This window comes from Mangifera indica, chromosome 4 (assembly GCF_011075055.1).
Source record: "Mangifera indica cultivar Alphonso chromosome 4, CATAS_Mindica_2.1, whole genome shotgun sequence".
NCBI classification, from domain to species: domain Eukaryota; kingdom Viridiplantae; phylum Streptophyta; class Magnoliopsida; order Sapindales; family Anacardiaceae; genus Mangifera; species Mangifera indica.
Window position 1 is genome coordinate 5,018,826 of NC_058140.1, and position 57,530 is coordinate 5,076,355.

The window sequence follows — 57,530 nt, forward strand, 5'->3', positions numbered from 1 at the left end:
TCAAACCCCTTAAAAGTTCAAAAATGTAAAATATTATAGCCCCTGTTATCAAAAAAACAAAGTAAATTAAATTTTTGTTCATAAAATAAAGGTAATTATATTGATACAGTTTAATGTGAATTTTGCAAATAAATTTTTTTTATTAATATTAGTATTATAGCATCGATTGAAATTATGGGTTACACTTCAATTCATCACAAAGAAAAATGAATTGAAACTGATCAAAACAGAATGAAATATACTAAAGGTAATAGAATAACGGAGAAAATTCCTGAGAAAATGACACTTGAGGGATTAATCCAATTGTTGAGTAAAAAGTGTGACATTGAATAATATTTAACTATACATAAAAACAAAATATTTGGACCTGAAATGCCCTGTCAAAATAAAAAATAATGAAGATGTCAAATGTTTTATTGACTCATCTAAATACTTCAAGAAATGTATTCCAGCTTTTGTTATAACCACTCTTATCAAAGTACAAGGAGCAACAAAAAAACAGTGACAACTATAATTTGAAACAGGAATATGATGAGGAAGACTTAGAAGATTTTCATAAATATGTATTGTATATTGCTAAAGAATTGGTACATGAAAATAAAAAATGGTTTTAGATTGGGGTGACTTTGATGAGAGCAAAATAGTTGATATTCCTTTTGATGAGTCAGAGTTCGCAGAGATGACACTTGTTAACTATAATACAAGTAGTCTCCAGCTTGTAAATCTTCTACACGGTGGTGGTAATTATGTTAGACCACATGTCAAAAATGTTTTTATTGATCCATTCAAGTAGTTACTTGATTTTTCTCCTGTAATGTTCTCAAATTAATAAAAAGGACAATTTAGTCATTTCGTTATTATTGTTCGATTATTTTGTTAGTATTAAAATTGTGCGTATATGCTTGTATCTAGAAATTATATACATCAAGGGAGAATTCGAAAGAGCATTTCGTTTCTATATTTTTAATATATGAATTAAATATATGTATATTTACACGTTTAGTTTAAAAATGGGGGCAGAGAAAGGGAAACGTCTCCTTTTATTATTAAAGCGATTACTTTCCTGGGGGCGAATACTTTGCTGCTTCCTTATATAAAGAAAAGAAAAACAGCCATTTTTTCTCTGGCTGCTACAGTTTACATCTTCACAGTTTTCTTTTCTTAAAATCGATTCTTTTGGTCAAAAAGGGAGAGAGCTGAATCTGTTGCTTGTCGGCCAGGAAAGGAATTAGACGGGGAGATAACTGCCACGTGAAGACCAACGTAATCGCCAGAGGAGAGGTAGGCCATCGATTCCATTGTTTTACGCTGAAATTCCATGTAAAACTTTGCATGTCGTAAACTAGATTCTGAAAGTTGGTTTTATATATATATACATGTGTGTGTGTGTGTGTGTGTTTATATGTTTGTATCATGAGGAGGTAGCGTACAGTATTGATGATGATGATTAGTAATGGGATGTTTTGAGGATTGAGAGTTAGAGAGAGAGTGATCATAGATCTCTGATGAATAAACGGAGATCGACTATTATATGCGTGGCAGTAGACGCTAGGCACACTTGCACGGAACCGATGTAGTGGTGTTGTGACTGGGTCACCGCCTGAAACTGTTAGGAAGCGAGGTCTGAAAGTACATGCAAGTTACCGTCATTTTCTTTCCAGGAAGCCAGCTTAGAATACGCAGTCTGTAGGAATGAAGAAGAAATAAAGAAAAGAATAGGGAATTAAGCATGCGTAAGTTATGTTTGGGAAGACAGGATATTGTGCATGCATCCACACTTACTACAATGCACCTGCACCATTTAATTGAATCACAGAAAGTATATTAATTAGTTTTCTTTTGATGGATAGAATAAGTTTTATATGATGTAGAGTGATTGATTTATGGTCTTGAATATTAATTTTGTAGACTGCTTTTTCCAGATTAATTTTATGTGTGTATATAAATATATATAAAATTTCATGGAATAATATAATCATACTAATTGAATTAATAGTATCACTCGTAATTGGAGATCAGTGGATGAGACGTCCTGATCTTGTCAATGTTAAAACCGTTTGATGAGACGTCACAGTTTCAGTTAATGAAAAAAAAGAAAAATTGTTGTTAACTAGTTTTGTGATAAAGATGTAAACATCTATGATGAATGTTCAAAATTGGGGAGTATGAAATAAGAGGTATCTGAGATTGATGCCCCAATACATTGGCGTAAGAGACACCTGAGACAGGTGTCCAGCCGAGTGCGTCAATGACGTATGTGATGGTAAAGTTCTGTTGAGAATAACCATAAGGGATATCGAATTTATTTTAAAGGCCTACTGAGTTTTATAACTCATATATATTTATTTTGGGGTGTTGCAAGTAGGAAAAACAGCGGGGCAGGCGGGGAGGCTAGTCGGTCAACACGTTGAAATGCGCTTTTAGCTACACTTATTTTTTACCACTATCTTGTTCGTTATTATGATAATTTATTTTATAGAATCTATCAATTTGAATAATTGTTAGTTTATTTATAATTTATGAATTTTTTTTGGGAGACTTTGGAACACTCATTAATTTTTAATAAATATTATAATGGTTTCTTACAAGTATTAAATTTTATGGCTATTATATTATCCTCTTTAAAATAATAATAATAACAATAATATAGATTGTTGCTAAGGGTATGTTCTAAATGAGGGGTATTACATCTCCATACTCATCAACATCAATTAGTACAAAATCAATGCAAGAGGGGAATTCCATCAATTACCACCATAGAAAATATTTTTTTTCTAAACATAAAAATTATTTACAATGATACACTCTTTTGGAAAGCAAGTAGGTACCTTAAGATACTGTATATTTTCATATTTTTATGCTCACCAATGTTGGATTTCAAGCACAACCTTTCAATGTGGTGACACATGATCAGTATGTCATCTCCCATACTCATACACCCCACAAGTCAAAATTGAATTTATCTAAGTGATCGACCAACTAGAGAACCTATTGGGATATCTTTTTTCGATGGTTATTCCCAAGTAACATCATATGAAGATAATACAATAAGGTCAATTTAACAACATCAATATCATTATCCCCTTATGCTCTTACTACAAATACTGAATCCACATCAACATATCTCATCAATTGACGACTCCAAAATCGATGTCTCAAATCTCATGTTTGACACTCTGTGGAAGATAAATCTCAATGTTAATAAATCGACTAAAGTGAAGGTTGATAATACAAGCAAACTTGAATGGCCTGAACCTCACGTTAACCCTATTAACCTGAAACTATAATTGATCTCGCATATCACCTCTTAACACCTCTCTTAATATGAAGAAGTGTACTAACACTCTACTTAATATTATGTCTCATACATATAGAAAGTGCCCAAAACACGTCCTCTTGAACAACCTTATGCTCCTTCGTCAATATAGATTTGATCTTGGACATAGGATATGCATGATGTCACCTCTACCCAAAAATGTCACTCCACTATTAAGAATTTAAATTCCCCATTCAGCTTCTCACTTTTTTTTTTTTTTGTGATCCTTTCTATACAAAAAAAAATTGTTATCATGATAATTTTGATAATAATATCGAAAATACCGATACAAAATTGAAATTTACATGTTAAAAAACATTACTATGAAATGTACACATCCAAAAACAATTGCACTAGTAAAAAAATTTCAATTATATTAATAATTTTTTAACCCCTAAAGTATATATAATCTATCAATTTTCTTAATAATTTAAAAAAATAGATATGAAATTCGAAAACTATAAATTGAAAAATCTTAAGATAGAAAAAATATCTATTTGCCTCTTTAAACTAGTGATTTCTAGAGGTGGGTACTATTTCAAAACTCACAATTTCCCATGAGATGACATTGTTTGAAAATTAACTTTTGCCCCCTCCTCGCAATTCCCACAAGATATCACTGTTTGAAAATTGACTATTTGCCCCTACTTTGTGATCCTAGGATATGCCATTATTTGAAAACTTGCATAAACCTCCTTGTCCCAAAAATTATCCATGTCGTGATTTCGTGAGATTACCCAATGACTTGCAAGGTGGCCAAATGGTGTGTGAGGTCAATTTTTCCAATTAAAAATGCACTTTCAGGCACACATTTCAACAACAAACAAATTTACACCTATTTTAACATAAACACCGTCAATAAATTCTTCCAAAACATGCAATAATCAATCCAGATAATCAATTGTTTAAAACTGAACATTCTAATTAAAAAAACTCAAATCTTCATCCAATCATTTAAATCTTAATGCCAAAATGATTAAAATATAACAAGGAACGATGATCTAATCTCTTTTGCTATTTTTGTCACTGGAAAAATGCAAAAATTGTTGAAGAAAAAACTGGACACGTGCAATTCGTGGGCTCTTGCATTTCAAATTGTGTTTTCAGTGAAATGGGCATGGTGATTTCATGAAAAATGCTTGTGGAAAGTTGTTTTAGCTTTGTTCTATACAGAGGCATGACAGACCGTCTCGAGTGGGGCTGTAACCAAGGAACTGACTTTGTTACATCCCCTTGCAATTTCTGGGAGGGTGCATGGATGTACATATGACGGCAGGCAGAGGGATACTACTCAGTTTTAAGTTATAGTGGTGACCTCCCCCAATGGGCTTGTTATTTTCTGCAGGCTAACAAAGGTTTGTTCTTCTGCAATTTGTTTTTATTTTTATCTCTGTTATGTTTTTCAGGCATTTTTGTACTTATAAAATAAAAGAGTTGCTATATCTTACAGCATATAGATATCTCATTTCATGGGTTGATTTTGCCCTTGGTGTTAACTTGTTCTTTATGGTCGTTGCAGGTGCCAACAAACACATGTAGTTCGCTTATGAGGAAAGCACATGACCACATTGAGGACATTCTTGATTTGTCAATTATTCCTTATCAACACCCTGCCATTATAGTTGCTATTGCCAATATTTTTCAAATGCCGACCACGAATATTATGCTCCACATATAAAGGCAAACATGCATAGGAAATACGTAAGGACAAAACCCATTGTGGGTTTACATTGGAAAATTGCCAAGACATACTGGCTCTCACATTTTCAAGATGTCATTACGGGCATTGACAGTGTGAAACCCGAATGCAATTGTCCACTTGGCAAACATTAGGTACACGAGATAGGCACATGCTTGTTTCCCTGGTCTTCGATGCTTTATCATGATGGCCAACATTATGGAGTCCTTTTATACAAATTTATCTAGAGCACGACGAATATGACATTATTTGTAAAGTCCTTTGATTTGTCAATTTTCTAATGGAAACGGATGAGAATTTAGCTTTTTGAAATTTAAAGGTAGGACTAGATTTAAATTGAGCTGATTTAGCTTGAGTTCTTTTAATTTAAATTTAAGTTGAAAAATTCAGTTCATTTTTTAAATCAAGCCAATCTCGAGTTAGAAGATATTCAGTTTAGTTTAATTTGAGTTCGGTTTAAATTTATGACTTGAATATATAGTTTAATTTAACTTAAATTCATAATTCAAATTTGTAATTCTGTTTGATTCAAATTCATAGCTCGAATAGATAATTTTACTTATTACTTGGATAATACGTTATCTATTTGTCAATGAATCATGAATTATAATGATAAATCCGAGTCATAATTCGAACCATTAATTTCAATAATAAATTTGAGCTAAATTGAGCCTTAAATTTGAATAATCGATTTGAGCTATAAATTTAAATTGAATTTGAGCTAAATCTAATTAATCATTTTTATTCGAATCAAACTCAAACGATCCATAATTTTATCTTGACAAATTTATATCAAACTTAAATTGAATTATTTTTTATTCAAATCAAACATGAGTCAGAACTATTCAGACTCTACCTGGTTTGTTTGCTCCCAAACTTAGGGGGATAGGCATTTGTCATTTCATCCAACCTTGGGTGGAATATAGTCATTTGGCCTTTTATGAAGAGAAACCCTGGGCCGGATAATTTTTTGAACCGACCATATTAAACCTCGGTCTTGTGATAGGTCTTAGTCGTAGTCTTACGGTCAGAGCACCAAATGAGTCATCCGGGGAATTTCAAACCCAGCCAGCTTAGATGGTGAGTTTTGAAATTTTTTCGAAATCCGCGCCCGTTCCGACCCACGTGAAAATTGCTCCAAACTCCAAACACACAGGACTTAATCCTCGTGTTTTGGAGAGGCCTTCTCCAAATCACTTCGTCGCACATCTGCGCTTCTTCTCATTCTATTATTTCTTGCTTTCTTCTATCACGATTTCCATTTTTATGGACTTTTCAATTTCTCTTACAATTCTCTAGAAACTAAAGAAAAAATGTGTACAATGTTACTATCTCAATTGAGAAGGAGGCTTTGATTTTGTTTAAATTGATAAATGATTCTGCTGTCGTCTTCTTCTTCTCCTGCGAGTTTCAATATCTCGCAGAAGGCTATTGGTATGTCACAGCTTTGGCCATGTCAAACTTCTACTCATCAAAATCTAAACTTTCCTTTCTTCAAACAAAGAAGGAAAAATAATTGCTCCAGAATATTCAGTTTTCGCGCCTGTTTTATCCCCGCCGAAAGCGGGAACGGTAGTTTGAGCCTTGGATTCGCCGATTCAATGAGACGAGTCACTAGGAACAATGTGGCTAAGCAAATTTCAAACGAATTGGAGACGGAAGAATCTTCCTCAACGATCCAAATGGGTTCAAATTACGCCATTATTCAAGAAGATCCTATTGTGAATAAACTGAGAACTCAATTAGGAGTAATACATCCAATACCATCGCCTGCAATTAATCGAAACGTTTTCGGCTTATTTGTTTTCTTTTTCTTTGTTGGGGTAATTTTCGATAAAGTATGGACTTCAAGCAAGAGAAACAGCAAACTGAGGAATGCTGGGAAGCTACGTGGAGGGGCATGGCCTCAGGTTCCTACTAGTTTATCGTTGTTCTTGGAGAAGGATTTGAAGAGAAAAGAGTCGGTGGAATGGGTGAACATGGTGTTGGGAAAGTTGTGGAAGGTTTATAGAGGTGGAATTGAGAATTGGATAATTGGGTTGTTACAACCACTTATTGATGATTTGAAGAAGCCTGATTATGTTGAAAGAGTTGAGATTAAGCAGTTTTCATTAGGAGATGAGCCACTGTCTGTCAGAAATGTTGAGCGTAGGACTTCACGTCGAGTTAATGATTTACAGTAAGTTAATTGTTTTTTTTTTTTGGGCAATATATATTTCTTTATAATGGTGTGATCAAATTGCACAGAAGGAACTAAGAAAAGGGAATTCAGCGGTTTTGGTTAAACTTTTGGATCCAGTGCATGCCACGATCGTAATCTATCCTGGAGTTTAGTGCCTAATGAATATCATGCTGAGTTTCAAATTAAAAGGTTGATTACGGATAAGGTAGTGTATAATGGTGGACAAAGTTTCTAGTCTAAAAGGCGTTTTAATGGTGAAATCAAAGCTAATTATGTTGCTGTGGGTACAAACCATATAAAACATAACAAATGGATAGAAAATTAGGAAAAGAAATTGAGCTTATAATTGCACTTAGCCCTTCTAGGTTCCTAGCCAGAAAAAGACAGGCCATTTTTATCATTAATCGAGTGCAAACTTTCCAAAGTATATGATGGTTTACTCTATTTTATTGTTTCTCTAAGTTTGACTTTGTGGGTTGAGATTAAATTCTTGTTATTAGATAAAATTGTCAAACTATAGATCAAACTGTAATTTCTTTGTTGTGAGGCCATTTTTTTTTGTTTTTTGTGCATCAAAGTTTTATTTAGCGGTGAAGCAACAAATTTAATCAGTTTCTGTTTGCTTCTATCTTCTGTAGGTACCAAATAGGCCTTCGTTATACGGGTGGTGCTCGCATGCTGTTAATGCTCTCTCTAAAATTTGGTATTATCCCCATTGCTGTGCCTGTTGGTGTGCGGGATTTTGACATTGATGGGGAACTATGGGTTAAACTGCGATTGATACCAACAGAGCCTTGGGTGGGAGCTGTTTCATGGGCTTTTGTTTCACTTCCCAAGATCAAATTTGAGTTGTCTCTTTTCCGCTTCTCTAATTTAATGGGTATGACATCTTAATTACATTCAAAAGTTAAAGGCAAATTTCACGTTTTAGGCAGTAAAGTTACTCGAATAGTTTTTTCTACATCTTTTGTAGGTTGGATGAGATTCTTACCAATAATGAATAGTGAATTTGATGTTAGGAAAAAAATATTTAAACAAGATAAATTCTAGGAAGATTTTTAATCGTAAGTTGTATAGCATTTGCGTGATGATGAATCCTTCTTCATTAAAGATTTTGCACACTTTTGGCTACCCCTTGTCTTCAGGAAACATATATTAGTTTTGGAGTCAATCATAATTAGGAAAGAAGAGTTAGAAGATTACTCTTTAGTCTGGAATTAAGCAGGCCATAACCAGATATGTCAGTTAAATACACACTCAGCATGAGCTTGATCTCGAGCTTGAGCTAGGCTCACAATTTTTCTAGAGGTGAGTACAACTTTAATTTTGTGTGAGCTTGAATGGGATCCAACTTCACAAAGGGCCTCAGGAAGAAGGATATTTTTAGGTGTCATACTAATCAATGTGCAGTTAATTGTTCCATAAATAATCTACCTAAATCCCAATCAATACATCAATATTACTGACTTTGTTCCCACTCTTCTCAATTTATTCATTAGTTAAAGGTATTGGCGAACCTTTCAATAATTAATCAGGTTTGTCTTGGTTCCAGATTCTATTGTTTATCAGGCTATTTTATCTTTGATTCTTTCTATATGGATTTATTTTAGTTACTGTGTGTCGTATTTTTCCTCCTCTTTTTAATTTTCTTATGGTGTTTGTCTTGTTTTACCTTTTTTTTTCAAATTTTAACATGAAAGAAAATGTTCATGCCCAAGAAATTCATGTTAAAATGCAAATTAGTACTTACTATAGATTCTTGAAAAATATTCCAGAAGGGACAAAAGTGTGAATTGGGGATGATCTGGAGTTCCCTTGGTATCAATGAAAAGACATGAGGATGATCATTAAAGTGTTCTACTCATATAGATAGGCAACACCCATCTATGATACATTTCTCTTTAGTAGGTACTATTGGTGCAATATTTGTATTCAGTGAGATGTGATAGTTCATATAATGAGTAGTCATTAAGGGTTTTAGCCCGTGAAATAGTTAAAATCTGTCTTTGAAATTTTGGACTTGAATTAGGATAAGGATGTTGGTTTTCTTGGGTCTCTGGGTAATTGGGTATCTGGATCTAAAAAGACAGGTATGAGGTGAGACTAAGGGGTGCCTTAAGGTTAAATATAACTTAGCATTTATCACATTGTTGTAAGAAGTCATTTGAGCCTAGCACTGGTTAATAAATAAAATTCTTATTATGGTTTAAGGCTTGGACAATACGAGCTGAAGTCTGGGTTCAGTAAGACTTATCCACTACTAAATAGCAAAAGAACTGTAGAGCATCAAAAGTGAATACTATAAAGGTGAGCAATGCTTGTTTTCTTAAAAATTAATTAACTGGATATTCTTGTTTACCTATTGTGCAGCCTAGTGATCTATGAAAAAGATCATTGAAATAAAAATAGAACTTCCTGGAAATTACCCGACATCCATTCTTCTTGGGACATGTTCATTTATCTGATGACTTTCGTTGCATCTTTTTTGCTTTGGGCGATTTCATTAGCTGATTTCTTGCACATGTGGACACCTACTCACTTATGGTTGAATACGATATTGATTGTTATTGTCTTTACATGCAAAATTTATTTATTTTTCTTATATAATTATTTGGAGGTAAGCTAGCTGACATTTGAAGATACTGATTCATGTTTTCTTATCCTCTGTTGATGACACATTGGGCGTTCCAGCAATTCCTGTTCTGTCAATGTAAGTGGATTTATTTCTTTTAATTTTAAGCTGATTCATGCTTTTTGTGAATGCAATTAGTTTGATGTATTATAGTATTTATCTTATTAACATGTGTATTTTTTATGGGCATTATTCCTTCTGTATTGCATCTTTCATTGACTTAATAGAGATAATATAATGTGGACCAAGTAGGTGACCTGAAGGGGATTTTAATTGTTGACCCCTTAGTTGAATCCAAGGGCTTTTATTGGTTAGCCCAGCCCTCAAGGTTGTAAAAGAAGAGACATTGTACTATCCATAATTACTGATGACTTTGTTTGGTATGCGTTATTACTAGTTTTTGGACATGAGACCACATTAGTAGAATAAGTCAAATTCACTCTCTTACTATCAAACTTATTCAAAAGTACTCTTTTTTCTCTCCTAACAAAACATCCTTGTAACTGACCTCAATTCCATGAAATTGTCCCTTTCCTGCCTTCTCCAAATGCATAAAATCCTTTCAGACAAACGTAACACAGTATCCTAGGTTAAGATAAATTATTAGCTTAAAACATATTGTGTTGCATTTGAAAGTCATAACAAAAAGAATACAGATTATCTGTATACTCTGTTTCACCTTTATAAGTGCGCAAATGTTCTTGGGACCTAATTTATCGGCTGAAACTTGTGGCTTCTGTGGTAGTATGCTTTCAAAACCAAGCTAATCAAGTGGTCTTCCATCTGAATTCCTCTATTGCATAATTATCATAAGTTGTGTATGTTTTTTTGGTTAAGATCATGCTTGTTGTGTTGAATTAAAGTGCTTTATACATGCGTGTTAATAGGTGAAATGACAATAGGTTATGTATCAGCTTAAGTTTTTTGGCTTTCAGTAACTTTATATGTCTGTAACATGTCAGACACCATTAGGGAAAGAAACAAATATTTGGCCTTTTACGCTGGATTTACTCACAAGAATTAAGTTACCATGCACTCTTTCCTATCCCCCAAAAATAAAAAGGTTTACCATGTGCTATTGTCCACTCAAGGAGTAGAATTTAGCTTGTGTGCTCTTGCCTTCAAAATATTACAAGCCGGCTCAATAAGCAGAGTCAAGGAACCATTTACCAACCAATGAAATTAATATTTATATGAGAGGATGCCAAAAGAATCCCTTATGCATAATGTTCCGCCCCAGCTACACTACGAGAGAAAATCATCAAGCAACATTGAAAGAGAATTTAAATCAGCAAGATATATGGAAGTCAGAATACATAAAGTTCAATTTCACATTTCTTTCTTAGAATAGTTTTTTCAGGATATGATGGCAAATGTGTATGGAAGTTAGAAATCTAAAATTGAATTTTGAATTGTCCTCTTATAGAAGTGTTTTATAAAAAAGTGATTACGCAAAACTTTACCAAAGAGGCTAAGTATTCTTGAATTTATTATTCTTGTGTCTTGTTAGATTGAATGTCTCTTCTTCTTCGTCCTTTTATTTTTTATATTTTTTATTTTTTGGAAGAATTATTTTGTCTCACATGGACCAAGTGCTTGGTTGCTTTTTTTTAGGTTTCTGACTAAACTTTTCACAGAAGATTTGCCTCAATTGTTTGTACGTCCAAAGAAGATTTTTTTAGATTTCCAGGAAGGAAAAGCAGTTGGCCCTGTAGCTAATGATTTCAAATCAGGAGAAGTACAAGAAGGGAACAAGGATTTTGTTGGAGAACTATCAGTGACCCTTGTAGATGCTCGAAAACTTTTTTATGTTTATGGTAACTATAACTTTTGCTTTTATAATTTTTTGTATAGGCATGATACCAATGTCACTATGTGACATTTTACCTTGTTAAGTTTTATACATTTTCAATTGACTAAATGCACTGTAAATCCTTCAAATTCATCTTTCTTCTATATATTTGTGCAAACTCACTGTAAACCGCCGCAAGCTTTCTAGAATTTTTTGTACCAATGAAAATGTCAGAAAGTTCAACAAACCCAACCCAACCCTATAGATTTCCATGCCTGACAAATTTTATACAACTACATCTCTACCTTTATTAAATTGCATGGTTTCTTCATTTTTTGAAAAGTAATCATGTACATCTTCATTGGTATCTATGATACTTAGTGATATAGACCGTTGAGAAAATTAAAAACAAGCACTCATATATTCTTGATCTCATTTTGAATCTTGGGGACTTTGTGTTAGCATCCAATCTATCAAAAGCACTGTCCCATGTTCACTGAATTTGAATGACTGGTATATATTGGATATTTTTAAATCTGTTTCATATGTTATATTTGCTGGTTCCTTTTTCTGATTTCAGGCAAAACAGATCCATATGTTGTTCTGAGCTTGGGGGATCAAATTATACGTAGTAAAAAGAACAGTCAAACAACTGTCACTGGGCCACCTGGGGAGCCAATATGGAATCAAGTAATTTGCTTCATCTTTGTATTTCTTGTAATCTAAATCTGCAATCATCAGCATGCATAAACAGATGTATATTTTTTCCTTCTGTATTCTAGTAATTGTGCTTTTGTGACTGTTGCCAGGATTTTCATTTGCTTGTTGCAGACCCTAGAAAACAAAAATTATACATCCAAGTAAAGGATTCTCTTGGTTTTACAAATTTGACAATTGGTACAGGAGAGGTAAAATAATAGATTTTTTTTAAATTTTTTTATTTTCCATACTGTATATGGAGATTTGTTTTATTTTTGTTGAAATATTTAATCATGGCATTGTGACATATACTCAATGGAGTTCTAGCATTAGAGCATGATTTGAATAGCATGAGCTCCCTCTCTCATGTGAAAAAATTATGGGTTGATTAGCTTGGGTCTGAATAGTGATGTATTATAATAAAACGAAACCCAGACTTACCTAATTCAATAGTATGGGTCTAGTCACTGCACTCTGGGTTTAACCTACCTGGTGAAGTTCGATAGGGTTCCCCGGTGATCAAAAATAGAATCTTGTCCCGGAAGAATCTAAATAGATGACAGTTAAAGAAAGCCTTGTCCTTAAATTTTGGGTGGGCACATGAAACTTCTTTGTCCAATGAGCTATATTTGCCTCAATTTTCACATTTTCTTTTATTAATTAGTTTGAGTAACCTGTGTCTAATTGCCTAACAGCCATAAGTTATATGTTGACTTTGTTGTTGTGTGTCCAGTGCTACTTTCATCCATGAGTTATTGCTAGAGAAAGAGAAAAAATAGTTCTATTTTTTCAATCTTCTGATGACATATTTGGGATCTTTATGGCATCACCCCAGCCCCCTTGGTTCTCTTGCTTGTTTGCCAATTATTCTTCTATTCCTTTAATTTATAATCGTCCAATATTGCTACAAGGGGAATAGTTAAACTTATCAGGTTTAATCATTACATGAGAAATAAATTTCATTGGTTTATAAAATTTTAAAACTTAACCAAACTGTTATATGGATACTTAAAGTTAAATTGATGTATTTTATAATATACTACTAGCAGTATTACATTCACAATTTTTATGTTGGAAACATAAAAGTTTTCATGAAATTTTCTAATACAACATCTCAGTGGCTGGTCATTTGAAATTCGGTTATATGCAAACCTGACATTGTCACCAATCCAATCAACTTGGATGACTTCAATGTCCAGCCAAACTGTAAACCACTACAGCTGGGTGTGGTAAATTATCTTCATATGATTAAATTATTACACCTTGCATTGTGAAATATATGTAACTTTAAATTTTATATTAGTAGCCTTTGTTTTAATTCAGCCGTCAAGTACTTCTGTTACATGGACATTCTTCATTTATTTTGCTCAGCTTGAAATGTAATTAAGCAAATTTTTTAAGCATGTAAAATCTTTACAGTTTTTTGTAAATAATACCATTGTGCTCATCTTTACTGTTGGTTTAAAACTTTTCATAGCTTATAATCTGAGATTTCTTCTGTAGTTGTGGACTTATGTCAGCAGCATCTTAATTTAATTTTTTCATGATCTTTAATTGAGTTCCGTGATATTTTTGTGAGAATTTTATATCGGGAATATCGAGGGTGATGAAGCCAAGGCAATTTAACCAAAGTTTATTCTAGTTAAGATATTGGGAATTTTGGGCTATACTTCTGCTTATTTTTTTAGTAGTTGCGTCAGGAACTTCACTTGGGTATATGATTAAAGCAGAAAAAGTGTTCATTTTATAATTTGGAAGCTTTGTTGAATGTCTTTTGCTAATAATTGATTAAATATGTCTATAAAAATAGCTTCTTAATGCAATACCATTTTAGGTTGATCTGGGCTCTCTTCAAGACACTGTGCCTACAGACAGAATTGTTGTTCTGCGAGGAGGTTGGGGATTGTTCAGCAGGGGGTCTTCTGGAGAGTTATTACTTCGACTTACATATAAAGCATACGTCGAGGATGAAGAAGATGACACAACTGGAGCAGAATCCATTGATGCAGATGATTCAGATGATGATGAGTTGTCTAATTCTGTTGATTTAGAGGCTTCTCATGTACTAGGTGAAAGAGATTTTTCAAATGAAACCAATAAGGAGTCATTTATGGATGTTTTAGCCGCTTTAATTGTGAGTGAGGAATTTCAAGGAATAGTCTCATCTGAAAGTGGAAATAACAAAAGTTTGGAAGATGTCTCAAGTAAAGGGTCTACAATATTGAGATCACGTGGTCCTAATGCTGAATCTTTGACATCAGATTCAGATGTGACTTCCGGAGGTAGTTTGTTTTTAATAATTCGAGTGTATATGTTTATTTATATTTAAGCTATAATGTTTGAAAACCTGTCTGAGGTTAGTGTTTGTTTCTTGTTTTTTTTTTTGCATTAATAATATTTATTGATAGTAAAACATGCCATCTTTCAGGATCGACCCTTTTTTGGTTTGCTGTAGTAACAAGTATATTAGTGCTAATTGCTATCAATACGAGTGGCGCAAGTTTCTTCAACCCTTGAAATGACTTGTCAGAACTTGCTTCTTGCACCGTATGACCAAGTATTTTTCTGTAACCTATTGAAACTCCTAATTCCAGATTTCCTTTTAATCATGATTACAATTGCATTCTTTGATGTTTTTTGTTACAAGTAATTGCTTTCACCTATTGATTGAGCACAACTATGGACACTTTTGTAAAGCTTGGTTCTCTAGATGTATAGTTGTTCATGTATCCTTTCCTTGGCATTAAATAGCGGACTGACGACGATTGATAGAAATATGCTCTTAGAATTTAATCCTTCCTTACGTGTTTGTCTCAGGGATAAGTATTGCTGTAATTTCAAAATGGTAGCTAGTTGCTCAGTGTGTCTGTGTGAGACTTTTTGAAAATCGTTACTAGGTTGATACTTAAATGTTTTTGCCCATTTCTAATTTTTGTTGCTTCTGATCAGTGGCTTGCTGAAAAATTACTCGGAGACTTCAGTCATTTTGTGATGCAACCCATGGTTGACAGCTTAGAAATTTCATCTCAAGGTTGTGATTACTTTTGTTGTCGCGCCATGCATTTACTGTATTGCTGAATAATATACCATGCTGTGCAGCTGCATTGAGCAGTGCATCTAGATTTGAAATGAGGCCAGATGGAGAAACAAAAAATAACATACTTTTCAAGCTAAACTCAACTTGGAACTTATTTTATTTGGTATATTTAGTTAGATTAATGATCTTCGGTTTTGAGACAGCTAAGCAAAATTTCTTGGTTCTTTCTGCAGGTTTGGTAACAGTATAAGCCGAGTAGTCATAAGAGATGGCTGACATTGTGGATTGGATTCTATTTTTTGTTGTGCATTTTTTTAACTTTAGGCAGAGGAATGTATATGGGCGGCTGAGTTGTTTTTAGGGTCAAATCCCAGGAATTTTTGGCTTCTTGTTTATCCAAGCCATTAAATTTGCATTGTTTGTTCATATGAAATGTGTAATAATAGTTTTTCATTTCTTTTCTCCTTACAAACAAAAGAAACAACTGATATCTGAGACTCTGAAGCTGCTTTTCATTTTTTGTTGGTGGCATTGGAATTACATTGATGAGGGCAAATTTCTGAAGCTAAAATTAGATTCCTATTTTAAAAACTCTGAAATTAGTTGGGCTTCAGAAACAATAGAACTGTTTCGCTCCTCGTAATCCTAAACGGTAAACCAAAACACCCCCACACCCCCCCCCCCCCCCCCCCCCCCCAAGGGAAAAGTGATTAGTTCAAGATTCGTGTGGCCCTTGCCGTCAATGCTTTTGAAATTAGACCAAACGTTGACTAAGGGAGGAGGTGGTCTGGTTCAACAACAGTTAAAAGTTGGGTTAATAATATTTAAATAATTTTAATATTAAAATAATCTTAATTTAATGATACATATATATATAACTGATAGATAAAATATTAAATTTAATAATGATTTTTATTTTAAAATTAATTTTTTTATATTAATCAAATTAAATATGATTTTTATTTGATCTAATTGGTTAAATCAATTGGTATAATCTAATTTTCAAAACCATACTTCTAATACACCATGTGTGTGTGTGTATATGTTTGTGTCGTATACTCATTTGGGTTGACTTGATGTACCATTCTTAACTCTTCAACTTTGGAGATGAAAAATTTTTAAATGATAAATTAAATTAAATGTGTCTCCTCCTATCCTATCTTAAACTAAGTAAAAGTATATCATTTTTCATTTCTTAAGCAAAATACCCTATTTTCAAATCTTCAAGTAAAAATGTTCCAGTTTTTTTTAAATACACTTCATTGCTTCTATATAAACTTTTACCATCATATTTTCCTTATATCATTTAAACTCTCACTCTTATCTTCATTTTTATTCAACTATGAATTCATTTAAAAAAAAAATTCGTATTTCTAAATTCTAATAGAAAAAAACGAGTTATTATATTTCATGCATTATTTGAGTTTTGATTTATACTTTAATGAGTAAGTTGCAATAAAATAGATAAAATATTAAATTATACGCATAACTAATAAAACATTATAAATAAAATATATACATAACAACTCTAAACTCATATGAATAACCAATGATAAATAAAAATATATATTTGTGATCTATTTGATGCAATGAAAATATAACTATGAAGTCAAACGTTTACGCATCGAGGTGAAAGACTCACAGGGGAACTCTAGGCTCCACAAAAGCGTCATACACGTGAAAAAACCCTATAAAAAACAGAAATGTATATGTAATGTATATCTAATCTATCAATTCCTGCAATTATTGAAAAAACGAACTTTAAATTTGAAAACTGCAAGTCAAAAATATTTTATAATGGAAAAAATTAGAAAAACAAACCTTAAATTCGAAACCTACGTATAAAATTTGAAAACTACATGTTAAAAAAACCTAGATTGCAAAAAAAATCAATTTGCCCCCTTAATAAATTTCTGCTCTCTCATAGGTAGGGCTGGATTCGAGCCGAGCCAGCTCGAGCTCGGGCTCGGCTCGGCTCGATCGAGCTCGAGCTGGCTCGGCTTGGCAGGGCAGATTTTTTTAAAAATTTTTTATACAAAATGACGTCGTTTTGATCCATATATATACACAAAACGATGTTGTTTTGATATGAAAAACGAGCCGAACCGAGCTAAAAACGAGCCGAACTCAAGCCGAGCTGAGTTCAGCTCGAGTCGAGCTCGAGCCGCCCCTAAATAAAGCGAGCCGAGCCCGAGCTCAGCTCGGCTCGAATCCAGCCCTGCTCATAGGTCCTATAATTTCAAAAACTCACATTGTCACCCTCTTTTATGAGTTCCCATGGGTTGCACTATTTAAAAAATAAAAATTTTCTCCCTCCCTCTGGTTCCCCCAAGGGGTTACTATGCAACTCGGGGGATTTTATCCACCTCGAGGGATCTCGAGGCCTTTGAGGTTGAGTGTCAGCCAAATTAATCCATTTTTTTCCTACCAAAATTATCATTTCAGCCCCCATTTCAACAATAATTGAATCTACAACTACTATAATACAATAACTCTCAAAAAATTAAACCAAAACAAGCAGAAATCGACACATAAAATCTATTATTCAAAACCAGAAACTCTAAACTAATAATGCCTAAAATTTTCATCAAATCAATAAAATCTAAACATTAAACAAGACAAGGGATAATGTACTCATCTTCTTTGTCATTTTTGTCATCGAAAAACACGAAAAATGTTAGAGAAAATCCAAAAAAATTAAGCGGCCGTCAAACCCGTGGGAGCCTCAGGGGGAAAATGGCTGGGAATATGAAATTTTTTTGTTTATATACAAGGACATTTTCGTTATTTCAAATTAATGAAATATTTTTGCTTAGAACCCTAATATTTAGAGCAAATAATTTAATTTCCCTTTAAAAATTTATACTTAAAGAAAAAAAAAAAAAAGGAAAAAATTATATTGCTTACATCTTCAAGTGGCTTTTACTTTGCAGATTGATGATACCAGTAACCCTGAAGGGATGAATATAATTATATTGTTTACAGAGATGGAATTGAATAAAATTTAAGTTTTTTTAAATCAATGTAAATTATTAGATATGTATTTTTTTATCACACAACTGCATACCTAGTTATTAAAAAAAAGACTTCATAATTAAAAAATCCCTAAAATATTTAAATTAAAATTGATAAATGTAAGATAATTAATTAAAATAATTATTTTCAAGTTATACAAAAATAATCTTCAATAGCTTCGTAGCCAATAGATTATTGCCCAATTCAAAACTCATATTGTTGTCGCACGTACCACTTGCCTTATTATAGATCTCGATAAGAAATAAATAATACATATCGTATACATAGATAATATATCATTATGTGATTGAGTATTATTTTATTTTTAATTTAAAATTACTTAATCATATGATGATATATTATCTGTGTATATAAATTATATATAAAAAATAAATATACATAATTTTATTGATTTTTTAAATTTCTAACACTTAAATAAGATGATTTTTAAGTTTATATTTACAGTCATAAACCCTTTTATATGTAATAATAATGGCTTTACAAGGGGGCTTTTATTTTAATTAAAGGCTCTTTGGAAGGAAATAAATTCAGAACTTAAAATACTATCATAACAATGGTAAGGTTTTAAAGAAAAAAGATCTGCAAAATGTAAATACAAATGTTGAATTTTTATCATTGTAATTTTTAATGGAAGTAGAAAATAAGAAATCACAAATAAAATTAAAAAAAGATCAAAATATCCACTTTCAAAAAGGTTGCATTAGTTTACTATAACACTGTGTTTGGTTTGGATAAATTTTTTTATGAAAATAAAATATTAATGTAGAGATAAATTAAATAAAAGATTATTAGATATAAATTAATATAATATTTATAATTTAATATATATAAATAATTATTATATTTAATCTATAGTAATAAATGAATCTTAAATTATTATTAAATATAAATATTTTTTGAAAGATTATTAAGTATAAATGAGTATTATGTTTACTTAAAATAGCATGTCTTATATAAAAAATTTATTTTGTGTATTTTCTAAAAGATATTCCATCTTAATAATATATTATAAAATTAATTATATAAAACTAATTTAATTATAAATCTATGATATTCTATTTGAATAATATATATATATATATATATATATATATATATATATATATATTATACTGTCAAATTATAAAATTAATTAATTAATTTTTTAAATTATTATCCTATTATTAATATATATATTTTTAAAATATATTTCAGGTTATTTATTTTAATTAAAAGTGAGAATATTCTTATCTATTTAAAAAATTAATAAATAATGATAAAATTAACAAAGTTAAAATTATCTTGATATTTCTTTTTATAATAAAATTATGCATACATATTTTTAATATACAATTAAAATATATAGATAATGTTTCACAATATGAGTTGATAATTTTGAATTAAAAATAAAATAACATCTAATCACATGATAATATATCATCTGTTTACTTAAATTGTATACTAAAAATGTATACATTTAATATTACTCTTCTTTTTAATAGCTGGAGGTGTTGTATTACCTACCACCCTTGTTAATAAAAAATTACCGAAATATTTTATTATTTAACATATCAAATAAAATAATGTCTATAATTAAAAAAAAAAAAAGATTATTCTAACCAAATGTTCTGCAAGAATGTCTTGGAAATTTTACTTTTAGCATGGATAAAAGAGAAAAAGAATAATTAAGTATAATTCAACATATAATGAATTATTTTAAGACTGGACATAATGAAACTATTTTGAAACACCCCATCATTAGTAAATACCATCTCGAAAATGATTCAGTTATCCTTGGCAAGACAACAAACATCATCCATTTTAAATGATTTGAACCTTTTACTTGAATTCAAACATAAACTAAAACTAAGGAGTTGGATTATTTATTTAGTCTATAAAATCTTGTATAATTTCATCATCAAGTGCAAATATATTGAAGCTATTACAATAATATGTTTGTTAATTAAAAGCACACAAAAAAGTTAAACAAACAGAGAACCACAAAGGTATTTTCATGAACTCATAACTTATTTTGCACTCAACCACCCTCATTTCCCTTCCATTCGTTTTCTCAAGTTTCCAAGGGGACCATAAGTTTGCTCCTGAAGAACTTGCTCTTTGCTACAGTTACATTTACTAGTGTTCAAATTTGTACCACATTTGAGGCATGCCCCCTTGCACTTTGGATCACAAATCGCAGTTATAGTAATTTCCACATGCACTGTGTCTCTTATATTCTTTGAAATATCAATTTCTTTTTCTTCTGGAGGAAAATGCAGTCGATCATCCCAATCAATTGAATCATCATCATCTTCTTCAATGTTTCCCTTAGATGGCTTATATTTGTCCGCCCCATATACTGTTCCCATGTCAATAATATCCGGCTCATCAATAGGTTGTTCAGTCAGTAAGAGTGAGAAGTTAGAGAATACAAGTTCAGCCGCTGGTTCAGCACACCTTCAATACAATAATAATTTCTTATCAAGGACAAAAATAGAAGCCATGTTTGTAATTAAATTAAAGAGCAGCTGAGGTTACTTCTAAAAGCTTTTCCTCATTTTTGCACCAATCACTTGTACAAAATAAGCACCATTCAGCACACTTTCATACACCTATTATAAGCTTTATGAATTACTCACTAACGTCACTTGAATAACAAAAACTATAAATATTTTACACGACAGAATGACTTGGCATTTTAAGAACTGGATCATAACTCTTAACATGATTCAGAATTACCATGTCACCTTCAAATAGCCATTAAGCACCAAATAAAAGACAAAAAATATAGACATCTTCTATTCAAAGAAAAAGATATTTTCATTCAACAAAATGAAAAGGATTAAACAAAAAGTATACAAAACCAAGCAAGATACTAAGTACAAGCATTAACAGGGAGAGAGGGAGAAAGAGAGGACAAAAGCCATAATTACAAAGTTGAGTGGATCTGCAGCATACTGATAAGTTGCCAAAATATCAAACAAAAATAATCAAGCAAACTTGTGCAAAAACTTCTCAAGCAACCCACATGGTTAAACATCAGAACAATCACCATCTTCTTACAAGATATGATATTTTTTAAGTGGATATGTGTGAAGCTGGATTTTCAACAAAAAAAAGTTGCTTGTCTTACAATTACTCGATTCCAAAAGATGAGAATATCAATTAAACATTTACATGGTGGTTTTGAAATGGGTAATTGTATCAACAACACTCCCCATGATGACATCTACTATGCTTCTGTTTTAGATGAAAACAAGTTTCTTATTTATAAATAAGTGTTAGGATTGGGACACTCATCTTCAATCCAAGACAATTTTATTATAAATAGGGTGTGTAGGTGTCAAAAGAGGGGAAAACAAATATATATTGGGTATTTGTAATTTGGGTAGTTAACTTTGGCTGATTTAAGGAGATCTCCAGTGCCTCGAACAGTTAGAAAATAGAAGGTTTTGGACTTCTCGAACTATCTGGAATGAGAGGTCCCGAACTCTTTAAATTGTTCGGTTTATCTTTGTAACCTTTTGATTAATAAAATAGTTTTATTTTATTGTGTATTTTGTGTTTTTATCTTTTCTTTTTGTTGAATAAGAGTTGGGTTCTATAAAATGGTATCAGAATTTTGTTATGATTCTGGCAAAGAAAATGACCGGAGATGGTGAGGAAGCCAAAAAGTCTCCTGGGAAAGGGCTGCCGAAACAAAATCAGTTCAACATTATGATAGAGAAAGACCAATCAACAATTGAAAGGCAAATTGGTATGACAATGATGACTGGAATAGTGAAGAAATGCTGGAAATAGTCACAATGGAGTCTTGAATCATCACCGGAAAAAATAGGAGTTGATAGGCGCTTGTCAGGAAAGTGGCTGAACAAAAAAAAAGAAGAAAAAAAAACAAAAGAAGAAGAAGAAAACGAAATGACGGCAAAAAAAAGAAAATTTACAGCAGAGGAAAAAAGATTAAAAGAAAAAGTTGTGTGAGACAACTTGGAGAAAAAAAAAAAAATTAAGGGATAGCTGTAGGCTGTATGGCAAAAGATGTAAGTTGGTTTAAAAAAATAAAATAAAATAAAAAATAATAGCAAAGTAGTGGGTTGGAAACAACTCTTTTAAAAAGTTAAATGGTGGGGAAATGAAAAGTAAAGTAGTGGGACCAGTGCAGAGATAGTGGAAAAAATGTTGTATTTTGTAATAACCTTAAAAAAAATCAATTAAAAAAAAGTAGTATAAAAAATTTCAAAAAAAAAATCAGCAAAAAGTTAAAAAAAAATCACCCACCTTAAAGACAAGGTGATTTTAAAGGGGAGTAAAATATTAGAATTGGAACACTTAACCTCAATCTATAGGATAGTTTAAAGTAATTTTATTATAGATAGGGTGTGTAGGTGTTAAAAAAGAGGGAAAAATATATATATTAGAGTTTTGTAATTTAAACAACCAACCGTAGCTAATTCAGAATGGCCTCCGATGTCTCGAACGGTCAAAAAATGGAAGATTCTAAACTCCTTAAACTATCTAGAATGAGAGATCTCAAACTCTTCAAATTATTTAGTTTATCTTAATAACTTTTTGATTAATGAAATAATTTTATTATATTATATATTTTGTATTTTTATCTTCTATTTTTGTTGAATAAAAATTGGGTTTTATCAAGAAGAAAGAAAGAACAACTCTTCTCAATTATGTAGAAAGGAATTACATAGATGTCGTAAAAAGAAGAAACCAAAATAAAAAAAAAAATGCATAGAAATTACTTCAATATTTTTAAATTTTTTTATTAAGATTATTTACAATTGATGTGGACGGTTTCAAGATATCAAAAGAAAAGAGTGTTTGACAATTGCCGTATAATTATTTCTCACCATTTTCTTTATAAAACGTAAATTTTGTCATAAAAAATTGAGATAAACTAAAATAGTACCACTCTAGAAAATAAAGGCACAAACTCCTGAATGTTATTATGAGGATTCAAAAAAAATGTTTTCTTTAGAAAGCAATAGATTTGTTTAGTTTTCCTCTAACACTTTCTTTTTATTTCTTTTTAGCTTCTACAGATGTTTTTCTTTTAAGTATTATCAACTACTACTCTGTTCAAAAGCAATAAAAAAGGAAAAAAAGGTAAGCTTCTAGATTCTAACCAAAGGGTGCCTAGGTCATTCAACAACAAGAGACATTGGACTAGACAGCAACTTTACCTCTCTAATCTAATTTTAGTTACATTGTTACTTTTTCTCTGTAATCTACTAATCTCTCATGCTGAAAATCAATTCTAATCTAATATTAGTCACATTGTTCCGTCTCTAATCTAATAACAAATAAAATGGGCACTCAAAACAATTTCTAAGCTTGTCAGGTGAATTTTGATTTCATTTCAAACAATATCAACATGTCCTTTAAAGAGCATAAAAAGTGAAAAATTCGCAAAAGCAGCAATTGAGGTTTTATAATGTGGGATCATTGTAGCATCACAAACAAAGGGAAAACAATTGAAATTAATCAGCAAAGATGTAAAAAGAATCACTAACAAGCAATTGAAAGTAATTAGTAAATAAAGTACCTATTGCAGTCAAGGGTGATGACAGTTTTTATGATTCCATCAAGCCTCAACTTTTGCTTCTTCCTTGTGACATCAATCGAGATCTGAACAGGTGTTCCATGTGGATAATCTTTGACAGATTTTGTGACACGTAACCCTATTGCTGAAGCCTTAGACTTTGAGATTTCAGTAGAAAGCCTTCCTAAGCCAAGCCTCTCTAAAGTTGTGCAATATTCCACATGAGTAATAGAAGGGTTTCTTTTATAAATAATAGCCCCTTCCCAGGGTGATCCCACATCTTCAACGTTATTGTGATCTTCCCTTTCGAAAGATTCCGTGTCATCTTCGGTAAACAACTGGGGTTTTGAGTCAGTCGAAGCTTGTGCAACAGAGGACGAAAAATGAAGCAGTTTGTAAGACAAACTTCTAGAAAAGCTTTTAGTACGACAACCCAATTGAACTTTGCATGGAAGAACAAAATTTCTCAGCTCAGACGGGGAATGAGTTTGAGGTATCAGATTACAAAGCTTGATATGCAAAAAGGAAGCAACAGTACAAGAGGACAACATAAGCGACATTTCAACAATTATGAAAAGGGATAACCAATTAATTTTGCCAGAGTTGTAGCTAAAGAAATCTGGTAACAGAATCTGCATAAACACATTGAGAATATATCAGAGAGTGGAAAAAACAAAAGAAATCGTAATGGGTATGCAGACATGTCACTAAGTATAACTTAAAGCAGATAATTGAAATAATATGGTTGGTTATGAAGAAAGTGACAATAATATGATCTGCTCTAAGAGTTTTTGAGCGAAGCATTTATACAAACAACTTGCGTGCAAGGAATTTCTATTAAAACCCTTCAGCCTAAGACTTGGCTTCATTTCTACCTCTTTGATACCGATTTCAACAGCATGATTATATTACAGTTACATTATTATGCAGAGAAAAAGACAGAGAAATGGAATGAAATTTTGCGGGAGAAGAATAAGTGGGTAGCAGTCGTATCTTTGAACCAAACATATAATAGCATCAGCACTCAATGGAGAACGAAAACAGAAGTAAAACTTATATTACCTTCCAACAAAGTTTTCAAGAAGCAATACCATAAATTTGGAAGGGAGAAGTGAATTAGAAGTGAATTAAGTATTAATTTTGGGGAACACTTGGACTACAAAAACTGATCTAAGAAAAATTGAGGGTGGGCATATTTTACCCATTTCCATTTTTTCCCAATTTTGAGTGAATTTTAACGCTACTTCTTACAGTTTGTAAAAATTTATTATTTTAAAATTTTCGTTTTTCATACAAATGATCAATTTTTCATGGAGTATTAATTATAAATCATTTTTTTATTATACAAATATAACAATTTTTTAATTTGACTTTCTATTTAAAATAGAAAAAGTCTCTCAACAAAAAATAATGTCATCCAAAATTGTGGTCAATTTGCAATAACATTCCAATGAAAAAACAAAAGAATATTGTTAAAATATTACAATAAACACAAAATAGATTCAAATAAGTTTTAGATTTATACTTTTTAAAAGTTATTTGTAACTTTTTTATGTTATTAATTTGTTAGAGAACATGTTTGTAGATAATTCATGATTGTTTGATAAAAGTTGTGGTTTTAAAGTGAAATTAGATAAAATACGAGATAAATAACTGAAAAAGTTAAGTAGATCAAGATTTGCAAATGCTTTCTTGTGCTTAAGTTGCTTAGGTGCGTGAGATATGGGTTTATTAGGTTGCCTAATTCGGTTGGCCGACCGACCATGGCTGGTTTGGTTGATCGACCTGCTAAGTCAATCTTCTATTTAAAATCAATTTTAATAAATATTCTATGTCTCTTTTTTAATTAAATTATCTTATAGGTTTTATTTATTTTTATTTTAAAATGGTTAAAGTTACATTTATGTGTAAGTTTGGAAGATACTTGGTTGTTAGAGATAATGATGTTATGAGATATATTGGTGACGACGAAAGAATGATAATGGTTGATACAAAAGCTAATTTTCAAAGATTGGTCGAGAAAATATGTTATCATTTGAGAATCAATCGAAGATGATTAAATATTTGTATGTATACGGACAATGATTTGGCAGTGCATGGAAACCTGTATAAGCTCCAAGATGATGAAGATGTTGAATTTCTAATGATGGTAGTCGAAAAAAAAAAGTTTTGACTTGTCTTTATATTATAAAGAGTCAAATTGAAAAAAAAGGCAATCTCGATGAAAAGCAAATTAGGGATGAACAATTGTAGGATGATCTGATATATGTTGTGCACAAGCACAAAGGGTCCCAAAGGATGAAGAATTTGGTAATCGCAATGATGATGATGATGATTATGATGAGAATAAAGATGTTGAGGATGAATTTGATAAGTTTATGGATAATAATGAGATGAATAAAGTTATTAAGGAATAATTTGAGTTACTTGGTAAAGAAGACATTGAGAGAAGTTCAACTAATTTTCATAATGTTAGATGCGAGTCTAGCATCACACCTTATAGTTGGGTTGATGATAAAACATCCCCACTAAATATAGATGTCTTTATTTCATTTCAATGGATCCCAATGCTAACTGTGGATTTTGAAAACAAGGTAATTGATAATGTTGAAAGATGATCTAATGCGAGGATCAAACTGATGCGCTATTATAATAGTAACAAAGAAATGTAAGATCTATTTGCAAGATTTGCTTCAGAACAAAGTTTTCAATATAAAGTTTAACGATCAACAACGAAATGATGAGAGATTAGATGTAGGCAGAAATAACATTGTCAATGACTGGCACGGGCAAGAAAGAAAGATGGAATTAAATTGTGGCAATTACGCCATTTAGATGAAATACACAAATATCCTAAAGATCAAATATTACCTCATCATAGATGGCAGGCGCGGACAACAATGTTAATCTAGTGGAACGCTCATGTTGTTGCAAAAAATTCTAACTGTCAAGTATTCCTTTTATACATGTTGTAGTGCACGCTACAATAATCTGTTAGATTGCTATCAATGGGTGAACATGTACTACTCCACTGAATATTTATAAGTAGTGTATAATGAAAATATGAATCCTCTTGATGCTCAATCTACATGGGTTCATCCTAAAAATATATATGAAATTCAACCACCCCGAATGCAACAACGACGATCTGGCTGACCATCTAGCGACCACAGAAAAACCTCACAAGGTGAGAAAGTTCAACAGCATTTCTGCAGTAAATGTCATGAACCTGGTCATGCTAGAAATGTATATCCAAGTCCAACACCTACAACCGTGACATCTTCCTTTCGAGTTTCTGACTGATAATGGGGGCAACCTTAAGCTGATATGTAAATATAATGTATCTATTTTTGTTGTTTCATGTATGTCATTTGTATATCTAACTATAAATCTCATATATTTATTTATGTAGAGTGTGTTTGTCATTGAAATATTAACGAATATTATTTATTTTGAATCGTCATTAAATTTGCGTGATTATATGAAAACATATTTGTAAATTATCGTAACTTAAATTGATATTTATCTAAATCTTATCATTATAAAACATTGATACCAATCACAATACATCAACATAGTTGTACATTTTATAAGTTACATTACGTTAAGAAAACATTCATACCAATCTTGATACATCAACATAGTTATATATTATATAAGTGACATTACATTCCATGGTGATGCATTGAGCCCAAATCATGAAAACCTTGCATAATCGTGAAATATTTAATTAAAACAGAGGAACACATAAAAAATATTAATTTTAATATCAATATTAATTCAGAATCAAAAAACGTTTATGCATTGCACACCTGTTGAATATATTTATGGCCACCCAACTCCTTAATGTTGTTGAATGTTTTGCACTAAACTCAAGAAGACATCTTAGCGTAATACGTTTAATAATATGTAGCATAAAGAGGTTACAATTTGTCTAACTAGGTTTTTGCTTGGGAATGCTAGTTTTACAATGTGTGATGATTGACTCATTTGTCTACAAAGTACGCCTAATATCTCCCAATACCCACTCGCTTTCATCATGTATGACAATGCCCTAAATGGTTGCATCCACTCCTTAAATTTTGTAGCATCTTTTGTGTAATTGGCAGAATTATACACTATCAATGACCATTCATGCAAATTAAACTCACCACGAACCTAGTGCTTATTCTCATTACGTATGAGAAAGTACACTTGGTACACAAAACAATACAATAAATTGTTTAATAATGTTATGAAAGTCAATGTAATATAACTAATAATAATGTATTGTTTCATTACCTTATCAATCGTGCTCTATGGGGAAAAGCATAGGTTAATGTCCAATTTAGAAATGTTGTTTATCTTATTGATACAAAGAGGTGATCACTCACAGTCAGACCCCGTCTCAAAAAATTTTCCTACTTACGGAACAATATATGCAACAAATGATGTAGAGACAATGATCTAGTTTTGATCCTTGTACACACGCCTCAAGATATATAAGTAACTATCAATATGCTATGTTGGAAAGTAAAACATGTCACTTGGTCAAATTTATAGAAAATAGTCACTTTATATTAGATGGTATAAAAGTTAAAGAAAAATTATACCTTGTCTGTCAATATGACATCCGAGGTCACCAATTTATGTCAGAACCTAGCTTTTTTCATTTGACCAAATGAAAATATGTTTTTTTACATCAGAATTACTTGCAGTATTGTTCCAATCATGAAAATCCTTGTACCACAAGGCATCAACTAAATGTATTAATATGGTTGAATTATCTTGAGGGGCTTTGTTCCTTTGCGGTTTTGTCAGGCCTGTGAATGGGCTTGTTTTGTGTTTTCCTTTCTTAACAATTCGACCAAACATCATCTTTATAATGGATGTAAGTCTCTTGTGTTGGCATTCCTTACTTGTTGCCTTATCTGAAGGGGGGTTATTTATTGGTTGGTAGCTCTTCTTTAGTTTCGTCCACAAAAATGTCCTCTTCCTACATAGTTATAATATCAGTAATTTCAAGTGAACATTGACTATTAGTTAAAACACTAATATAACATGTCAAATGAATCTGCTCTCTATAAAGGTGGAGTGATAAAATGACCTGATGGCTTTCAAATGCATGTCCATTTAATATATATTTTTATCAAACTCTGTTCACCTATGATTGACTTAGTCCATGATGTTTAGCATTCTTTAGTCCATGTGACTTTGCATTGTTGTAGGTTGTTTAGCTAGCATCTGCTACAAACGGTCCATGGACACATAACTCATGGATAACTTAACAAATGAATGTCATACGAGAGAATAATTGGGGTATTGTAGGCAAGGAACTTATTGTATTGATGATACCTGAATGTAACGAAAATATAGGGGCTAATAAATTATTATACGGGTAAAGTGTGAACATGTGGCAAAATATGCGACTCTTAAATTGTTATGCTAGTGAGGTGTGAACATGGAGTGAGCCGTGAGGGCTTGTAAATTGTTCTGCTAATTGTGGGCTCATTAGCAAAACGGGTATGAAAGGCACATCCTAAACTTGTGGATAGGTTAAGGTTTCCACCAATAGTGACACCTAGGGAAACTGCCTGCTAACCCTACGGGGTAGGGACTGGGCACTAGGTACAATATCAGCCTCCTCTATAATCTCATATTCTTCTTCCTCACCTATCTATGACACCCCCTTAATAAACCATTTTATCTCTCTTTCTCTCTAATAGTGTTAGAAGCAACACAAGAGAGAAAACGACTTGGTAAGTGAAATAAAGCAAATACAGTTTAAAAAATGTAATTAATGATTCAAACAATTATAAGATTTTTGAAATGAGTCCTTACAAGAAGAGCATCCATAATCATTGATTGACGTTCCCATGTTGGGATGTTTAAGGTCCTCCATTTTAGCATTCTCGAGGTTGCCTAATGCCTCAATAAATCCATAACTATATTTTTACAAAACATTTATGTTAACAAGTATGATCACGTTATAAAAAAATCTTTAACGAGTAAATAACATGATTACTTGGAAGCCTATTGTATACCCTGTTATAGGATAGTTTATAAAATAGGGAACAACAAGGAATAATGGATAATTGTTCATCATATGCTTGTATCTCATGTGTATCGCCTGCCACATCGAGTTCATTGTTGCATTCCACACAATAGTCCCCTATAAGTACTTATAAATGCATCAAGATCATCCATTAAATGTATGAATCGATCTTGGATTACTTTCTTAGTGTCTGCCCGCATTAGAACATTATGTACAAAATACCTCATCATCATTGCCCTAACAACGTGCCTCAATCGTTGCTTTCATATCAGTATAATCAATTGACACAGTCCTTAAAAAGTATTGTCGCTTGAAATGTGTATGTATGATGACACATTCGTATTATCACAAAAAATTAGCCTTACCACCAATGCAAACTCCACTGGGCTAAACCAAATATCAACACTATTTACTCAAAACCATAACTCTTTTCTACGATTTTCGCAGTTAATCAAACAGAATAACATTGAGTGTATGAGTATCGAGCTATTCTGATATACTCGCATACTTAAAAATTACCCAAAACATGTTCTTCTAAAAATTTCTCGTTGACTCATATTAAAACTAGATCAGATCCTTGTAATAACATCTAGGTTCGCTTGGATAATCAATTGGCCTTAGAATTTGTGTGAAAGGTGAAACCTATATTCACTATCTCACTTGTTCATAAGGAATTTCTGAAAGAAAATAATAAAATATTAACTAATTAAAATTATAAAAGTAGTGAAAAAATAAAGTTAAAAACAATTTAAAAAATTAAATTTAAAATAAAAATTAATTAATAATTTTTTATTAAAAAATCGACTGCCAATCAATTTTTCCGTATTAAAAGTTTTTTAAATATGAAAATTGGTTGGCCAGCTAACTAACCAGTTTTCAAAAATTTTAAAATTTAAAATTGGTTCGCTAGACAGATGGTCGACCAGCCAACTACCCGACCAACCACCCACTGAAAATTTCCCTAGAAAATATCATCTCAACAAATCCACCAAATCATATATTTCAAATATTTTTCCAACTCACATACATTATTTCAATCTAATAAAATCAACTCTAAGAAAACTCAATTTCAATATAATAAAATCTAATATAAGAAAACTCAAATCAACCTAACAAAATAAGCAAATCTTAAAATTTTTAAACTAATACTCATATAATTTGACATTTTTTAGGTGTTTAAGCTTGAGATTTGTAAAGATGATGAAAACCCACCGATGGAACACGTCCAAAGTGATGAAAATGTCATTGTAGGTGACTGGATGACAACTTGGTTGCTTGCTAGTGGTGGGAGTTTTCATTGGCAGTGATGTTTTAATTGCTTTGGATGTGTTCTACTAACTGGTTTTCATCATTTTTATAGATCTCAAGCTCAAACATATAAAAAATGTCAAATAATATAAACATCAATTTAAAATTTTCAAGATTTGCTTATTTTGTTAGGTTGATTTGTGTTTTTTTAATTTGATTTTATTATATTGAAATAACGTTTTGTTTGGTAGAAATGGTGTATGTGAGTTGGAAAAATGTTTAAGATGCATGATTTGATAGATTTGTTGAGATAATATTTTTTGTCAAAATTTCTAGTAGGTAGTTGGCTGGCCAACCAACCAATTTTTATATTTAAAAATTGGCTGGCTGGTCGGTCAACAACCGGACTAACCAATTTTTAATTAAAAAATTAGTTGGCTGAGTGGTTCGCCTAGCTAACCAAATTTATTTAAAGAATTTTTAATACCAAAAAATTGGTTGGTTGCCAATTTTTTAATAAACAATTGGAGAGATTGGTCAGCTGTCGGCCAACCAATTTTAAATTTAACTTTTTATAATTTTAATTAGTTAATATTTTATTACTTTCTTTCAGAAATTCCACATGAACAAGTGGGATGGTAAGTATAGGCTTCACCCTGAACACAAATTCTGAGGCCAAGTGATTGTCTGAGTGAACCTAGATGTAGTTACAAAGATCTGATCTAGTCTCAATATAAGTTAGCGAGAAATTTTCAGAGAAATATTTTTTGAGAAATTTTTAAGCATGCAAGAACATTGGAATAGCTCGACACTTATGCATTAATGTTATTTCGTTTGATTAACCGCGGAAATAATAAAAGAGAGTTATGGATTCGAGTAAATGGTGTTGATATTCGGTTTAGCCTAGTGGAGTTTGCATTAGTGACAGGGCTAATTTTTGGCGATAATACAAATGTGTCATCATACGTACACATTTAAGGGTCCTTTGATTAAGGTGACAATACTTTTTCAGGGCTGCACCAATTAATTATACTGATATGAAAGCAACAATTGAGGAATGTTGCTAAAGCGATGAAGATGAGGGCAGGATGAAGCTAGTTGTATTGTATTTTGTATATAATGCTCTAATAGAAGCAGAAACTAAGAAGGTAATCTAAGATCGGTTCATACATTTAGTGAATGACCTTGATGCATTTAATAGGTACCTGTAGGGGACCATTGTGTGGAATGCAACAACAGACTCAATGTAGTGTGCGATACACACGAGGTATAAACACATGATAAATAATTGTAATACCCTTAGGTATGTTCTAGGGGCATTTATGTCTTTTAGCCTTGTTTTGAGACATTTCTAGTTTTAAATATATATGTATATTTATATATAAAGAGAGAAAAGTCAAAAAAAGAAAAGGAAACTTATACTTTTTCCATCATCTTCTCCATCTCTTCTAGAAAAAGTAGCTTCTTCATGTTTTTTCTTTATTTTTAGAAAGAAAGTGGATGATTTGAAGGGTTTTGGAAGAAAAATAAGGAAAGAAAATAAGAAGAAGCATTTTTTGAGCCTTGGTAATGAAAAAATCTCATTCTTTTCCCCTTTTTTCTATGCTTTTATATATTGGATGCATGTTATATGAATATGTTAATGTGTTTTGGTATTGATTTAAGGTGATTTTGATGATCAAAGAAGGAAGACAAAAAAGAGGGAGCCAATTTAGCAAAGATTGACTTGACATAAGGTAAGGGGTATTATCTTTGGTATGTTTTATGTTTTATACTTTTGGTTCTTTGGTTCTATGTTATAAATGATGATTTTGAAGTTGAGAAATGTTGTTTTGCTATTTGGGGTATTTATGTGTGTTAGTTTGTTCATGGTAGAGAGTTGGATGATATTTATTATTTTACCATTGAATTCGTTCCATGTTTGGGTTGTCTTATCTGATGAATCATGAGTGCTATTATAGTTTTTTAGAAAGCTCTTTGAATATTCTTTTCAATGATATATAGCTTGTATGAATTAGAGACCGTTTGGATTGTTAAAATGCATGAAAAAAAACTATCTTACCAAATAAATAGTGAATACAATTTTTTGCCATTGACTTCATCCCACGTTTTGACTATTTTATTTGATGAATCATGAGTGCTATTATAGCTTGTTGGAAAGTTATTTGAATCATATTTTCAATGATATATAACGTGTATGAACTAGAGACTATTTGGACTGTTAAATTACATGAACAAAAAGACTGTCTTATCAAATGAATAGTGAACAAAGTTTTTTGTCACTAACTTCATCCTACGTTTTGACTACTTTATTTGATGAATCATGAGTGTTGTTTAGATTTTTGGAAAGATCTTTGAATCCTCTTTTCATTGATATATAGATTGTATGAATTAGAGACCATTTGGACTGTTAAATTGTATAAAGAAAAATACTGCTCTATTAAGTGAACTGTCTCATAAACAATGATTTACAGTTTTGGAAAGAAAGAAAGAAAGAAAAGGAGAAGAAAAAAAAAAGGAGAAATGAGAGAAAAAGAAAAACAAGAAAAGAAATTTGGGGCTCAAGATTCAAGGGTCGTCTCAAGGGTATGGTCTAGTGGGTTGTAGATTGTTTTATATAGAAGCAAGATTAGTAATATATAACGCATGCATGCATGCTATGAACTATGAAGGGACACTTTATACTACACCACCTGTAGTAGGGCACGTCTACAGTATGACACGTCTACAGTAAGATATAAACCCGCAGTAGGGTTTACTTGTAGTAGAACATGCTCATAGTAAAACTCAATTCAGATTCAGAAATGGTTTAGTGAGAGAAAAAAAAAGAGCTCGAGCTTAGAAAAGTGTTAAATCCCTATAGTTAGCTTTTAGAAAGTATCAAATAGATGCTTGATAGGACAAAATATGACCCAAATAATAAATAATGAAATAGATTATCTTTTCGATTCCTTATGAAGGTTGTGATGTAAGATTGAGTATTGAGAGTGAGTTAGAACAGGAAATGAGATAGTTTACTTAATTCTTTTCCCTTACTAAGTGTTCTTATCTCTCACTTCATTTTCTTTCGTGATTGTAGGTACAGACAATCGTGGTGGTTGCGAGGTAGGGTTAGGTCAATGAAGATAGACTGACTAGAGTAGGTTATCTCTAGTTTATGTTACATGCGTACAGTCGCATGTCTTGTTGACTTTTGACCTTCTTGAGATGGTTGTACAATTGTATATGATTACTTCATGTCTTCAAATGCTTTCAAATAAGTTTTCATATAGGATATATACATCTTTTGTTTACTTCCATATTTTCAGTTTTCTTAAAATAATTTCTAAACACTTTTAGTAATGAGTTTAGTTTAAAGTAGTTTTTTCAAAAAAAAAAGACACTTCGGATATTAATTCGTAATATTTCTCCTTCGAAAGGTAGTAATTCTGGGGAGGGATGTTACAATAATTATTCACTGTTCGTTAATGTACCTCTGTTTATAAATTATCTGATAATGGGTATGCAATTAGCTTTTAGGTAATTGCTTGTTAAGGATTTTTCATAACATGATCATACTTGTGATAAAAATATATTCTGGATTTACGAGGCATTGAACAACCTCGGGAATTGTATTAAAAATGTCAGAGTTGATCAGACCCCTCAGATACTAAAATGGAAAACCTTAAACATCCCAACATTGGAATACGAATCAATGATTATGGATGCTCTTCTTGTAATGACTCATTTATTACATTTTTTAAACTGAATTTGTGTTATTTCACTTAAGAGGACACTCTCTCTTATGTTACTTCCAACACCATTAGAGAGAGAGAGAGAGAGAGAGAGAGAAAAGAGAGAAAGAGAGAAACATAGTGGTTTATTTGAGTGGTGTCATGGATGAGTGAGAAAGAGGATTATGAGATTATAAAAGAGGCTGATGTTGTACCTAGTTACAAGTCCCCACCTCATGGGGTTAGCCTACAATTTCCTTGGGTGTCACCTCTTGTGGGAACCTCAACTTATCCACACGTTTGGGATGCCCTTTTGTACCTGCTCTATGAATGAGCCCACAATTAGCACAACAATTTACAAGGCCATACGATTACCCCTGCGTTCACACCTTACTAGTATAACAATTTACGAGTCTTCACATTTTGCCACGTGTTCATGCCTCGCCAACATAATAATTTATGAGCCTCACATTTCCCTCCTATGTTCAAGCATCTTTAGCACAACAAGTTCCAACCCATAATACCCTAGTTATTTTCTTGCACAACATTCATTTGTTGGGCCATCCACGAGCTATGTATCCATAGACTATTTGTAATAAATGCTAGCTGAGCAAACCATAACAATGCAGAGTCACATAAACCAAAGATTGCTAACCATCGTGGACCAAGCCAATATTATACGGACAAAGTTAGATAAAAATATGCATCAAATGGATATGCATTTGAAAGTCATTGAGTCATCCTATCACTCTACCTCTACGAAAGAGTAGGCTCGTTTGATAAGTTATATTAGCATTTTAACTAATATTCGATGTTAACTTGAAATTACTGACATTATAACTATGTAGGAAGAAGACATTTTCAAGGATGAAATCGTAGAGGAGCCCCCAACCAATAAAGAACCCCCTCTAGATGAGGTATCAAGAAAGGGAGGCTAGCATCAGAGACTTACAACCGTTATAAAGACAACCTTCGATTGAGTTGTTAACAAGGAAATCACAAAGCAAGCCCATTCACAGACCCGACAAAATCACGAAGGAACAAAACCCCTTAAGATGATTCAACTATATTAATACATTCGGCTAATGCCCTGTGGCACAAGGATTTTCATGATTGGTACAACACCACTAGTAATTCTAACGTAAAAAATATATATCCCTTAGGTCAAATGAAAAAAGCTGGGTTCTGATGTAAATTGATGGCCTCAGATGGCATGTTGATAGACAAGGTACAATTTTTCTTCAGCTTTTATACCATCTAGTATAAAGTGATTGTTTTCTATAAATTGACCAAGTGAGATGTTTTACTTTCCAACATAGCACATTGATAGTTTCTTATAGATCTTGATGTGTGCATACAAGGATCAAAACTAGATGATTGTCTCTATAGCGTGTGTTGCACATATCATTCTGTAAGTATGAGAATTTTTTTAGACAGGGTCTGATTGTGAGTGGTCACCTCTTTTTTTAATAAGATAAATGACATTTCTAAACTAGGCATTAACCTATACTTTCGCTTATGGAGCACGGTTGATAAGGTAATGAAACAATTCATAATTATTAGCTATATTACATTAGCTTTCATAACATCATTAAACAATTCATTGTATTGTTGTGTGTACCAGAAGTACTTTCCCATATGCATTGAGAATAAGCATTGGGTTTGTAGTGAGTTTAATTTGCATGAATGGTTACTGGTGGTATATGATTCTACCAATTATACGAAAGATGCTATGAAATTTAATGAGTGGATGCGACCATTTAAGACATTGTTGTATATGATAAAGGTAAGTAGTTACTAGGAGAAATTAGGTTGTACTCCACGGACAAATAAGTTGTCATCACACGTCGTAAGACCGACATTCCCAAGCAAAAACCCACTTTTCCCAAACTAGGTTGTACTTCTCTTTTTTAAAGAAATTAGGTTGTACTTCTCTTTTTTAAAGAAATAGTCAAACTAAAAAATAACTATATTTGTATAGTGAAATAAAAAATGGGTACATATGTATAAAAGACAAAAAAATTGGTTATTTTAATTAGGGAGAAGGACTATTTCACCCCCAACTTTTGATGCGTTCTTAAAGTGCTACCCATGGCAGATGAAAATCCACTTTTCCCACCCATGAGCCGTTAATATGGATGATTTCTATTTGTATAAGGGTAAAATATCCATTTTACCCTTATTAGATGAAATGAAAAAAATACCCCTCAATTTAATCTCCCAAAATTGATGTGAGAGTCTTACCATTCACCCCCCTTAGGTTTTAAAAACTAACATTTTCACTTTACCTAAAGTTTTTAAACTTTGAAAACTAACATTTTCACCCCCAAACCTAGGGTTTCCATATTTTTCAAAATACAACCGCCCCCCATAACTTTCAAAACTAGTATTTCACCCCCATTCTTCAACTTCATCTCTCGACGTCGTCTCCAGCGTTGTTACCGGTCTCCTCTTTCTCTTGGTGCGACGACGGTAGTGCAACGAAGAGATCTTCATCTCCTTGTCGCACGGTGTGACGAAGAGACAGAGATCTCTTCATTGTACCATCGTGCGACAAAGAGGTCTCTTTTCGTCACTTAACCCAGACGACGAAGGACGACAAAGCATCATCCTTCGTCTGTTCTTCTAGATTTAGACAACACTTCGTCATCCAGATCTGGGAGACGAAGGGTAGTCTTTTGTCATCCTTTGTAGTCAGAGATGGGAGATCGATCGAATGCGTCGATCGTCAGTGGTAACTGGAGAAGGAAGCAAACCCCAAGGGTGAAATGTAAACTTTTCAAACTTTGAGGATGAGTTAGTTATTATTTTTTAAAACCTGGAGAGGGGAAACAGTAAAATTTTAAAGTTTTAAGGTTTTAAATAATAAATGACTATTTTGCCCCTGTCTCTAACTGAAAAATTGGACGGCAGTTTGCTCATGGGTGGGAAAAGTGGATTTTCATCTGTCGTAGGTGGCACTTTAAGAATGCATTAAAAGTTGGGGGGAAATAGTGCTTCTCCCTTTTAATTAATATCCCAATTTTTTCCTTTGGTTGGGTGAATGATTTTGTTTTATAGATTGACTGGGTGGGTGAGGTTTATGGGTTGACTGAGTGATTTTAATAGGTTAGCTGAATGAGTATAAATACTAAAGGTATTTTGAATATTTTATATTTTGGACTATATATATAAAATTAAAAAAAGTAATTATATAAAAATATAAAAGGAAAAAAATGACTATTTTAATTAATATCTCATTTTCCTATTTATTTTTTATTTTCTAGCAATATCTTCTTTTGTGATTAAATATTATTCTTCCATTAATGTTGATGATTGCAATTAACCCACCACAATCACCACTAATTGCACATCCACTAATATTAAATGAGAAAATAAATTAAAACCTCATCTTAATCAACTTCTCTAATAATTTGTGGGAGAGTTTTCCCACCTAAGGTCTACGATTTTTTTTAACCCCTTGAATATATAAATAAATGTGTTGTCAATATAATATAACAAACTTAAAAAACAAAACTTTAAAGGTGAAAAGAGAAAGATACAGTAGAAACCGAGAGGAATATATATAGGAAGAAGCAAAATATTAAGCAAAATGGGTGTGTATTCAAATAAAGGTAGAAGTGTCTTTATATAGGAGGTCTCACTGCCACTCTCCCCCTCCCCACCCCTCAAGTGTACACATTTTATGCTTATTTAATGCATTCCCATCAAATTTTCAATACTTTCTGCATGTGGTTGAAAATCCACCACATTCCAAATTAACTACATGTGGTTGAAAATCCACCAGACATGCAACACTCCCTTTTAGATTTCCATTACTTACAAATAATAATATTAACTCTGCTAAGAAAAAACTCAGTTGGGTAAAAACCAAAGCAAAGGAACATAATTACTTAATGTCTTGTAAAGTGGGACTAGACGCGTTTAAACTGCCTCATTAAAAACTTTACTAGAAAAACTCAGTGGGACAAAACCTAGTGAAGGAGAAAAGAGTACCGTGTACATTTTGTCCAAATGTGACAAACTTCAAAATTTTGTCTAATAAATGCTCCTCCTTTTTGTAGTGAGATTAATTTGGTTGTTTGTTGAGTCGTTGCATATTGATGTTATATACTAACTTTTCAAATGTTGACATCAATAATGTCTTGGTGAACAAATTTGCAAGATTCTCACTGGATCTTATTTGTTTGACATCAATCTTTCTACTCTTTTAGAGCTCATAAGTGTAAAAAAACTTTAGTGAGATATGTTTGGTTATGTCTCATTTGATGTATCCACTTATAATTTGGATAATACATGTTGTATTATCCCTATATAATATGGAAGGAGCATTTGTTATAGAAGGAAGACTGCGTATATTCCAGATATGATAAATGACATATCGTAACTATATATATTCTTGACTGACTTCATGGAGAGCTAAAATCTCTAAATGATTTAAAGACATTGCAACCAAAATCTGTTCGATGGAGTACTAGGATATTACTTTGTCATAATAAGTAAAAACATATCCCGTCTGTGAATTGGTTTTGTGAGGGTCAGAAAGATAACCAACATTTGTATATCTAATCAAACTAAGATTTTTAAGGGATTTGATAAAATACAATAATCTCAAATCTCTAGTCTCAAATAGGTAACAAAGTATATGTTTGATTCTGTTTCAATGGCAACGAGTTGGTGCAAAGCTAAATTAGGCTAATAAATTGACTGCGAAGGATATATCAAGTCTAGTGCATTGGGCCAAATATAATAAGGCTCTAATGGCATTAAAATATGATACTTCAAGACTGAGTATCTTTTCATCTTCTTCTTTAGGACGAAATAAGTCTTTTTTTGGATCGAGAAACTAAACAACCATTAGGATACTCAAAAGATAATCTTATCCATATTAAAACATTTTAATAATTTTTCAATATATGTTGATTGATGAATTAGTATTTCGTTTGAATTGTATTTAATCTACAGGCTGAGACAATATTTTGTTTTTCCCCAAATCATTTATCTCAAATTCTTTTTTCAGATATTTAGCAGTTCTTTAGGGCTCTTCAAGAGTTCCAATTAAATTCATGTTATAAAGATAAACTATTATAATGAAAATTTTTGATTTTGACTTTTTGATAAAGATACATGGGCATATAGGGTAATCCACATAGCCCTCTTTTTTCAAATATTCACTAAGATGATTGTACTACATTCGTTTGGACTGTTTTAATCTGTACAATGATCTTTGTAATTTAATTTAGTACATGTCTCTTTATTTGACCATTTTGTTTCAGGCAATTTATATCCTTCAATGAGTTTCATATAAATTTTAGTATCTAAGTTTCTATATAAATAAGCAGTAACTATGTCTATTAAATGCATATCCAGTCTTTTAGAGACTATTAAACTAATTAAATATCTTAATGTGATTATATCTATCACAGGTGCATATGTTTCATCAAAGTCTATACCTGACCTTCTTGGAAAATCCTTGGGCTACAAGTCTGGTTTTATATCTAGCAATTTCATTTTTCTTATAGATACGTATTTGTATCCAACGAGTTGTATGTCCTTAGGCGTTGGAACTACAGACCCAAACACTTCACATTTTGCTAGAGACACTAATTTTGCTCAAATGACTTATTCCAATTTAGGTCAATCATGTCTTTGTTTATACTCAGTCATAGTACATGGTTCAAAATCATCATCATTCATAATTTTAATAGCTATTACAAATGAGAATATATCATCAATTATAACCGTTTTACGATTCCACATCTCTTGTGTATAAGTATAATTTAAAGATATTTCGGTATTTTTATTTTCCTGATTTTTAAGATTTTGTGCCACTTTAGGGGTTTGAGTTTTTTTAGGGGTCATAACCTCTTCTAAACGAATATTAGAAAGTGCAAAATTTTAATTTATTTTAGGATCATCATAATTGATATCTGTTTGATTATTTACCTTTTTTTTTTTTAAATAGTGTCTTTCGATCCAATAGATCTACCATGCTTCTGGCGTACAGTAAATTGATCAGTCACAATTCGAATGGACTATTCAGTAATCACATTAATTCTTGTTGGTGCATTGGCAACTAGTACATGTGATCTTATCACTTTTGTCTCATCTACAAATGCATCAAACATTTGGTTAGCAATAATTTGTAAACGTACTATCCTCTGCGCTTTAGTTTCGCTTCTGGTGTATAGTAGATTGATAAGTCACAATTCAAATGGACTGTTTAGTAGTCACATTAATTCTTGTTGGTGCATTGACAGTTGGTACATATGATCTTATCACTTTTGTCTTATCTACAAATGCATCAAGCATTTGATTGACAATAATTTATAAACGCGTTATCCTTTGTACTTCAGTTTCACTTTGGATTATGCAAGGATCTAGATGAGACATGGTAAGTACATACCAAGTAAGTTCATGTCTAACTTCAAGAGACATTTATTTTTCCCTAAAGGTGGGAATGTTGTCTCATCAAAGTGAATCTACAAATTGTATAGTAAAAAAATCATCTGTTAATAGTTTCAGATATCTGATAGTAGATGATAAATTATATCCAATATAAATTTTTAAACGACATTGGAGTCCCATTTTTATGTATTGAGGAGATGCAATAGAGACATATACAACACAACTAAATATCCTCAAATAAAATATATCAAGTTGGTAACTAAGAATTAATAATAGGAGAGAATGTTGATAATAAGAAAAATGTCACAAGCGAATTAATGCTGCAACATGTAATATAGCATATCTCCACATAGAAATAGATAATTGAGTTCTTAGTAATAAAATACGTGCAATTACCTAGAGTCGTTTGATAAGAGACTCAGTTAATTCATTCTGATATTTTAAGAATAAAATATGGATCACTTGACTAGTGACGTGAATTCCCAAGATTTTTATAATTAAAATCTATCATATATAATTATTTTGGAGTCATAAAAATTATTTTATATTTTATTATCATGTTCTCATTTCTTTCAATATTTTATGATTAACATAATTTTTAAATAAAATGATATGGACTTTAAAATTGAAGAGTTGACTTCGAAAGCTGATGATGGAAACATGTGTTTAATAAATAGTGTAACAACGCACACAATTCTCAAGGAAAAGAAATTTTTCTTAACTTTAACATTAATTAAAACTAAAATAAATATTATATCATAATCAATAAATCTGATTGAAAGCTTTAGAAGAGTCACAATTTTGTTGAAAATATGACCAAATTTAATATCAATGATACATTATATACAAATAAATTTAGAAGAAATCTATTTAGTTTTAAAGATATAAAAAATAATAGTTATCACATTAAAATTATAAGTGAAAATGGTGTTGATAATATGTTGTAAATATAATATAACAAACTTAAAAAGAAAAACCTTTCAAAGTGGAAAGAGAAGGATGCTAGAAACCGAGAAGAATATATATAGGAAGAAGCAAAATGGGCGTGTATTCAAATTTTCAAAACTTACTGCATGTGGTGGAAAAATCCACCAGACATGCAACAAAATGTAATCATTATGTTATACCTGTTTTTTCATTTTTAGAGTTTATCATATCACCCCGACCTAAGTGTAATTAACGTATTTATCATATTACCCCTAAAACAAATTGGTGCCAAGAATTGCATTTCTCTTCAATTCTCTTCTTTCTTCAACCGAATCTCCTCCCCCAACCAAGGGAGAAAACACAAAAATCCATAAGATCTTGTTGGTGGTCGAAATCGCGTCTCTAGTCTACTAATTGCCACTCTTCTCTTCTAATTTCCTCTTCCTCTAGTCCAAGATTCTCTCTTTTTTCATCTCCGACTCTAGTCTTGCATTTAATATATACATTTATTTTGTTTCAGTCAATCAGTCATATGCTTTTGGAATTTAATCCAAGTGAGACAATGTTGACCCATTAGTTAAAAATGGAACGTGATACAGCTAGTTATGATTTTGGAAGTTGAAGAGAAGAGCTTCCCTTGGCTTGTAGCACACCGACAGATCTAACAGAGGTAGATTCCGTGACAAAGATATGAGTCACAATTAAATCACGGGCGGTAGATCGTCGCGCACTTGTGAGTTGCCCCGCCAACAAAAATAGCACTTGGGTACAGCGAATCAAATAGGGAAGGAGCAATTTTGAGTGTGAGTGGGGTTGTGATAATGGTGTCGTGAAGATTGGGGGAGACTGGCCAATGAAAATGTGTTGAGTTTTGAATTTGGATGGTGAGACAAGGAAGAAGAAAATAAAAAAACAAAAAAGAAAGAAAGAAAGAAAAGAAAAATAATGATTTACCCATTTAAGGGGTGGAAAAGCGTTTTTTATACAAAAAAAAAAACAAAAAAAAAACTAGCTGAAATGCATCAATTTGCGCTCAGATGAACTACATACAGTCTTAACAAACTACACGTGTTAGAGTTGGTTATTCAGAGTCATAATCATTTTGGCTATTATTGTAATTGCATCGCATGCATTACACATCATGTATCATATTTATGAATGGATAGAAATGACTTTTCCTTGTCCTTCCATTACATACGCATTGTACAACATATATCATATTTACGAATAAATAAATAAATAAATAAATATGCCTTTTCTTCATCCATCCTTCCATTACCTATGTTTTAAACAGATTGGCACAATTCTGAACAAACTTTGTTCATGATAACAGCGATTAGAAATTAAAAGGATCCAGTAGTAGGGCTACTACAATATTTGAACTAATTTAACCAAAAGCCAGCTTCCATATGATATCTAACTAACAGCATCAAAACCAAAATTATTCCAGGGAAATAAAGTGAGAAAAGAGGCTAACAAAATTCTTGTCTAAATCACTCCATCTGATGCCATAAACCATTCAAATAGTCCAAGCTAATCTGTCAAACAACTCAAACACTCAAATACCCGCCATGGATATTTGAAATATTCCGTGATATACTAAATTACCATTCAAAGGAAATACAACTACAAACACAGACACAGAGAAAGCAACAAATCCTACCGATTCATCTCAAAATCAGTCCATCGGCTGGTCAACCTCACCATAAGCAGGTTCAACAATAGCTTGTTCGGCTTCCTGCACTTCCTTCTCAGTCTTCCTTCCTTTCTTCGACTTGTAGTATACACTCATGAATGTTCCCACAGCCTTATACTTCCTCCTGCAGTATTCGTAGAGCTCAGCATCAAACATTCTCCAGAAATTTTTTTCACTCAGCTCAGACACTGCATATTGTGGCTGAAACCCATGATTTTCAATCAACCATTGCTCCATTTTCTGAACTGCTGCTGCACCATCAAATACCTCACCCCTCAACACGGGGCCTGGTGCATAGTAAACCCCAACATCAGTATACATCTGAGCATGATGCGTGTCTCCCTGTCTATGATGGTGCTCAAACCCTGGCTCAGGATATACCATTGTTTTGAAAGGAAGCTTGTACAGCCTGTGTGGGCAGAGCCAAAGGGGATATACCTTAAAGTTGAAGATAGAAATCTCATGTTAATAAGTTTTGAGTTCTTAACAATTCAATAAAACAAAATAATAAAGGCCTACACAAAATAGCCAAAACAGTGTTTCCACACATAGCAACAAAACATCTTGATAAGAACACAACAAAATTGATCTCCATGATAAACGCCTTTCAAATGCCTTTAAAAATAGATGTAAGCATTCCCATCCACTAACTAGCACTATTTTGACCAAAATACAGCCAAATCTAGTCTTTATTATGGTATTATAGAACTCTAACTTGTTTCTTGATGAGTCCCAAAATTTCCTTATAATTGCCTATGAAATCATGTCCTGCTTTGGATGTGGTACTAGAACTACTTAAGGTGGCTCAACTTCTTCTCATTCTGCATTATGTAATCTAATCTAATTAACTAACTGTAATATGTTTTTCTCTTAATGCTGGGACTAAACAGTGATGAAAGATTTTTGCCTTCAATTCACGTGTAAACCAAAACAAGTTCAGTTGAAAATATGTGTGAAAAAAAAATCACCAAAAAGAAGTGTAAAGGAGAAAAAAGAATAGTAGACTGACAGTAGAGTAAAAAAGGTTACCTCCATCTCACAGTGGACCCACTCAAGGGCGTCCCCAACCTTGTAAAGAGGAACAAGCATGTCCTGGATGATATGCATTTCATGGTAATAGTTTCTGATAGCTTCACCTTGAGTAGCCTTGAGCAAAGAAACCTTGGGTGGCATCAACCAGCCAAAAAGACACCTGAACCAAAATTGATCGGCGAATGGAAGGATGAGCTTCCCCTCCCAGTACAAACACCTTGTGTGCCTGTGATAATACTCCCTCGTAGGTATGTACTCTGTGAACTCTCCTCTCTTCAGTGCTGTCTGTGCATGCTGGTAGAACCAGGGCTTAAACCACCAGCCAACACTGTTAATGACATTCCCCCTCGTTTTGGCCTCCTCTTTTGAGGCATATCTTCCAGTCATCATTACACCTTCTGTAGGAGTGTAAATCATGCCTTCTACAAAATCTGGAACCTTTTCTGGATTATCCTGATCCCCATCCCTGGGTGTAAAAGAGTCTGCATAAGCCTGTGCAAGATCTTTTAGATTACCCACTACAGGCTTGTAAGTAAGTTTCATGTACTCTTTGATGGGTATGAGCCTTATCTCGGCAGAGACAAGAAGACCCAGAGTTCCCTGAGACCATGGAATTGCGTAGAAAAGATCTTTATACTCATTATCTTTGGTAGCCCTAACAACTTGACCATCGGATAGAACAATTTCGTATGAAACAACAGTATCAGAGAATAGGCCATAGATGTGGGAACTTCCTTCAATTCCATAGCCATTGATGAGGCCACCAACAGTAAGATCATCCAGCTCTGCAACCACGGCAAGGGCAAGATTCATTGGGACAGTAGCCCTGGTGATCTGCCCCATGTTGACAAGAGGCTCAACTTTTGCAATCATTTGGTTTTTGTCAATGTCAAGAATGTGACGGAACTCTGATAAATCAACTTCAAAATGGCGTGCCCGCTTATAGTCCACATTCCTCATTCCAACTGCAATCCAGGGTTTACGAGCAGTACAAACGAGGCCATCCTTTCTTGGGTTCCTCTCTTTCAAGCGTTTCACAACTTTCTTAACATTTTCTTCATGTTCCTTCTGACGCTTCTTGAAAGACTTCATCTCGGATTTGACATCTCCGAGATATGTGAGAAAATAGATAGTGAAGGAGATAGGGAGCACAACAAAAATAACAATAATCCATCTGAACTGAACAAAATAATCAACCCACACCTTTTTCCTCTTTGGACGCAGGGGTGCTTCAAGATCTGACATTGTGGGAACTGAAGACACTTCAACAAAGATAGTGAAGATTGTAATTAGGAGACATTTATTATCTGAACCAATGTTTCACAATGCAGGTTAACTTAAAGGTGAAAATTGGTTTTTCATAGAAAAGAATAAATGAACAAATCGACTGTATCTTATGATAAATTTTGCACCCTACTAGCAAAATTTTCAAGAATAATTAAGAATAGTTCTTGCAATTTAAGGAGAACAATATTGCAGAAATTCATGATCCTTGAATCAGATTTTAAGAAAAATTTAATAGCTAGGATTAATGAATCAACCGAAATCTAAACTTGGTTCAAGAATGCCTTTAGAACAGAAATAACTGAAATATTGGACAAGTGATATAGAAATATTTCCAAAAAAGTACTAATTTAAAAAATGTAAGTAACCAACAGGCATAAATACAGCTAGTCCCAACAAAGGGGCCCTATGTAATCCCACATAATAATGAAAGAATTTAAAATGATTGCACTGGATAATACAAAATACATATTTTATACAAACTAAAACTATAAGCCTCTTATTCCTCGCATTAATTAAAAAAAAAAGTGAAATGAGCTTTGACATGTATGATATGTAAAATGGTCTCTTCTGTTATTTCCTTATAAATTCCAGTGACCAGATAGGCAACCAAGCATGGAGTTCAAACATGAAGAACTTAAGTATAAATAATGAAAATTAAATATAGCAATCACAAAAGACAAAAAAAGGGTAAAAGAAAAATCACACTTTTTAGCAGCATGACAAATGAATCAAGTATATGAGTGTGCATTGTTTCCCATCTCTTATTCACTAGAAGCAAGACATTCGAATTCAAACCACAAATATTAAATCTTAAACAATAAGACTCATCTTTAAGATGTATAAGATGCATATAACTATTGTTTTAACAATAAATAAATAAGGTACATGAATTGAAAAAAGTTTCATACTTGCTAAAGTTAAATGTTACACTTTTGGATTCATACATAAACACTTACGTTTTCTAACAGTACTCTAAATTAAACATATCAGCAGTTTGCCATTATGTTAACATCCCAAGGTAACTTCACAGACAAAGTTTCAAAAAACAAATCAAGACAATGTCAAAAATGTATATGAAAAAAGATAATTTTACAGTGTCTAACCATAACTATGATATCTTGCAGATCTACACCAAATATAGTAACAGTGTTGTTTGTAATTTAGTGAAAACGAAGTTCATTGGCAAACCATGATTTTCCATGAATAACACATCAAAATATTTTAGATTTAAGTAATATGTATTATCACTGTTTAATCCTTCTGATAATGAACCAAGATCTCCCCATTCTTCTCTTTACACATTCCATAATAAAATAACAAAAAATGCAGAAACAAGCTATTCACACTTCTTGAGGCTACACCAAATGTCTGCATGTTTTATTAAGATTAAACCAAGAAAGTGCAAAACAAACACTGTATGGCCCAATTTTCAATATGTTCAAAACTAAATGCACGAGTTTACCAACTCAAAAAGTAAAAGAAGATAAAGATAGATCAGGAATATAAGATCCCTAGCCAAAATTTAAAATTTAAAAATAAGAAATAAGTTCTTTAGATCTAGAAAATGTAGATTCTCGCTTGTTTGGTTATCAAGAAAATGGACCAAAAATTATAAGAAAATACTAAAAATAAAAAACTTCACCTCACAGGTGTTCACAGAGGACGATATTACCATACAGAGCACATAAAAATACAAATTAAAAAGTTTTAACTCTAAAAATACACAAAATTCCACTTCACATTACTTGGAAAATTTTCTCGGCAACCAAACAGAGGACTCAAAAAAATCCGAAAAATTTTACAAAAAAAAAAGAAAAAGAAAAGCATACAATCATTTCTCGGGCAACCAAACAGTAGGAAAATCAAAAAACAAAACAGTAATTAAAGAGAGTACCTAGGGAGCACGGGGAGCTCAAAAAAGTGTTAACTGTGTAAGATCAGAACCCAGGGGTCACCTGACCTTAAGCGCTTTGAGTGGTGAAGCTCTATCTAGTTGCATATATAACAGACACTGGGGCTTAAAGCTCAAAAAAAAATGACAGCCCCGGATAATTCTTATAAAAATAAAATTATATTTTTAGATTTTTTTATATATTATATTTTATATATATTATATATATATATATATATATATATATATACACACACACATTATTTGTAATAAATCCGTCACAACCCTAGTTAACAAGCCTTTCCAATTTGATCCAGCAAAACTCAAAGCCTCATTGGCAATATTTTATACTTAAAACACAAAATGAAGCAACAAAGATAGATTATTTTAGTAAGTATTGATATTAATCTTATCTTTAAATTATACAATTTGTTTATAAATTGATTGTATTTGTTATTATTTATTTAGTTGATTTAATAGATTCTTGATTAACTAATCTCATAGTTAATTGTGAAATTTTAACAAACATTAAGGGGGTGATTGGTTGAAAAGATTAAATATTACTTTGGTAATCTATATTTTATTATTTATATTATTTTAATTGGTTTATAAGTAATAAAATATTTTAGAAATCTTCTATTATTAATGATTATGTAATAGGTAATATAAAAGTTAATTTGATTACCAATTCTATTTTCGGTATTAAAAAATTATCAAGGTAATCTTAGTTTTATTATAACATATTTTTTATTTATTAATTTTTTGGGATAAAAATAATCTTATTTTTAATTAATATACTAGTATTCTTTTATTACCTCTAATAAAAAACAATAATTATTTATATTTATCTATTTTTATTAAAATTTATCAAATATAGTAATAATTTATATCAAGTAATTCTCAAAATAATCTTTTAATTTTGATAATAAAATATTTCTCAAATCAAATGCCTCTAATGGGGCGTTTAGTTTGGGTAATGTTTTATTACCAAAATAGAAATATTACCTTGAAGATAAATTATTTAGAAGATTACTGAGTATAAATTATTGCTATGTTTGATAAAATTTGATAGATATAAATAATTATTGTGTTTAGTTAAAGGTAATAAAAAATTACTAGTAAATTATTTTACTTAAATGCCCTTGAATATAATTATTTTTAAATATTTTTTATATTATTTGTCATATTAATTAAAAATAAATTCATTTTTATCTCCAAAAATTAATAAATAATAATATAATTATAATAAAATCAAAATTATCTTGGTAATATTTAAATACCTAAGGTGAATGTGGTAATCAGATTACCACCTATATTACCTGCCACGTCAGCATTGGTAATAGAAGATTATTGTAATCTTTTATTACTGACAAACCAAACAATGGAATAAAAGATAGATTATCAAAGTAATCTTCAATAACTTGAACCAAATGCCCCCTAAGTGAAATTATATTGTGTGTTATTGGGGTTACCGTGTGTCAAGGGGTTAATTAAATTATACTATGTTTAAAGGAGCTATTAACATGAATTTCACTCCGAAGATGCACAATATGCGTGGAATCTAATGTACTTTCCTGAGTACGCAAACTTAGGGGGTAAATGTAAACTTTTAGAAGTGAGGGAGGGTAATGGGGAAATATAACTTCCATTAATAATATGGAGTTACTGATATTTTAGAGAAAATTAATTTTTTTCTACATTTTCAAGAATATATCATTTATATATATTATTATAAGTTTGATCAAAATATCTAATGTGGTTGTATTACCCACATTAGACAACCTTGGACGACTTCTAAATCAAAATATTTAAATGTATTTCGTCTAAATTTTTACTATCTAGACAAAGGGCTTCTTCGCCTAGATCAAAAAATTCAAACGAAGGACATTCGGATTTTTTTATCCAGACATCATCTGAGGTCGCTAGAGGAAGAGACTTCATTGGGAGAAAGAAAGACAAATTGTTGTTTGTCGAAAATGGTGGACAAAATTGGCAGGAAGAAAATCCTAAGTTTTTTTTTTTTTGGGTAGGGGGGATGCTAGTTTTTAAAGTTTGAAAACTTTAGGCAAAAATGAAGTTATTAGTTTTTTAAACTTATGGGGGAAATATAATGCATTTTATATTTTTTAAATTTTTATTAAATGATGATTTTGCCCTTAACTTTAACTAAATTTTGAAATATAATTTTGCTTATAAATGGGTGTTTGAGTTTTCAAAAGTTAGAAATGGTCACTTTGAAGTTTCACTATACCTTAGATGGAAAATAGTATTTTAGGCCTATTTATAAAACCGGGTATACAATTGTCTATCTCACAATCTCTGTAATACAATCCTTAAATGTTGTGCATGCTCTAGTCGAGTCTTGGAATACAATAATATCATTATTAAGCACTACAATTAAACTTTCGAAGAAATCATGAAACACTCTGTCCATTAAGTCCATCAAGAGTGATAGGGCATTTGTCAACTCAAAGGCATAACTTCAAATTCATAGTGTCCATACTCATCCTAAATGTAGTATTTGAAATTTCCCTTTTGGTATTCTGAACTTGATGATACCCTAATATCAGGTCAATTTTAAAGATCATCAAAACTTTGTTAAGTTGCTTCAAATAAATCATATATCCTCAACATTAGCTACTTTTTATTGATTATCACTTTATTCAATTATTTATAATTGATATGTATACACATTTACCTATCCCTCTTTTTACAAATAGGATCGGTGCATCCCAAGTTAAGTGACTTGATTTGATGAAGTTACTATGTAACCGTCCTTGTAATTGCTTTTTTAATTTTTGAAGTTTGGCTGAGACCATTCTATATGATGCCTTAGAAATTGGCATTATGCTTAAGGCTAACTTAATCCTGATCTCCACTTATTTCTTTAGTGCTAACCTTGTTAAACTATCTAGCAAAATATCTTGAAATTCACACAACATTAGAGTCTCTTTCACACTCGGGACTGTCTCATCAACTTTGTTTATTATATGCGCCAGATAACACGTACAACCTTTACTCAAAAATTTTTGTGCCTTAACACTACTAATTATCATACTAAGAATTCAACCTTTTTCAAAAGTGAACTCATCTCCACTATCTAAATTGAACTAAACTTTATTCTTCAAGTAATCAGTCTCTACCCTATATCTACTCAGAAAATCTATGTCAAGAATCACGTCAAAGTCTGTCATCTCAAACATTATTAAGTCCACTGTTGATTCCTGACCTCTCATGGATATTGTCTCATCCAAAAATATATAATTGCCAATCACTGAATCCCTATCAAACATCTTAATACTAGTTTGTGCGAAATAGTTTGGTTGCTTGCATTTAAAACAAATTCTTTGACCAACCATTAACTCACCCTAATATTTGTGCCATAATTATGAGATATTAGTTTTTTGAAGTCTATAATGTGTGATAATGTAAAGGGTCATGCTACTATATACCACCTTTTATAAATTTTTTAATCAAGTACCCATTGAAATGGGTGTTCATCCTTAGTAAATGGTCATTCATTACTTAAAATTATCTGATGTAACACGTTATTTGATTTGTCCACTTGACACGATATATATGAGTGTACACCTTTTACGCACAAATTATCTTCTCTTGCTAAATTATTATTATTTAATAATTCCAAATTTATTTTTTTTTCTTTTCTTGCTAAATTATCTTCATCTATTTTAAAATAAAAAAATTTAGTCCTTATCTCTTGTATATAATCTATAATTTTAATCCACATAGCTGATTTTGTATTTTTAATCTGTAAATATATTTTATGCCAATTTTTTTATTTTTAACTTATCCTTATCAAAACTAAATACAATTTGCATAACAAAATTACTAAAAATAAAATTTATATTAAAATTTTTTATTAGAGGTAAGAGTAAAATTATTATTTTATTATTAAATCATAAAATCTTAAAAATTTATATTATTTTTCTCTCTTAATTTGAAAAATAAATAATTTTTTTTTAGGATTAACTTTTAGAAAGTTATCATTTTTCTCTTAGCGTTTGAAAATCATTTTCAACTAACTAATCCAATGAATGGATAATGGTTGAACAATAAAAGAATATCAAATTAATTGGCTAAAAATGATTTTCAAATTCTAAGAATAAAAAGATAATTTTTTCAAAATTTAATTTAAAAAATTATTATTTTTTTAAATTAAAAAATAATATAAATTTTTAAAATTTATTAATAAAGTAACGAATTTATTTTTGTTTTTAAGAAATGTTAATTCATAAATAATGGTGTAGATTTTGACCTGCTATACCTTTTCAGATTAGACTAAAAATTGGAATGGGAAATACTCCTTGGCCAATTTAAAACGCCCAAATGAAGTTGAGATTGAAATCTCACACTTTCCCATGTTCAATCAGATTGATTGGCGCTGACAGGCATCCACGTGACCATGTGACAGTATTCACAAGCTTAAATTAAATTATTTAATTAATTAATTAATTAAATGAAATGCAGGCTGATTAGCCAGTAATTAAGATTTTCATTTTTTTATAAGAGTTTTTTTTTTTTCTAATTATAAAAAATTAATACGTTTGAAAGAGTTTCTATAGATCTCATCTCACGAGCAGAAAATAAATAATATTTTAAATAAAGGACAATTCTGTCAATAAAGACAGAAAATACAAGACAAGTGTTATCATGTCATCGTAAATAGTTACAAGAGCAACCGGGGAATGGTTCAACCACTGGTTTTGACTTTGAATTGAATCCGGAAATTTGTGGGAGTCAGCTTTGATGGCATTTTTATTGATTACTTAAATAAGCCAATCAAATCATCCGACAAAGACTCACGCGTTTTGCTGTCTCCCGTAGGTCCGTGCAATTATTAGATAATTAATTATAAAAAATATTTATTAATTCAGGAAAATATTCCTATTTCGGCATTTTCAGGTGGAATCTCAATTAGATTGCCTTCGTTGAGCAACAGGCTTAGACTTGATTTACGTCAAATCCAAACAAAATCTAGTTCAAATCTAAAATAGTCTTAAGACTCTAACTAACTGGGTAAAAAAAATTTGACACTGTTCACCATTCACCACATGTTTTTGGATTGGGAGAGGTGAGGGGGGTGCGATTTCGTTAAAACCAACGAAAATGAATAACGACAGATTTGGCAGCATTATCGTTACCAATTGACAGGATGACGGACAGTAGTCAGATAGAGAGAGATGAGTTTGTTTATTTGTATATATAATATAGGAGAAAGTTGAAAGTTGAAAGTTGCTGCAGTCACGTGATTTTAGAATTTTTGTTATTAAAAAAATACAATTATTATTATGAACTAACTTCCAAAATCTGCGCTGTAATCTCATCCTTTTTTAAAGTTACCTTACCACCATGTGCAACCATGAGATTACTTTTTCCACCCAAAATTTGCTCCGAAATCGACTTTCTTGTCAAAGAAATTTGATAATACGACAATAGAAGCATCATTTTGCTTTTCTTCAAAATTTGAAATTGTAAATCTGCCTCGTGATCAGGACAAATTTCAAAAAATTAATGCCTTGAAATAAAAAAAAAAAAGTATAATATGTATTTCTTCCTAATAAGTTTTAAAACTTGCAAGTAAACCCTTGTGATTTGAATCTCTTCCATATCTTCACTGAACAAAGTGGCAAATTTGACTCCCAAAGTTTGTGCTCTTGGAGTAGAGGGACAGGACAGGATAGAGGAGAAAAAGAGAGAAGGAGAAAGGAAAGTGAGAACTGAGTTGGTGGGGGAGAAAGGAGGAAGGAAAAAGACAAACAATGATGAAAGAGACTTTAATATGAGGGTAATATGGTAATTGAGTCTTTACACTGTATCAAAGCATTACCAAACACAAAGCGGGAAAATCAATTTAAGTGTTTACAATAATTTAATTACAAAAATCACTTTAATTATACTGAAAAAAAAAATTGATATTAACCAAAGTCACCTAAGTTTATCCTTTTTATAAACTAAAAAATTATATGTATATTTTTATATATAATTTAAATACATAATTAATATATTATTTTATGATTAAATAATTTTTAATTAATAATAAAATAATTTTAATCTTATAACGATAAATTATCTGTGTGTTTAAATTATATAAAAAAAATATACATAATAAAATAGTTGATTAATGAAGCTGGAAAATTTTCAAAGCAAAACTTATAAATGTTGGAATTTCTAACAAGTGCTCAAAAAATTCAAAAACGTTGAATTGAATTTAGAGGAAAAGGGTATAAGACATTTCCAGTTTGTTCATATACAGCTTCACGGTTTAAACTTATAATAATAAAATCATAGGTAATCACTTTGAACATATAAATAAGTACATATTTTTTAGTATTATCATATAATTAAATAATTTTAAATTAAAAATAAAATAATACTTAATCATATGATAATACACAAATATGTATTTAGATATAATTAGAAATAGGTATGCATAATCTTGCTCAATTTATAATTATGCACCAAATTCTTATTCATGTGTAAGAGGCCTTCAAATACTTCGTAAAATTAAAGATTGTTATTTCTTTTCTTAAAATTAGATTAGAAGTGTCTATAGTTCGGGTTGGGCTCAGGCCCACATAGTGATGGCTCTTCGGGCTGGGTTAGCTCATAAAATTTTTAAAGTCTAAGGTTCGGCCTTATATATAGGACATACTTGTCTGTTTAAATAAATTTTAAGGATAAAAAATTTAATTAAAAATTTAAACATAAATTATTTTTTAATTATTAAAATAAATGACAGTACCTCAAATATTTTATATACAATCACTTACTTGTCACAGAGGAATATCGTGGTTATATAATGAAAAATATTATAATATAGTATAAATTAATTAATTTACATGTTGTATAATTACAAACATAAGTAAAATATATATATATCATACCAAATATCTACATAAATAATATTCAAATTGATTGAATACATTCAACTTTGGATCTATTTGTAATATTTTGTAATGATAAAATTAAAATGAAAACAAAATTATAAACACAAAGAATTATTGTTTGTGAATTCAAACAATTTTTGAAGGAGAGTTGATGAGAGAAAATGCGATTGAAAATATAATGAAAGAATTGAGATTGAAAGATTTGTAAATAAAATTGAAAAATTAAGAAGATTTGAGTTGTTTATATAAGATAAAAAAGTTTAAAAAATTGAACCAGTAGTCGTTCGAGCTATTGTAGAAGGCAAAAGGCAGTTGGCTTCTGCAGCAAGCAGAAGCCCACTACCATATAATTTTTTTTATTTTTCAATATTTTCAATAGTAATAAGTGGGGCTAGACCGGTCCATGGGTGATGAAGGCATCGTGGGAGCATTGAGCCATCAAGGAGATTTGTTACATATTCTAGTTAGGTCAATTACGAGGAGCAGAGCTAAGAAGGTGTAACAGGCCTTAGTAAGGCTCATGAAGAGCTTAAATACTAGAACCAGCTCACTCAAGAATGATTGGATGCTTGAAGGAGCCAACGGAGAGGTCAACCTGATTCAAGCCCAAGCTCATGGAGAAATATAATTTAAAACGCGTTGATAGACTTTGAATTGCTATAATTTTTTATCTAGGAGGAGTTACGAGGCCTATAACCTATCAACGCAAACCTCGTTTCAAACTTTATATCAACAACCAGCTTTGCTGGTTGCACCCAATTTGTAGGCCTAAATAAAGGTCATTTCGGTGTGTATTATGTAGTTTTGTTTTACCAAATTTAGGATTTTTGAGTTTTTTTATGAATTTTGATCTTTCTTATGACTGCGTTAGAGTTTAATGAGTCCAATTGTCATATTAAATTTTATTTAGAGTTTTAGATGGTTAATTAGGTAATGGACTTGGAAAGTTTGAAAGTCCATTGGATTATGGGTAATTTTAGGGTTAAGTTAACACTATATAAACTTAATTTTATAATGAATAAAGAGTTTTTGGCTGACTTTTTGCTAGCTTGCCTGTTGTTGAATTCCCAACCTTTTGAACTTATCAATATTCATCTTATAGCGTTCATCACTAATGATACGAAGGTTTGTTAGATTTCATATCGATTCAGGTCAAAGGTTATCTAAGTGACGAAACCAATTCAACCCTAGGAAAAATATCTTATTGAATATTGGGTCTTGCGTCATATCATCAAGGTTCACATCAATGGGCCTAATACCTAGACCCACAACCTGGTTCAAAAAGCCCATAGGTTGGGTTCAACACATTACAATGTTTGGTCGGGTTGAACCATATTTTTGGGCTTAAAGTCGAGTTTCTATTTGACTGGCCAATTGATGTGTTTAAATTAGATAGAAATAAATAATAATTAATTTACAATTAAATATATTTATTATTTAAAGAAAAATTTTTAATTCTCACTTTCCAAGGATGTCCTGGTGATCGGTTGGCTTAAACTTAGGCAAGCCCTTGCACCCTGTCACTCTCAATTCAAAGGTTTATTTTATCAAGTAAACTATTTATATCTATAATAACTATTAATTATTAAATATCTTTTAAATTAATAATAAAATAACTTTTTGTCACATTATAATACATTATTATTAATATTTAAATCATATAAAAAAGAATAATATTATATATATAATTTTGTATATAGATAAAGACATAATACTATGTAATTGAATAATTTTAAATTAAAGATAAAAATAATTTTTAATCATATAGTAATATATTATTATTTATGTATAAAATTATACATATGATTTTATTGTATAAAAAATACTTTAAATGGGTTTTTCATCAAAATGTTAAAGTTTTAGAAGTGGTTATTAGGAATTTGAAAATAAATTCAAAGTATTGATTTTAGTAAAGAAAAGTTAATATAAAATTAACTTAAATTTGAAATAGTAGGTTTGAAGGACTTTTAATGAATTTAGAAATTATAAAATCACATAAAATCGAATTGGTGCAAGTTTCGAATATGCACTTGACGCAGGTTGTGCGGGGAGAAAGAAAACTTGCATATTTAAAGGTGAATTATGAGATTTTTAAATCTAAGAAAGAAAATATAATAAAACTTTAGTTTTTTTAGTAAATGACGGTTTTATCCCTAATTATAATTGAGATCTTTAAATTATGTTTGAGTTTTTAAAACTGTATAGATGTGTATTTGTTTTCACATTAAAACTTGGATGAAAAATGATCTTTTGGCCAATTATACAATTATAATACTGATACTACATAATATTTAGTGACAAATACATAAAGTTGTTTATAATTAGTAAGTTTATAAATACAATTTTGTTATATCGAAGGAAATACAAATTTTTCGTTTGTAAACTATAAAATGTTTGACACAAAACTTAAAAATATTTAATCAAAGAATTTTATAAAGGAATATCAACATTAATTAGCTA

The 57,530-nt window shown here is 31.2% G+C and overlaps 3 protein-coding genes across 9 annotated transcripts; 1 reads left to right on the forward strand and 2 right to left on the reverse strand.

Annotated features, from left to right (window-relative positions):
• Nucleotides 1–6,061: 6,061 nt before the first annotated feature.
• On the forward strand, nt 6,062–15,834 carry LOC123214651 (synaptotagmin-3). Of its 3 annotated transcripts, XM_044634561.1 has the most exons (10): nt 6,067–7,194; nt 7,836–8,077; nt 9,889–9,907; nt 11,444–11,646; nt 12,202–12,311; nt 12,431–12,529; nt 14,155–14,602; nt 14,749–14,877; nt 15,270–15,351; nt 15,591–15,834. In XM_044634561.1, the coding sequence occupies exons 1-8, from the start codon at nt 6,389–6,391 to the stop codon at nt 14,835–14,837; spliced, it is 2,016 nt and encodes a 671-aa protein (XP_044490496.1). In that variant the 5' UTR covers nt 6,067–6,388; the 3' UTR covers nt 14,838–14,877; nt 15,270–15,351; nt 15,591–15,834. The 3 variants fall into 3 exon arrangements, with proteins under 3 accessions (XP_044490499.1, XP_044490497.1, XP_044490496.1); XM_044634564.1 differs by lacking the exon at nt 14,749–14,877 and having other exon boundaries at nt 6,062–7,194; XM_044634562.1 differs by lacking the exon at nt 15,270–15,351 and having other exon boundaries at nt 6,066–7,194.
• A 4,399-nt stretch (nt 15,835–20,233) lies between these two features.
• LOC123212836 (large ribosomal RNA subunit accumulation protein YCED homolog 1, chloroplastic) lies at nt 20,234–25,144 on the reverse strand. 4 transcript variants are annotated; one of them, XM_044632049.1, is made up of 3 exons: nt 24,989–25,144; nt 23,930–24,558; nt 20,234–20,829 (listed from the first exon to the last, which is right to left on the reverse strand). In XM_044632049.1, exons 2-3 carry the CDS (start codon nt 24,484–24,486, stop codon nt 20,421–20,423), a joined length of 966 nt encoding a protein of 321 aa, XP_044487984.1. In that variant the 5' UTR covers nt 24,487–24,558; nt 24,989–25,144; the 3' UTR covers nt 20,234–20,420. The 4 variants fall into 4 exon arrangements, with proteins under 4 accessions (XP_044487984.1, XP_044487985.1, XP_044487986.1 ...); XM_044632050.1 differs by lacking the exon at nt 24,989–25,144 and adding an exon at nt 24,802–24,951; XM_044632051.1 differs by lacking the exon at nt 24,989–25,144 and adding an exon at nt 24,737–24,947.
• Nucleotides 25,145–43,737: 18,593 nt separating this feature from the next.
• LOC123214529 (delta(24)-sterol reductase) lies at nt 43,738–48,319 on the reverse strand. 2 transcript variants are annotated; one of them, XM_044634344.1, is made up of 3 exons: nt 48,166–48,319; nt 44,982–46,246; nt 43,738–44,390 (listed from the first exon to the last, which is right to left on the reverse strand). In XM_044634344.1, the coding sequence occupies exons 2-3, from the start codon at nt 46,227–46,229 to the stop codon at nt 43,935–43,937; spliced, it is 1,704 nt and encodes a 567-aa protein (XP_044490279.1). In that variant the 5' UTR covers nt 46,230–46,246; nt 48,166–48,319; the 3' UTR covers nt 43,738–43,934. The 2 variants fall into 2 exon arrangements, with proteins under 2 accessions (XP_044490279.1, XP_044490280.1); XM_044634345.1 differs by having other exon boundaries at nt 44,982–46,237; nt 48,166–48,306.
• Between the last annotated feature and the right edge of the window lie 9,211 nt (nt 48,320–57,530).

What these genes read in the sequence shown, in the direction of transcription:
- LOC123212836 (XM_044632048.1), bottom strand. Translation starts at nt 24,564, where the DNA reads ATGCAGATTCTGTTACCAGATTTCTTTAGCTACAACTCTGGCAAAATT. An exon ending in ATCACCCTTGACTGCAATAG is followed by an intron (nt 20,830 to 23,929) that starts GTACTTTATTTA and finishes ATTGTATTGAAG; the next exon opens with GTGTGCTGAACCAGCGGCTG.
- LOC123214529 (XM_044634344.1), bottom strand. Translation starts at nt 46,229, where the DNA reads ATGTCAGATCTTGAAGCACCCCTGCGTCCAAAGAGGAAAAAGGTGTGG. An exon ending in GGGTCCACTGTGAGATGGAG is followed by an intron (nt 44,391 to 44,981) that starts GTAACCTTTTTT and finishes TTCAACTTTAAG; the next exon opens with GTATATCCCCTTTGGCTCTG.
- LOC123214651 (XM_044634562.1), top strand. Translation starts at nt 6,389, where the DNA reads ATGATTCTGCTGTCGTCTTCTTCTTCTCCTGCGAGTTTCAATATCTCG. An exon ending in CGTCGAGTTAATGATTTACA is followed by an intron (nt 7,195 to 7,835) that starts GTAAGTTAATTG and finishes TATCTTCTGTAG; the next exon opens with GTACCAAATAGGCCTTCGTT. An exon ending in GGGAGCCAATATGGAATCAA is followed by an intron (nt 12,312 to 12,430) that starts GTAATTTGCTTC and finishes GACTGTTGCCAG; the next exon opens with GATTTTCATTTGCTTGTTGC.